The sequence below is a fragment of the Aegilops tauschii genome, chromosome 2 (assembly GCF_002575655.3).
Source record: "Aegilops tauschii subsp. strangulata cultivar AL8/78 chromosome 2, Aet v6.0, whole genome shotgun sequence".
NCBI classification, from domain to species: domain Eukaryota; kingdom Viridiplantae; phylum Streptophyta; class Magnoliopsida; order Poales; family Poaceae; genus Aegilops; species Aegilops tauschii.
The window spans coordinates 378,616,654-378,688,742 of record NC_053036.3 but is presented as its reverse complement, the minus strand read 5'-3'; positions in this window follow the sequence as shown (position 1 = coordinate 378,688,742).

Below are 72,089 nucleotides of genomic sequence, written 5' to 3'. Positions count from 1 at the left end.
GAGAATCGCAAGAGGAAGTACGGACAAGGAAAGTACAACTCGGGAATTCAGCAGAAGCCCCGCTATACCCCATACTTGGGAAATAATGGATCAGGATCCGGCAAGTATGGTGGACACACTCACCATAACCATGGAGGAAATTTTCATCATGGAGGAACTGGACATAACCATAATGGCCATAGGAATGGCAATGGGAATGGAGGACACAACAATCAGAATTGTTCCAGCCCCGCAACACCCGCAAAGAAAGATCTGAGTCATATTACCTGTTTCAAGTGCGGGAAGACCGGACACTACGCCACCGAATGTCCCAAGGCGAAGAACGGGAATGGCAATGGAAGCTCTGGAAAGAAGCCCAATCCTTTCACCAGAGGTCAGGTGAATCACGTCAATGTGGAGGAAATTGATGAGCAACTCGATGCAATTGTTGGTAAGTTTTTGATTAATGCATTTACAGCCCTTGTTCTTTTTGACACTGCTGCCTCGCATTCATTCATATCAAGGGGATTCGTGGATAAGTTTAAGTTGCCGACCGTATCCCTTAAGTCACCTATGTTAGTGAGTTCCCCAGGAGCAGAGTATATGGCTAGTCGGGGATGTTTTCAGTTGCCATTGACCATAGGGAGACACCTTTTCCCCACAGACCTCATCATCCTAGAATCACAAGGATTGGACATAATTCTAGGCATAGACTGGCTATCCAAGTATGAAGGGAATATTGATTGTGCTCGTAAGTTGATTCTTCTCAGCACCCCAGATGGAAAACGGATCAAGTATGTGTCGAGGCATAAGCCAAGGAGGACTCAGATGAATTCTCTTTTGGGAGTTGTTCAGGAGGAAGTACCAGTTGTGAAGGATTATCCCGATGTTTTCCCAGAGGAATTGCCCGGCATGCCACCGGATCGGGATATAGAGTTTTTGATCGAGTTGTCACCAGGCACCGGACCAATATCCAAGAGACCGTACCGAAGTAGATTAAGGAATTATTGGAGGAAATTAAGAAGTAGATTAAGGAATTATTGGAGAAAGGTTATATTCGACCTAGTTCATCACCTTGGGGAGCCCCAGTGCTTCTAGTTGAGAAGTAGGATGGAACCTTGAGAATGGTTGTAGACTATCGTGCGTTGAACGAGGTGACGATCAAGAACAAGTACCCTCTGCCGATGATCAATGATTTGTTTGACCAGCTACAAGGAGCAAAAAATTTCTCCAAGATCGATCTTCGCTCAGGATATCATCAGTTGAAGATCCGAGAGCAGGACATACCCAAGACAGCCTTTACCATGAGATATGGGCTTTATGAGTATACGGTCATGTCGTTTGGTTTGACTAACGCCCCTGCCTATTTCATGAGCATGATGAATAAGGTATTCATGGTGTTCTTGGATAAGTTTGTTGTGGTATCCATTGATGACATATTGATTTACTCGAAGAATGAAAAAGAACACAAGGAACATTTGCGCTTGGTTCTCGAGAAGCTCAGGGAACATCAGTTATACGCAAAGTTCAGCAAGTGTGAATTCTGGTTGAAGGAAGTCGGATTTCTCGAACATGTTATATCAGGAGAAGGAATAGCAGTAGACCCCTCAAAAGTTGAAGCCGTCACCGAATGGAAAGCACCCACCTTAGTCAGAGAGATACGCAGTTTTTTCTTGGACTCGCAGGATATTATCGGAGGTTTATTGAGAATTTCTCCAAGATTGCGAAGCCCATGACGGGGTTATTGAAGAAAGACACTAAGTTTGTTTGGACCGACGAATGTGAGGCCAGTTTTCAGGATTTGAAGAAACGTTTGGTCACAGCCCAGTGCTAATTCTCCCAAATATACGCAAGGATTTTCAGGTGTATTGCGACGCTTCACGTCAGGGACTTCGAGGCGTTCTTATGCAAGAAGGAAGAGTTGTTTCATATGCCTCACGTCAGCTTCGACCTCATGAGCGTACTTATGCCACGCATTATTTGGAGTTACCAGCCGTAGTGCACGCACTCAAGACCTGGAGACATATTTTATCAGAAATCGTTGTGATGTTTACATGGATCATAAGAGTTTGAAATACATCTTCACGCAGAAGGAGTTGAACCTTAGGCAAAGGAGATGGTTGGATCTCATAAAGGATTATGACATGAGATTGCATTATCACCCAGGAAAGGCCAATGTTGTGGCAGATGCATTGAGCCGCAAGAGCTATGTCAATACCCTCACAGCAGGAGGATTACCTCAGGAGTTATTTGATGATCTCAGAGATCTCCGATTGGAGATAGTCCCACGAGGTTTTCTTGCCACAATGGATATTCAATCCACTTTGTTGGGAAAGATCCGAGAAGCCCAGAAGTTAGACAAAGGTATTGTAGTGATAAAGGGAAGGATGAACCAAGGAAAGGCAGAAGGATTTCGTGAGGATGAACACGGAACCTTATGGTTTGAGCAGCGTATTTACGTGCCAAATGACCCAGAAATCAGGAAGTTGATTCTTCAAGAGGCTCATGATTCACCTTACTCGATCTACCCAGGCAACACCAAGATGTATTTGGACTTGAAGGAAAATTTCTGGTGGACAGGTATGAAGAAGGATATTGCCAAATGTATCGCAGTATGCGACGTATGTCAGAGAGTTAAGGCAGAGCATCAGAAACCAGCAGGATTACTTCAGCCTTTGCTGATACTAGATTGGAAGTGGGACAAGCTTGGCATGGACTTCATTACAGGATTACCCAGGACCCGATCAGGCTATGATTCTATTTGGGTAGTGGTTGATCGCTTGACCAAGGTAGCTCACTTCATCCCCGTGAAAACCACATATACAAGTGCTAAGTTGGCCAAGATATACATGACCAGGATCATATGTCTGCATGGAGTTCCGAGGACCATCGTATCATATAGAGAAACACAATTTACCTCAAAGTTTCGGCATCAGTTACACGAAACTTTGGGTACCAGGCTGGAGTTTAGTACAGCTTTTCATCCGCAGACAGATGGGCGGACGGAGAGAGTCAACCAGATTCTAGAGGACATGTTGAGAGCTTGTGCGCCTGATTATGGATCTAGTTGGGATGACAATCTACCTTACGCGGAATTCTCATATAACAACAGTTATCAAGCTAGTTTGAAGATGGCCCATTTCGAAGCTTTGTACGGAAGGAGGTGCAGGACACCATTGATGTGGGATGGAGTTGGAGACCGTAAATTATTCGGACCAGATTTAGTTAGAGATTCAGAGGAGAAAGTCAAGCTAATCCGTGACAGACTCAAGGTACCCAATCCAGGCAGAAGAGTTATGCCGATACTAAACGCAAGGAGGTAACCTATGAAGTCGGAGATAGAGCATATCTGTGTGTGTCGCCACTTCGAGGAGTTAAACAATTTGGAGTCAAAGGAAAGTTAACACCACGGTTTGTGGGGCCGTACAGAGTTTTAGAATGCATGGGTGAAGTTGCCTACAAGTTGGAATTACCCGAAGCCTTGTCAGGAGTTCATGATGTGTTTCATGTTTCCTAGTTGAAGAAGTGCCATGCAGAGATGGCCGATATTCCTTTGAGAGATACAGTGACACTGGATGCCATACATTTGGATACTGATCTGGCCTATGAGGAGAAGCCCGTCAAGATTCTCGAGACTGCAAGCAGGGTTACCCGCAGCAAGGTCATCAAGTTTTGCAAGGTTCACTGGAGTCATCATACTGAGGAAGAAGTCACCTGGGAACGAGAAGAAGATCTCCAACAGGACCATCCACACCTTTTTGCTAGCCAACCCGAATCTCGAGGGCGAGATTCATCTTAAGGGGGGTAGGTTTGTAACATCAGAATTTTCAATTTGGATGTTTATAAATAGATCATTCATATGCATCCATGATTTATGCATTCTACCCCATTTGTTTTATTTGAATTTTGATCCAAGGAACTTTGAGCAACTCAAGGACCAAAAGAGAGAGTCAGAAGTTTCCCTAAAATCATTTTTTTGAAAATTTCGAAGTTGGGAATTTAGATTAAATTTGGTTTCATCAAAATTCATTTCCATTATATCAAAAATAAAATAAAGAGAGAAGATAAAATGACTTCTTCAAAATAAGAAGGAAAATATTGGAAATTGAATTTGAAATCAAAATATATTTATTTGGATTTATTTGCAAATTTATTTGATGCACATTTTATTAGCATAGCAAAAATGTTTATTTTTATAAGTTTGCGCTTAGGCCGGACAAATGTTCACAAGGTCATATAGAAGACCATAATATTATGTGAACTTTTCTGGCATTTTTAGACTTATATTTATTTGTATTTTCGGTGCCATAGTGTTTCTATTCTGTAAAAAAAATAACCCCACTCAGCAACAGGCCATGGAAGTCCCAGCCTTCCTCACGACCCAACCTGGTCGTCTTCTTCCTTACTTCGTTCGTTCGTTCACAGAGAGCGCAAAGAGCATCTCCACCCAGCGCCCCCACCCCTCCCCCTCCTCTCCCAAGCTCCAAAACCCCTCTGAACGGAATCCCCTCGCCTCCCTCTACCCCTTCCCCTTCCTAGTGCGCCTGGGAGTTGTCCGTAGTGGCCATTACGAGGCAGAGAAACAGCCACCATTAAACACCACAATCTTCTCGAATTCTGGCCCTCCCGTGCCCTATATAAAGCACCCCCGAGAGCCCCTCTCAACCCTCGTCCGAAGACCTCTCCTTCTGGAGTTTTTCCCCCTCCCTAACCTCGTCAATTGCTCACCGGAGTTCGTGGATTCCGGCGGCTTCTCCACCGCGCCAGGAGACGAGAACGATCCCGTCGCACTGCTCCTCGGATCTGCCTCACGTTTCTCTTCACCGTCCCGCACGCACCCTTCACCGAAGCACACCGGAGCCGCCTTCTTCCTCGTCGCCGGTGACAAGTCCGGTGAGCTCCCAGCCATGAGTATCCAGCCAATCAGAGAGCGCCACTTGTCTCTGGCCGATTTTTTTCTTTTTCAGGAATTTTTTCCAAATTCAGATTCTTTACCAAATCTTCTTTCTAGTATATCTTTTAATCTATAGATCCCATTTAGTTGATTCTTTTTCGTACTAGTTCATAAAAATATCCTCTATCAAGAGAACCAAACAAAAAATATTTTTAAATTTTTTGAATTCAAACTGTTCCGAATTCAAACTTTGTTAGGCCATATCTTGAGTTTCGTAACTCGGTTTTGAGTGATTCTTTTTGCAAATCGAAGCTAGTGACGTGTACTTTCTGTTAAAACCAAAACCATTTATTTTTTCTGTAAAAATTATGTTCTGTACAGAAACTTTATTTGGTTGTTTTTGAAGTTTTCCGAAGTCTTTTATTTGTTTTCTTTTTGGATCTTTGCTTTTATGCTTATGTATGTTATTGCTTGCTTACGCTAGATCATCCGGAGTGCGAAGCTTGCTACTACGAATCTTTAGAGTTCAACGAACGTCAGCAAGGCAAGTTCACGCTTTGATCATAATTTTCAATACCCAGTTTTTACTATACCCAGTTTTCAATACCCGTGTGATTACCCTAGGTCCGCCACCCAGGCTCAAAGGGATCATAAGATATTTCATGCCTAGAAAATTCCGTGTGCAGCCACAAGCCATTATGGGCTCTGGCATAGTTGAGTAAGTTGTGTGACCTCTTTTCGTGGTAGACTAGCTGATGTAGGGGAAAGTAGGTGTACCGGTCTACCCAGGGTTTGGAGGAAATACTTTAGAAAGGCTATGTCTCGATCTTCCGATCATGGAGGTGGTCGAGTCTTGTGGGGAAAAGTGTACAAACTAATCATGATTAACCGTGTCCCCGGTTATGGATAACTTGAGTATGTAGAAGTGAATTATTGGTTGATCTCATCACTCTTTTTAATGAAATTATTGGGTTACTAATAACTTGGGAGTTTTGGGATTGAGTTGGAGGAACCTTCTCAATAATAGCATTTTAATTTAGTAGGAAATAAAAATTTATTCTTTTGTTGTAGGGAAAATTTAGCTTTATGCAGAATTAAACTTAGAGCCTCCACCAGCCAGATATGCATGTAGTGATAGATATTGTTCATTATTATTCTATGGTGTGAAATTGCCAGCATATTCCATGTGCTGACCTACACGGCTGCAACGTCTCACGTTGCAGACTTTTCCGACGAGGATTAAAGGTGTGATAGGTCGTTGTTCTGCACTCGGTTTGCCGTGGAGTTGGATGGACTCATTTACCTTCGATGCTTCCGTAGTTATTTTTATTTAGATGGCCTTTGGTCATATTATTGTAATAAATACTCTTTTGAGGACCTTGATGTAATAAAGTGTGTGATTGAACTCTGTTATAATTCCTCAAGTACTGTGTGTGTCAGCATACTGATCCGGGGATGACACTTAAGCACAGAGACTTCGATCCATTTGGGTCGGTTCACTACAACAGATTATTTTTATAATACAATGAATATATACAAGGGGATACTTATTTTTGAGAAACTTACATGAAAAATTCTACATTGTTTCCATGAGCATGAACACAAGTGTTCAAGGTTGACCCTCACTTCTCCAATGCATAACCTTCCAATCACTTCTCTTTTTGAAAAAAAATTAGGCATAAGAGGCAAGTAATTTTTTTGTATTTTCATTCTTTTAATTTTTTGTTTGTTTCACCCACAACTAAACAAAAACAAAATCTACTTAGTGAAGATAGCAAACAAGCATACACGAAAATATCAACCCCACGCTATTACTCCCCGGCAACGGCTCCAGAAAAGAGCTTGATAATCCCCAAGTGCAAGGAATCATCGTAGCAATTTCCAAAGGTGGAAATGATAAGTATGGAGTGTCGAACCCACAAGGAGCTAAAGGTAAGATCAATATTCTCTCAAGTCCTATCTGCCACCGATACGACTCTACGTACACTGAACATTTGCTTTTATCTAGAAACGAGGAATAAAACTACGTTGTGGGTATGAAGAGGATAGCTTTGCATGATATCGGAGAACTAAAATATAAAAATAGGTGTTGTTAACATAAAGTTAGAATATATTACTATATATTATAAATAGCAAGTGTGGAATAATGATGGATCGGTGTGCGAAATTACCCTAGGCAATTGTTAACAAGATCGGTAGTCGTCATTGCAATTTCATATGAGGGAGAGGCATAAGCTAACATACTTTCTCTTCTTGGATCATATGCACTTATGACTAGAACTCTAGCAAGCATCCGCAACTACTAAAGATCATTAAGGTAAAACCCAACCATAGCATTAAAGTATCAAGTCCCCTTTATACCATACGCAACAACCCCCTTATTCGGGTTTATGCTTCTGTCACTCAAGCAACCCACCATAAGTGAATCATGAACGTATTGCAAAACCCTATAGCAGGAATCCCTCGCATGTGCGCGACACGGAAGGCACCATAGGACATCACCAAAATAAAACATACTACTCAAACCAATCTAGATCATCAATCAACCCAAAGACAAAAGAAATCTATTCAAAACATCATAGGACACTACTGCAGGTTGCTGCTAACGCGACACTACGATCAGAGACCCTTTGACGAAACTGTGTGCGGTGCATTAATCGCAAACGGTGATGTAAAAAACCCGTCAAATAAGATGCAAAACGTCTGCGATGAATGATACATCGAACATGGTTCAGATTTTAGTTCCGTGTGTGATGAGGGGCGTACGGTTGATCCGTACGAACTGTTTGCGATGGGACAGAACAACAAAAACGGGCAGCCAGATCAAGGTGTGTACGATATACGGCATCCAGTTTGCTCTGATGAACCGTTTGCGATGATTGAGGTGAACACAAATGATTCGGCGTAACAAGATGTGTGTGATACCCGGCAAATAGGTCGGTAATCAGTATTGTGTGCGATCATTATAGACAGCCCATACGGTCTTTCTTTGTGAATTGTGTGCTCGCCGGGGCACACAGTTCAACAAACCAACCTGTGGGCGATAATGTAGAAGATCTCTGTCAAATACATTTTACTAACCGTCTGCGATGAGATTGACAGGATAAACAGAGATATATACAGTCTGCTTAATTTAGTCCTTCTTCTTACTGTTGTTGTTGTTGGATGGCCCCGCGACATCGTCTTGGTGAGGACGCTTCTTGCCGCTGACCGTTGGCTTTTCATCGCCGCCGCCATCGTCATCGTCGTTACTGTCGTCGTCGTCCTCCTCCTCGTTCGACCATTCCTCTTCATCGTCATCGTCGTCCTCTTCTTCGTCCTCCGACGGCTCCTCGTCCGTCTGGTTGTCGTCTGACGACTCCGGAGGCGGAGTCCCTTCCATGAACCGGATATAATCGAGGTCTGGGCTCGACGCTGGACTCATGGAAGACGAGCGGGATGATTCCGATGTTGACCTATCATCGGGCGCCAGACTATTGGCTGAACTATTGTCCTCGCTGTCGCTCGACATGGCTGCAGAGTGTGTGCCAATGTGTAGCGCCGCCTGCCGGGGACGATGAAGATGGTGGACACTTAAGTGGGGGTATGCAGAGAAGAGGAACTGCCAATTGAAGCGGGTTTTTTTGCACGGGGGGGGGGGGGGATTGAAGCGGGGGTTAACATATTATCTAACCGCCGATATAATCAACCGCAATTATTTGTACCCAGTCGCTCCAAATTCCTGGGGTTGCGCATGACTCCTATTGACTATTTGGCTGGTTTCCTTTTTCAGGACAAAAACAAGGAACGAGTTTTGGGATTATGCACCGGTACCGGTACGAATGGAGTAGGACAGTTGGTAAGCAATACATTGAGCTCTTCTTATTGATAAAGCCAGTAATAATCAAACTAGAAAGGAAAAGAAAAAAGACAAAGAAAAATACCTGCACGAATCTTCGTGTAACATCAATGGCATAGGACCTAGATGTGCATTACTTAGAGCACATCTAGATTTGCTTTAGCAATACTGTCAAAGAAAACCCCTAATCATCATTGCAAACAGCGCATAGAACATGGCTAATGCGACAACCACAACTACACATGCTAGTTCCTTCTTGTCTCTTGCTTTCATCTGTTGCCTGTGATTGATTCTTTCTTGCTTCATCGTACTGATTGTACATTCCAGATCAGCCAGTTTCTTCTTCAGCTTTACGTTATCTTCTACGAGCTTGGTGATAACACTCCGAGCCCTGCCATGCCATTCTTCATCCAGCCAGTTAACAAAGGCACAAGCCTCGTATCCCTGCCAATGTTAAATAGTATTTAGGATGAGCGGTGGCATTAACTGAAGTAACATGATGAACTTAGCACTAACCTCTAAGGGGCAACTGAGAAACCTCCTACCAATGTCGAATCCGTCAGTGCATACACATCGATCGGGAGTGTGCCCGTGCACACAACTCAGCTTTTGGTACTTCTCGGTGGCGCAAAACTCGGAGTCAAACTCGTGTTGCAGGAGTCTGGACTCATGCTCCGGATCCGGCGGCAGATCGCTTTCCTGGGGGGGAGGGGGTGTCATTCAGGACGGATTCAGCAAGGAGCTATACTTTGGACATGCTAAAAAAGATTGAGATAGATTGGAACCTGACAGGATGATTCAGATCCATAGTACACCTGCCTTCTGATGACCTTAGGCAAGTGCTCGGCGGCAACCGCCATTATGGCGGCGATACGAGCAGGAGCAGCCGCACCGAAACCATCAACACCACTCGTCCGCATTCCCCCAATGTCAGCGCCACGCGAGGGAATTTGGAGGCTATGTAGGGATTTGGGGGAAATGGGGAAACTGTGGGGATAAGCTAATAATCGGGAACTACTTATGGCACTATATGTTGTATACGGCACACTGTTTATACATGTCATTTGTGTTAGGCATTACAACGTCACACACGATTTCCGCACCAAACCGTGTGAGAAGACAACGTAGGTTAGACACGGTTGCCGTTACATAACCGTATGTGATGTACTACCCTGTCGATACAATTGAGTTAAAGTGATACCGTGTAAACAGCCGCTCTGCGGATATCCGTCCAAAAAAACAGCCGCTCTGCCTATAGAGATGGCGGCGGCGGCCTAGGCAGTGGCTACCGGAGAAGAGGTTAATCCTTAGTCGGTGGGCGGTGGCGGCGTCATAGGAGGTCAATCCTCGGTCTGCGGTGGGAGATAGGAGGAGCTCAATCATCGAGGTCGGCAGCGGCGTGATTCGAGCACATCCATTGCGGTCGATGGCGGGATAGTGGAGGTCAAACTTTAGGCGGCAGCCGCACTAAGCTTTGCTCCTCGACCCTACTGTCTTGGCGTGCCGCCGCATCGCGCTTCTCTATCTGCTAGGTGGAGGTTGCCGCGCGGCTAATTAATTAAGGTATTCTTTTCGTGAGTGGCTTAATAAAGGTATTCAATTCCTAAGGGTGGTGTTGTACTGGTAGTCTGTGTGTAAATTGACTGGCCATTAATTTTTGTCATTGCACGTCTGGATAACAACATGGAACGCCCTCAGTAATTATGAAAACAAAATCTTGTGATTTATGCACGCATCTTTGGGCAGCAGTTAATCCGTGTATTAATGTTATTATTTTGTTTTTAATTACCATTCGTGTGGTGCAGATGGAACGATCTCGATGGATGAAGAATCGGAAAACCGCAGATTTTATCAGTGGCGTGACAGAGTTCATGAATTTGGCTGAAAGTACAAAGAGGAGAATTGGTGATGCGGATTACATCCTGTGTCCATGTACTGATTGTGCCAATACAGAGTCACATGAAGTTGCAGATGTCCAGTTGCACTTAGTCCCTAGGGGATTCATTGATGGATATACACGTTGGGCTAGACACAGTGAAGAGGAGGTCATGGATGAAGATACCCAGGGCAGCGAGATGCCAAACTCTGATTAGTGTCACATGGATGTTGAATCTAACATCGAGGTAGATGCGTCAAGCTACCCATGGAACACCGGAAAGCTGAAATGCCCACTAGAAAACCAAGATGTCGACGCAGATGACGACGATCTTGATTTGCCAAATTTTGCTGTTATGATTGCAGATTTCGAGGGCCCAAAAAAGGATATGATTGAGTACAAGAATCTGCGAACCATTGATGCAGACTCCAAGAAAGAATTGTATCCAGGTTGCAAAAAGAAATATTCCAAGTTGAGTGCCACCCTGGCGCTTCTCAGATTTAAAGCAGCAAACGGTCTATCAAACAAGGGCTTCACAAAGATGTTAGGTCTTTTCCAAGAAATTCTTCCGAAAGATAATGTGCTCCCCAGAAGCACGAATGAAGCGAATAATTTTTTTCCCATTGGAACTTGAAGTACAGAAGATACACACTTGTGTGAATGATTGTATATTGTACCATGGTGAGTACAAAGATTTGTGTGCATGTCCCAGATGCAAGCATGCACGATACAAGCTCAGGAGAGCAAAGGACAAGTACAAATTGGACGACGAGATCAAGACAGGAATCCCATTCAAGGTTGTTTGGTACTTGCCTTTAATTCCAAGGTTGAGGCGTTTGTTTGCAAGCCCTAGAGAGGCAAAGAGGTTGCGGTGGCATCACGATGAGAGAATTGCAAATAAGTTTATGAGGCACCCGAAAGATGGGGCTCAGTGGGAATTAATCGACAAGAAGTTTGAAAAAATTGTCAAGGATCCTAGAAGTATAAGGCTCGGGGAGTGTACTGACGAGATGAATCCTTTTGGTGATATGAGCACCAATCACAGCACATGGCCGGTGCTTCTGTGCATATATAACCTAGCTCCTTGGTTGTGTATGAAGAAAAAAATACATTATGATGTCAATGATTATCCAAAGCCCGAAGCAACCTGGAAATGACATCGACATTTACTTTCAGCTACTGGTAGAATAACTGCTGACAGTGTGGATAGATGCTCCTACTGTAAAATGTTATGATGCTTACAGAAAGGAGATTTTTGATCTACATGCGATGGTGGTGCACACCATTCAAGATATGCTGGAATTAGGCAACACATCGGGGCAGAAAACAAAGGGAGATGTAGGGTGTGTCACATGCATGGATAGGACAGCTAGCAGAAGACTTCCCAACTCGCACAAAACCGTGTATTTGCGTCATCGTAGGTTCTACGGAAAACTCACCCATACCAAAAGATGAAAGCTGAATTTGATGGTACGGCAGAGGCAGGTGTGGGCCCAACATCCTATGAAGGGGAGGTGGTCCACAACATGGCTAAAAAGTTAATGTTGTGGTTGGCAAGAACCACCCTTTGACGGTGAAACAAACACCTAAGGGTTAAGTGTTCAAGGAGAAATCGGTGTTCTGGAAATTACCTTACTGGGAGATTCTACGTGTATGTCACTGCATCGATGTTATGCACGTAGAGAAGAACGTATGCGAAAGCATCCTTGGTACTCTGGTCAAGATTAAAGGTAAAAGAAAGGATGGTGAGGGTTGACGGCTCGATATGCTTGCTGATCAATCAAAATGCGAGAGTGAAGTAGAAGATGATGACAAATTCATCAAAGCTCGCCAGAGTTACAATTTCAGTACAAAAGAAGCAACACAGTTCTTCACCTATTTGTTGTCAGTTAAGACACCCTCTTCCTACTGCGCAAACATCAGAAGTCTCGTGGATGTGAGCTTGGGTAAAATGAAGTTGGGACACATGAAGTCACACGATTGCCACGTAATGTTGACACAAATCCTCCCGGTGGCCATCAGGAATCTGATGGACAAAGATATAAGAAACACACTCATTGACCTTTGTGATTTCTTCAACCAACTATGGCAGAAAGTTGTAGATCCTGAAGAGTTGGATCATATGCAAGATGATATTGCAATAATATCGTCCAACCTAGAGATGTTTTTCCCACCGTCATTCTTTGATGTCGTGGTCCATCTCACTGTGCACCTTGTCGACGAGATAAAGTATTGTGATCCCGTGTTTCTTTGCAACATGTATCCCTTCGAGCGGTTCATGGGAATACTGAAGCGCTTTTGTCGGAACCAAAACCATCCAGAGGCAAGCATCCTACAAGGTTATACCGCGGAGGAGGTGGTTGAGTTTTGCACCGAATACATGAAACAAAGACCTATAGGTTTGCCCCTCTCTCGCCACGAGGGAAGGTTGAAAGGTAAGCCGGTCCTTGCTGGCACACAAATGGCTGCACCCAGAGAATTGGTAGAGAAAGCCCATTTGACGATACTTCTTAACAGCCCAGTTCTCAGCGCTTATGCCGAAGAACACTTGGCGGAGATACGCCAAAGCTTCTTACCAATGGTGCCTTCATCAGCTGTGGAGATGAAGGAGCACAGTAAGAACTACGCCGAATGGCTGAAGAATCGTTTGGCACAACGATCCATCGATGACATTGCTACGTGGTTGGCACAAATGCCATCACCTACGATGTTGACGTACCAAGCATATGACATAAAATGGATACACGTTCTACACTGAGGAACATGATCAGAAGACCTCATATCAGAACAGCTATGTTCGAATAGAATGCATGAATGTAAATGAAGCTGATAAAAGGGTATACTATGGAACCATCAAAGATATTTTGGAGCTTGACTATCTGAAAGTTAAGGTGGCATTATTCAGGTGCGCATGGATCCCTCCTGGTCAGGTAAGTATTGATGAGTACAGGAAGACCTGTGTTAACAGGACAACGATGGCATATCACGCGGACCCATTCATTCTTGCCAGCGATGCTATCGAGATTTTCTTTGCGGAAGACCCCTTGCATAAGAACTGCCATGTAGTGATGCATGGGAAGAGAAGGGTACTGGGTGTCGATGATGTTGCCGATGAGGACGAGTACGATGAATTTGACGAGTTGCCAGCCAAGGGATCACACACCCGTGTAACAGAGAAGCGTAAAATCATCATAAAACACAAGTTCATTCGGGGTCAACTTAATGATCCCAGTTCCCCCATGTACATGGGAATTAAGCCGTAAGACTAGTCTTTATGCCTACCCTGCAACTTAATTCATTCAATTCATAACTGTCGCATGTACTGAATTTGTGAGTTATGCCCGGTTTTCTGTTGATGTAAGAAACGCTAATATGTTGACCTTGATATGCTGTCAGGTCACGCAATGAATATGAACTATTTTTTTTTTGTTGTTGTTGTTGTTGTTGTTATTGTTGTTATTATTATTATTATTATATCATAGAGGTAGCACACTCAATTGATCTCACTACAGTATGTGTGAACAAAAATAAGAAATCTAGTTTGCAAATAGCACACAGTTCGTTGATGAAAGCCGTGTGCCGACCAAACCCCGCCCATGATCGGAGTCGTGCTTTCTGATTGGCCAGAACCCAAACCCCACGGATTGTGCGTCTGCACCATTGTATGCTCCCAGATCGAACGGCGATCCTCCTCCCTTTCGACACCACATGCAGTTCCGGTTGTAATTTTATTTACATGCACAAAATGCACGTTAATCTCAAAAATGTCTTAAATATAGCTAACGATACCTGAAATGTGCGAGAAAATCAAACCCGTGGTATAATGGTGATTGCGTACCGTGGAAATTTTTATGAGGCCAAACGATGAAGTCACCGGCCACAGGAGTTTGAATTGACACGTCTCCTTTTGGAAACCATGATCCTTCATGTGAGATGCTCCGGTTTGGAAGGAGCGGTCATCAAAACTTGTGCCAAACTTTACCAATTTTTTTCCACGGGGTCGTGAGAGCACGCCACGAGCACACATCAATTTTGATGATGTCCGAACTCCATTTGAATTTCCTGTAATTAAAATACCAACTAGGCCTATGCCAGTGGCTGCACCTCACGGCCGAAATGTTTGAAACTTCTCCTCGCTTCTCGATCAAAGGGATGAAAACTCACAAAGCGACGCACAAATGATCTATACACCTTCTTTGCTAGGCTGATAGTAAGGGGGTATCATAGCTAGTATCATGCATGCCAACTAGGCAATTTTGATGAGTTGTCATAGAATTAAATGAAGAAAGAGAGGGTTAAGTATCATATCATGAAACCGTATCATAATAAATGCTATGCTACTATGTGTCATGCATGAGACTAGCCACAATGGGAGTAACTTCAGCAGTAAGATCGACTCCAACTCAACAAACTTGCTTATGTGGCAATAAGTTAATGAGGAGAGAGATAGTTTTAGTAACTTAGCTAGTTACTGTAACATCACATGTCCCAATGCAATATGAGTCTATAACCTAATAAATGAAGCTTTGCATGACACTACACTTATGTTACTACCCACTATGAAGGTAGTAACATAGTCTAGGGATATGTGTATGTTACTCTCTATTGTGGCTAGTTTGACAATAAATAAAGTACTACATATGATACTAGTCTATGACACTATATGCATTGGACTAGCCACAGTGGGAGTAACTTCAGCAGTAACATCGAGTCCAACTCAACAAATTTGCTTATGTGGAAATGAGTTAATGAGGAGAGAGGTAGTTTGAGTAACTTAGCTAGTTATTGTATAACACCACATGTCCCAATGGAATATGAGTCTATAACCTAATAAATGAGGCTTTGCATGTTACCATACTTATGAAAGGTAGTAACATAGTCTAGGGATATGTGTATGTTACTAGTGTATGTTACTCTCCATTGTGGCTAGTCTTAGAGCAAGTACAATAGAGTGACATAAGCAGGCTATAAGGAATAGAATAATATATGTGCTTATTAGTTGGAGGAAAGAGAAGAGGAGAGAGAAGAGAAGCGGGCTCTTGGTTAGTAGAGCCAGCTGCAACACAAGACCCAAGACACTTTGTGAGGATGTAAGGTGGGCCAACTATTGATAAACTAGTATGTATTTAAAACTTATTATTGTACATGCCGGCTAAGAGGTTGGCTGTATATGACATGGCAACTTCTTATAGCCGACCATTGGCTGTATTATTAACCATGCTCTTAGTGAGGTAGCTAGTATATCATAGACTAGCTAGTATCATACTCCCTCCTTTCCGATTTATAGGGCTCAATTCAAAAATCTCACCAACCAAGGTAGATGGTGAGTGGTGGAATACTTTTTGTAGTTTGCAAAAACACCCAATTAATGCTTTTGTTTTCCTCAAAAAATTATGTTTACCAATGTATTAATTGCAATACATGCATAAAGTACATGCATTCGTCAATTTTCTCTTAATACTTGCATGCAATGATTTAATGCACCTTGGAATCTGAACATGTGATGGGGAACAACAAAATTGAGCCTTATAAAATGGAAAAACTAAAATTTTGAGATAATTAAGCCTATAAACCAGAAAGGAGGGAGTATATATGCATGATACTAGTATATGATCGGTAATACCTCTGTAATGCGCGCATGCATAGTATCATAAGTTAGTATCTTAGGTTGCCTTATTAATTTCCATGCATGACACAAAGTAGTACAACATTTAATATCATACGGTATCATGATATGATACCACACCCTCTCTTTCCTCATTTAACTGTGTGCCACATCATCCAAAAAGTCTAGGTGGCATGCATGATACCGCTTGATACTCCCATATTACGACCAGCCTTAGGGTGGCCATAGTGGGGGTATTATAGCCTGTATCATGCACTCGGGAATAGCAAATATGATGATGCGGCAAAGAAGAAGTAACATAGGTAGATACCGTAATATATATATAATAAATGCTATACTACTTTGTGTCATGCATGGCCATAAATACGGTCATCTATGATATATACTACTCTATGATACTATATATGCACTATGAAGGTACATACGTAGTATCATGCATGCACTAGTATCATATGAATGATACTATATATAGTATAGAATACTCCCCACTATATAAGGCTGGCCATAGTGGTGGTATCATAGCCGACAATGTCATGCACTCAGAAATAGCAAGTATGCTGATGTGGCAAAGAATTAAATATATATAGAGAGGGTTAGAGTAACATATAGGTAGACAATGTATCGTGTTAAATGCGATGCTAATTTGTGTCACGAATGGCAATAAATATGATCTATGATACTATACTCTATGTATTATACTATGCGCTATAATTAATTAAAGGTAGTATCATACACTAGTATCATATACTATAGTATCATACACTAGTATCATATATATATGCATGATACTAGTATATGACACTCTCCACTATGAGTAGCCTATATATATATATATATATATATATATATATATATATATATATATATATATATAGCCTAACTAAAACACCCACATGTAGTTGTAGTAGGGTTTTTGACTTTAATTAATTATATGCACTAAAATGCAATGCAAGGTAAGTGCAAATAATGACTTAAACATAGCAGATGACCTGAAATGGGCCGGAATGGTGTAGCTAGTAACTGACGATTTGTAGTCCGAAGTGTCGCATCTCCTTTTGGAAACTATGATCCTTCTTGTGAGATGCTCCGGTATGGAAGGTGCGAGCACCAAAACTTGTGCCAAACTTTACCAAATTTTTTCCATGCGGTCGTGAGAGCACGCGATAGTGACACAATGAGTTTCGTTATTTTCCGGACTCTATATGCATTTCCGGAAATTAAAATACCAACAAGGTCTACGCCTCTGGCCGCACCCTGCGGCCGAACTATTTGAAGTTTTTTCCCGTTTCTCGCAAAATGAATGAAAACTCGCAAAGCGACACACAAATGATCTTGCTAACACGCACGTGTAGTTGCGACTATATATATATATATATATATACATACAAACGAGATCTTTTTTTTGCATATTCAAAGTTTGAGATTGCTAGCGAGGCCTGCCGCCTGGTAAAATGTACCAGAAAATCAATCCATAGGGTACAATCGCGATTTCTTACCGTGGAAAAAAATTGGAGGCGAAACGATGAACTCATGTTTTCATTCAAACAAAAATATGATGTTAGGTAATGTAAATGTTTTCAAATAGCACACGGTTCACTCACGAAAGCCGTGTGTCCACTAAATCGTGGCCGATGCCCCCCTCTGCCATGCGCCCGATCTGAGTCGTGCGTTCTGATTGGCCAGAACCAAAACCCCACGGATCGTACGTCTGCACCGTTGGATTCTCTTGATCGAACGGCGGTCCTCATCCCTTTCGACAGCACATGTAAATGTTTTCAAATAGCCCCTCCCCAAAAAAATGTTTTCAAATAGCACACGGTTCACTCACGAAAGCCGTGTGCCTACCAAATCGTGGCCGATGCCCCCCTTTGTTGTGCGCGTGATCTGAGTCGTGCTTTCTGATTGGCCAGAACCCAAACCCACGGATCGTACGTCTGCACCGTTGGATGCTCCCAGATCGAACAACAATCCTCATCCCTTTCGACAGGAAATGCAGTCCGGCTAGGAATTGATTTATATGCCAAAATGCACGGTAAATGCCAAAAAATGTCTTACATATAGCACACGAGACCTGAAATGCGCCGGCAAATCAAACCCGTGGTATAATTGTGATTGCTTTACATGGGAAAAATTTAGAGGCGAAACTATGAACTCACGTCTTCATTTCAAAATTAGTACGTCTTCATTTCAGATGAAATTATTCTATTTGTGCACACGAGCGCTTAGAGGCAACCGTTTGCATAGGCCTTTCTGCGCGCGCGGCAACCGGGGATATTTTTCACCCTTTTCACCTAGGCCGCCAACACCCCCCACCACCCGCCCGTGTTTCACTCAACTAGTCCACCCAATCTCCATCGCCAGCTCCCCCCTCCCCCAGATCCACAGCAGAACCCTCTCCGGCGCTGCCGTGCTCACTCCGGCTGTGTGCTCGCTCTTCAGCGTCAAGCCTACCTCCACTGCCCTTCCCAACACGCGGCGGCCCGTGCCTCGACGTCTTCGTTTGCTCGCCAGCCACCCTCGAGCATATCGATGTAGTAACCCTCGCCTCTCATGTGTTCCAGCCGGGTTTGCATTAAGAAGCCTGTTCGTTACTGCTCTCCATCGCGGTGAGGCATATTTCCTCACAATCCCTCTTCCAATTTCGTTCCGTATGTTCCCAAATTGGCTATAAAATAACGGATAGCATATATATGTTCATTATCTACCTTCCTTACTACATATAAGTTGTATTTGTTCCAATAAGTTACTGCCTATTTACAGATCGCGGGCGCCCGAGTCACACAAACTTAACAAATTAGCCGTACATTTTCTAAATTATTGCATGCCATGTTTAGAAAGCTTGATACCAAGTTGTTAGTTTTATGCTTATCCTCCTTTCCTGAGTCTCGCATGTGTTCTCTGTAGATGCCGAGTAGCAGCGACATCACTCATGCTTCAGGTGATGTATCTTCATCTGATTCGGGCAACCCTAGGTCTTCAGCAGATTGTGAGGGATCAAGTAATCTTGAACGGGATAGAGCTGCAGCAATTACCCGTCCGGTCAGGACACGGAGGAACGCTCCAAGGAAGCCCACACACCAGCCTAAAGGTGTATATGAAGTAATCGAGATTGATTTAAAGTCTTGGGCTCCAACTAAACTAGATAAATCACGCACGAGGTTCAGGAGTGTGTGTGGATTTGTTGGCAGGGCTAGGCTCAACATTAATCTGCCGGGGTTTCGGAAGGCTGACACAGAAACATGACGAAGGATAGTCCGGGAGATCATGGATCAGTTCAACGTTCCAGAGCAGTAGAGAATGCAGGTGGAACACGTTGCACTGAAGAAGGCTAGGGATGCTTGGAGAAACTTGAAGCACGTGTTGTACAAGAAGTACTTGAGTGAAGGCAAGGACCCAATCCCCACATACCCCCAAATTACAAAGGTAGACTGGGCATAATTCAAAAGGGTCAGGGCAACTAAAGAGTTTGCTGAGAAGAGTTTCAAGCACTCGAAACTTCAGAAGAAGAACATACACCCCCACCCTATGGGTGTGGCAGGATACTACGGCATGAAACTGATATGGGAACAGGAGGACAACGAAGCAGTAGCGGCGGGTGGAAATCCGGCCTTTAGTGAAATCAGGGGCGAACGCGCTAGAGACTACTTGCGGGCACGTGCAAAGAGGCATGATGACGAAACTTATTACTTTGAAAACTCACGTGACACCGAACTGTATTAAGTGATGTTAGAGGCTTCCAATATCCCTAGAAGGTTCTACAAGAACTCAGGGCCATGTGACATTCTGTCCGTTGCTCTGGAAAGAAAAGAGCCCCCTGGCCGTGCAAGGGGTATAGGTTTTAATGTCCCGCACAAGAGGGCTTTCACACTCAGCAAAGAAGAGAGGCTCATCATGAAAAAAGCGAGGAGTGAAATGAAGAAGAATGCATTATATGAAAGGTTGAGGAAGGAGATTTATCCGGCTGTTCGAAAGGATGTTGAGGAGTCAATGATGATGCAGAAGACTCTAACACTGACAGATATCCAACAGATGGGAGGGGAGGTGGGCACGGAGGATGCTACTTATTGCGCGACAACACCGCACAAGAGTAGCTGTGCATCAGCTCACCCTAGCGACACTGAGACTGCAGCTGCTCGTGATGATGCTATATCTGATCCATCTGGAATGAAAGACAGACTGAAGGGCGTGTTTACACATCATGAAGGTACATTAAAATGTGCAACAGCCTGGGTTTGCCCACCCTTCTTGGAAGATGGCCTCTTGTTGGACAATGTGCCATTGAAGCCGGGCTGTGTGAAGTGCTACGTGACTGAAGTAAAGCCTGGATTCAATGAATTTGCCCTGAAGATTATCCTAGGAGACTTCGATGAGCAAAGGGACTTGGGAGAAACACTGTTACATCACATCCAGTGGCCACGAAATGAAATAGAGTTCATCGTTGAGATCCCTGAAGCCCCGCCAAGAGCAACCTCTGTCGCCCCTCAACCGGTGACGCTCTCCTTGCCACAGCAGCTCTCGCGGGCTGATGCATCAACCTGTGACCAGCGAGCCGACTTTGTGGTGTACAAGCCATGTCATCCTCCGCCCCAAAGCAGCCAATGGAAAGGCCTACAACCGCTGAAGACGCACCACCGGTTCAGATGCCGGCCGCTGAAGCAGCTGGGGGAGACCCAGCTGCAGCACATGCTCAGCAGACCAACCTGGTGGAACGGACTGCTAAGCGGTCTAATGCTTCGGAACCGCCTGCTAACCAGTCTGTAGGTCCAGAACCGACTGCTCATTAGTCCTTCGGTCCACAGTCGCGTGATCAGCATACCAATGCGTCAGCACTTCTTGCTCAGCAAAGCAACGCGTTGGCACGGCCTCCTCAGCACACCGACAAGTTGGCACCACCTGCACAGAAACCCGACATAGCTTCAACGTATGGTCAGCAGTCCGATGCCTCTGCTCCTACAGCCCAGCAGTCCATCACAGCAGCACCGCCAGCTCAGTGGTCCGGCATAGATAAACCGTCTGCTAATAGCAGTCTGTTGAAGCTTCACTGTCTGCTTGGCAGTCTACCTTGTAGCCAACCAGACGTTCTGCCGAAAATGCTTCAAGTACCAAGAAGGAAGTGGCAAAAAAGGCTACACCCACGACCACGAGGAAGCGCGGCGGGAAAGTGAAGAGGAAAGAGAACGATTGCCTCTTACTTAAAGCACTCATCGCCCAGAACCAAATTAACAGTAGCTTGTTCGAATCGGGGAGTAATATTATTTCTGACGCCATGGATGATGAAGAACTACATTTGTTGCTTGCTAAAAGTAAAGCAGACGTGCTTCAAGCATGCTATTACGTCCATGGCCAGCCATTTCCTGTTGGCGAATACTTTGATGAGTGCAGCTCCAGTTTCTGCGAGTTACATGAATATTGCATGGATCTAATGTCAGCAGGTCATCATGGTTTGCTAGTCCACTACAACAGAGATCATTTCCGACACGATGCTGGTTCCATCGATGTGAGTTTCAAGGACTTACATCTCTTCTTCAACTTCAACGTGCTTGATGCCACTCTTGTTAGATGCCTGATTTTGTAAGTACTTAACAAACACTGATCAACTTCTCCATACAAGGCTGTAAATGATAAACAACTAACTGCATTTTATTCCTCTCAGGGGATTGAACGCGCAGAGAAGAAAAAGGGAGAGTGTGTATTTCATAGATCCTGAATTAACAAATGGCACAACAATACATGGTAAGGACCTACGGGACTGGGCCGTTAACACGGTCGTCCATCTCTTCGAAAACACATCCCATGCAGAATCATTTCTCTGGCCATATCATGAACGGTAAGTCAAGTAAACAACCACGCATACACTTATTGTCTTTCAGATTTCGACATAATTCGTAAGTTCATGGCTTTCTTAATATGTAGCAATCACTGGACATTGGTATTCATTGTTCCAAACAAGAACACAGTTTACTACATCGATTCTGTGAGAGAGTCAACAAACACTCAGGATCTGGCGCATCCTCAACAATTCATGGATAGGTATTGAATTCCATGATGTTGAAATTAATTTGCATTCATATCTGGTTTAATAATAGATGTTGTCAAAATTCATCATCATTTGCGGTATGCTCGCATTGTGGAAAACTAAACCAGGGAACCTGTTCAAGAGGGAACTACCTGTGCAGCACGAGATTGTTTCTCCGGTAACACACCAAAATTCGTTATTTTTGGAAAATTTATCCAATAGTCTGCAAATACCTTTCCTTACGCTAGTCAATTGTTCAAGCTTCTAAATAAACTTCTTTCTATTTTGTCCAAAGAAAAAATAATACATCTAACACAGGTTAGGTTGTTCCTAACAGGACAAATACATGACCAATTCTCTACAAAAAAATTTAGTGTCCTCAGCAAGAAGCAGGGACCAACCTTTGTGGATACTATGTTTGCAGACACATGATCTCCATCTGCAAATTTGCTGATAGTTGTGACGATCCTTGCGAATTAGTACCAGTAAGTCTATCTTAATTAACACCTTCTACTCCACTCATATAGCACATTCTGATCTTAAAAATAGTGCAGCTCATCTTAAAACCGAGGACCCCTGAACCGCTCCCGGCTGCTGAATTGCTAATGGTTTGGAGATTTATCAGCGACTTCTTCCTGGATCACTACATCAATCCCACTGGTGATAATGAAGATTTCAGCATGCCTTCTCCTGAAACATTGATTAAGAGTTAGCCGCTAAACATATACGCATGGATCCATTGTTTTCCATCTGATGAGGTCTTCGTATTTCGTACACTATGATTAATTATGTAATGCATATATGTGTGGACAAATCATTGGAATTTAGCTACCATATGTTCAATTGCAATTGTTGCGAAATATAATGAATGTTCTTCTTGTGGACACTATTTGTTCAATTGAATATTGTGGCGAATTTGCTTTTTGCGTGCCGATTCAAAATGGGATATTTTTGTTTATTTGTTCAATTGAATATTGTGGCGAATTTGCTTTTTGTGTGCCGATTCAAAATTTGATATTTTTGTTTATTTGTTCAATTGAATATTGTGCGAATTAGCTTTCTGCATGCCGATTCAAAATGGGATATTTTTGTTTTAACCTGGCAATTGCTCCGCACACGGTTCAACTAAATGAGTGTGTGCGATCCACATCGGAAAGCATACGTCAATCATAGTGGAACCGTCGGTGATACACAGCAGATCGGAAATGATTTGCAGCACTACTACATGTGCGTAGGGTCTCCGGAACCGTTTCTGATATCGTGTGATCGCACACGAGAACTCGGAGTAAACCGTGCCCAATGTAAAATACTATCCCAGTCGTAATTTTTTCAGGAAACGCGTGGGATCCCAAACGAAAAGCACACCTCACTCTTGCGGCAGCCGTCGGTGATACCCAATAAATCACAAACGGTCTGCAGCAGTTGTATGTGTGCGAAGGGGCTCCTAAACCGTTTGTGATAGAACATTATCACAGACGGTAATTGTTGGGAAACGTGTGCGATGGAGTCTTGCATGGCAGACGAGTTACGCAGAAAACTCGTGTGCGATGGGGCACAAATTGCACACAGTTCATATGTTGGCCCGTGTGCCTTACATAATGTTTCCCAAACGGTTCATTATGACAGACTGTATGGTTTCACTGCGTCATTAGAAACATTTAATCGCCGATACCACAAGTGCGAAAGAATTTAGTGTGTGCTGCATCACACAGGATTACATTTTGGAAGGCCTCTGGATCACTGCTCCGTATCCCCGACGGTTTCTGGGTCGTGTGGGAAGGACACCCTATCACCCACACTCACTTGGCAACGGTCCCAAATGTCGTCGCGGAAAGGGGTTAAAAACCGTTTGTATAGCACCGACGTGCACCAGTCGGATGGCAACACATCATGGAATCATAATATGTGGCACAAGGCACCATGTTCAAGTAGGGGATTACAGCGGGGTGCGGGAGAGTGGACCACGTAAAAGAGATGAGGAAGGTGATGAAGAGGGTGATGTTGATGAAGACAATCACCACGGCGGTGGTTCCCCCGATGGCACTCCGGCGCCACCGAGAGAAAGGGTGAGAGGTTCTCCCCCTTGTACTTCCTCCTCCATGGCCTCCCCCCTAGATGGGGAGAGGTTCTCCCTCTGGTCCTTGGCCTCCATGGCGATGATGGCCCCCTCCGAGATCCTCCTCCATGGCCTTCGGTGATGATGGCCCCCTCCGGCAGGGTGCCAGAGAGGGCCTAGATTGATTTTTCATGGCTACAGAGGCTTATGGCGGCAGAACTCCTGATCTTGGTTTATATCTGAGGTTTTTGGGATTTATAGGAGGTGTTGGCGTCGGGGACAAGTCAAGGGGGTCCACGAGGCGATGACAAGGTAGGGCGCGCGCCCTAGGGGGTGGGGGCGCCCCACCCTTGTGGTTACCCTGGGACTCCTCTCTGGTATCCTTTCACTCCAGTATTTTTTATGTTTCCAAAAATAGGAAGGGAGCTGAGAATCCCGTAGCTGATAACTTGTCTAGGTTAGAAAATATTCTTGATGACCCACTACCTATTGATGACAGCTTCCCCGATGAACAACTAGCTGGCATAAATGCTTCTCATAATACTCCTTGGTATGCAGACTATGCTAATTATATTGTTACTAAATTTTTACCACCTAGTTTTACATACCAACAAAAGAAAAAAAATTCTTCTTTGATTTAAGACATTACTTTTGGGATGACCCACATCTTTATAAAGGAGTATATGGTATTATTAGACGTTGTATACCTGAGCATGAACAGGAACAAATCCTACGGAAATGTCACTCTGAAGCCTATGGAGGACACCATGCGGGAGATAGAACTGCACACAAGGTATTACAATCTGGTTTTTATTGGCCTACTCCTTTCAAGGATGCTCGTAAGTTTGTTTTATCTTGTGATGAATGACAAAGAATTGGTAATATTGGTAGACGTCAGGAAATGCCTATAAATTATACACATATTTTGGTTGCTGTTAATTATGTTGTGTTGATCATAACACCTCCATTAAAATGCTTAAAGAAGTTCTTTTCCCGAGGTTTGCGGTCCCTAGATATCTAATGACTGATGGTGTTTCAAATTTTATTCATGGTGCCTTTCGTAAATTGCTTGATAAATATGATCTCAACCATAGAATTGCATCCCCTTATCACCCTCAATCTAGTGGTCTAGTTGAGTTGAGCAATAGAGAAATAAAGTTAATATTGCAAAAGACTGTCAACAGCTCTCGAAGGAATTTGGTCTAAGAAACTGGACGATGCAGTATGGGCTTATAGCACAGCTTGTAAAAATCCTATGGGTATGTCTCCATATAAAATGGTTTATGGAAAAGCTTGTCATTTGCCTCTTGAGTTAGAACATAAATCATATTGGGCAATTAAAGAACTCAATTATGATTTCAAACTTACCGGTGAAAAGAGGCTTTTTGATATAGCTCTTTAGATGAATGGAGAACCCAAGCCTATGAAAATGCCAAATTGTTCAAAGAAAAAGTTAAAAGATGGCATGACAAAAGAATCCAAAAGAGAGAATTCAAAGTGGGTGAGTATGTTCTATTGTACAATTCTCGTTTTAGATTTTTTGTAGGAAAACTCCTCTCCAAGTGGGAAGGACCATATATCATTGAAGAAGTTTATCCCTCTTGAGCTATTAAGATCAATAATGCCGAAGGCATTAATCCGAAGGTGGTCAATGGACAAATAATTAAGCACCATATTATAGGTACACCTATTAATGTTGAAACTGACATTATTCAAACCATAAAACCGGAGGAGTACATAAAAGAGACCTTCCAGAACACTCTAGAACCCTGAAACGGAAGAGGTACGTGATGCGGTAAGTAAACCGACTCCAAAAATTCCGTAAAAATGTTTTTTGTTAGTTTTGTAATATTAGAAAAAAAGAAACGCCCGAGAAAGGCAACCTAGGTGCCCACTAGGCACCAAGGAACACTTGCCCCTCCTGGCGCGCCCTAGTGGATAGTGGACCCTCGGGAACCTTCCCGACTCCGTTCTCCTCTCGATTACTTGTTTTGCAAGATAAAAATTCTTTATATATACTCCCAGATGTTTTGACCACCGCATCACGGAAATATCCTCTGTTCTTGTTTCGTGATTTTCTGTCAGATCTAGATCGCCATGGCTTCACCAAGCTCCTCCAAGGACAAGTTCTACGATAAGGTCATCAAACCCTACTTACCGGAGGTGATGAAGCACCCTCAAGCCATTGATATGTGTGAGGGGGTGCTCCACATCCGGGATGTTCGAGGGCCCAAGAAGATGGGAAGCGTGGAGCCAGGCTCGAGGCAGTGGAGCATGAGATCTTCAAGTGCCAAGGGATGGTGGAACATGGACTAAGTGCCAACCACTCCATGATCACGAAATTCACCTGTGACAACAGGGTGGATAGCCAGTCCATGAAGGACATCATCTTAAAGCTCAATGAACGCATTGATTACCTCTAAGGCCAAGTTTATGATCTTAAAAACCAAAATTTTGAGTACGAGGCAAGATTCAAAGGTATGAGTTTAACTGCAAGTTTCAGGACTCCAGAGACTCGTGCATCTTTTTATGATGGTGAAACTATGCCATGGAAGCCGGAGGACAAGCCCGCCACTTCATCATCACCACCATCACCGACAAGGGAAACTTGAGTATCCGGGTATGGGCACTCCCCTTGGCTTGTGCCAAGCTTGGGGGAGGTGCCCCGGTATCGTATCACTATCACTCTTATTATCTTTACCTATTTTTAGTTAGATCCTTAGTTATTTCGTGAGTTAGTCGAATAAAAGTTTAGTATAATCTATTTTCGAGTGCTAGTTTCGTGATCTATCTATCTATGTAATCGAGTGAGAGTTATATAATAAAGTTTACTTTGAGTTTTTGCTTCTTTACTTTTATGTTTCAATCAAAATAAAGAAAGTGGTGAAAAAGATCACATGCTAATCTAAGGTAATGACATTACATAATAAAGAGTGTAAGTAGTAAAATTTATTCTAAGTTGACAAACATAGCATTGGTCAATGATGCAATTCATGAAAGAAATTAATAAGGGAAGAGAAGATTCACATGCAAATACACTATCTTGGACATCTTTTTTGATTTTGAGCCCCCATTAAGTATTGTATGCCAAATTGTTGACGTTAGACAAGGAAGACAATGTAATGATTTATGTTTGTGCATATTCACATAGAAGTTATATTTTCATAGATCCTCCAACATGAGATGCTTGCCCAATATCTTTGCTAGGCAAAAATCCGCACCAAGTAGAGATACTACTTGTGCATCCAAAAACGTTAAACCCAATTTCAAGTTATGAGGGTCCACTATACCTACCTATGGATTGAATAAGATCCTTCAAGTAAGTTGTCATCGGTGGATAAGGCAATAAAAATTGCTTCTAAATATGTATGATATTTTCATGTAAGGGAAAATAAGCATTGTATGAACTTGTGATGGCAAAGTAATAAAAGCGACGAACTGCATAATAAAGGTTGCTATCACAAGGGGCAATATAGCGTGACGTACTTTTGCACTAAAATCTTGTGCATCCAAAAATAAAAGGCGCAAGACAACCTCTACTTCCCTCTGCGAAGGGCCTATCCTTTACTTTTATGTATTTACTTTTTATGCAAGAGTCAATAGTGTTCTCCTCTATTCCTTTTTATTTTGTCTTTTGCAAGCATCATGTGGTGGGGAAAGATTTAGGCACATGTATCTAGTTGGATATGAGCGATCATGAGTTATTATTGTTGACATCACCCTTGAGGTGAATAAGTTGGGAGGCGAAATTATAAGCCCCTATCTTTATATGTGTCTGGCTGAAACCTTTTGCTCCATATATATGGTGTGAGTGTTAGCAATTATAGAAGACTAAATGATGGTTGAGTATGTGGACTTGCCAAAAAGGCTCCGACATGAGACCCTTCCTGAAAATATGATGAATTGCAATTGCATTGTTGACTGGGAACATAGTTTGTTAGTTTTCAAGAAAGTTTATTCCTTATACTTTCTTGTTGTGATGAATTGTAACTTGCTCATGAGAAGTTTTATGATAAAGTTTATTGTTGTTATAATAGTGATCATGATGCTACTATGTCCGCATTTTGTTTTTATCGACCTCTCTCTCTCTCTCTCTCTCTCCATGTGGACATGATTATAGATATCGGCTTTCGCTTGGGGACAAGCGAGGTCTAAGCTTGGGGGAGTTGATCCGTCCATTCTGCATCATGTTTTCCTACTGTTATTTATAGTGTTTTCATTCAATATAACACTTTGTGGAGTAATTCTAATGCCTTTTCTCTCCTAACATGCAAGGTTTATACAAACAGGGGGACTACCGGCAGCTGGAATTCTGGACCTGAAAAATCTATATCAGAGATACCTATCTGCATATCTCGAAATGAGCTGAAATTTTACGTAGATTTATTTTGGAATATATAAAAATTATCGGAGAAAGGAAATACCAGGGCCACCAGGTACCTACTAGGCACTAGGGCGCGCCTACCCCCTGGCGCACCCTGGTGGGTAGTGGGGCCCTTTGTCAGCCCCCGCTGACCATCTTCTGGTATATAAGCCCATTTGCCCTAGAAAAAATTAAAAGAATTTCGGGACGGAGCGCCGTCTCTCGAAGTGGAACCTGGGCATGAGCACTTTTGCTCACCGACGGAGTGATTCCGCCAGGGGTACTTGGGAGGACCAATCTTCATCAACATCTTCACCAGCACCATCTCATCTCAAAACCCTAGTTCATCTCTTGTGTTCAATCTTTGTATCAAAACCTCTTATTAGTACCTGTGGGTGACTAGTAGTGTTGATTACATCTTTTAGTTGATGCTAGTTGGTTTATTTGGTGGAAGATTCAATGTTCAAATCCATTATGTTTATTATCCCCCTGATCTTGAGCATGAATATTATTTGTGAGTAGTTGCTTTTGTTCTTGAGGACATGGAGAAGTCTTGTCATAAGTAATCATGTGAATTTTGTATTCCTTCGATATTTTGATGATGTGTATGTTGTGATTGCCTTAGTGGTGTTATGTGAATGTCGACTACATGACACTTCACCATCTTTGGGCCTAAGGGAATTCATTGTGGAGTAGTTATTAGATGATGGGTTGCTAGAGTGACAGAATCTTAAGCCCTAGTTTATGCACTATTTTGTAAGGGTCTGATTTGGATCCATATGTTTAATGTTATGGTTATGATTTATCTTAATTCTTCTTTTGTAGTTGCGGATGCTTGCGAGAGGGGTTAATCATAAGTGGGAGGCTTTCTCAAGTCAGAACAGCACCCAAGCACTGGTCCACCCACATATCAAATTATCAAAGTAGCAAACGCGAATCAAACAAACATGATGAAAGTGACTAGATGAAATTCCCGTGTGTCCTCAAGAATGTTTTACTTATTATCAGAGACCGTTCCGGCCTGTCCTTGGCTACAAAAAGGATTGGGCTACCTTGCTGCACTTTTGTTACCATTATTATTACTTGCTCGTTACAAATTATCTTGCTATCAAACTATCTGTTACCGTCAATTTCAGTGCCTGAAGAAAATACCTTGCTGAAAACCGCTTGTCATTTCCTTTTGCTCGTTGGGTTCGACACTCTTACTTATCGAAGGACTACGATTGATCCCCTATACTTGTGGGCCATCAGCCACCTATGATTTATCTAGCATGGAAGATATTGGGAATTCTCGGTCGTTTTCGTTGACAGGAAAAGCGTGCCTCTCAAAACAAATTTATCTCTCAATTTAAGCTATGAGCTCTGGTACCTCTACAAATCTCTGCTTCCCTCTGCAAAGGGCCTTTCTATTTATTTTTATGCAATTTTTTTGAGTCTCCATCTTCTCTTATAAAACACCAACTAGGGAATATTATTGTCGTACTTGTGCATTGGATGTAGCTAATATTTGAGTGTGTTTCCTGAATGGATCAATGATTGAGCATAATGGGCTAGGGATAACTTTCTTTAGTGTTGATATTTTGGAAGACATGGTTGCTTGTTGATATGCTTGAGTATTGAGGTCTTCATGTCAAATTATAGACTATTACTTTGAATCATTCAAAGTCCAAATATCTATCTACAAAAGAGAAGAATATGTGATGAACATGTTAGGTAACATTCCACATCAAAAATTCTGTTTTTATCATTTACCTATTCGCGGACGAGCAGGAATTAAGCTTGGGGATGCTTGATACGTCTCCAACGTATCTATAATTTTTGATTGTTCCATGCTATTATATTATCAATCTTGGATGTTATATATATATTTACAAGCAACTTTATATCATTTTTTCAGACTAACCTATTAACTTATAGTGCCCAATGCCAGTTGCCGTTTTTTCCTTGTTTTTGGTTTCGTAGAATATCAGTACCAAATGAAGTCCAAATGCCATGAAACTTTTTGGAGATTTTTTTTGGACATAAGGGACACTAGAAGCTTCAGGACAAGACCGGACATAGGAGCATGGGGCCACCATCCACCAGGGAGCGCCCTGATGGGTGGTGGAGCCCACGTGGCTCCGTTTGACCTAACTCCATGTAACACCCCGCATGTAACTTTCCATATTTGTAACTCCAACTCTTGCCATTTTCGGCTATGTGCTATGGTATTCCCTCCGTGGTCGGGTTTTGTCTTTCGTTTTGCATTTTGTTCTTGTCATGCATTTCATATCATGTCATCATGTGCATTGCATTTGCATACGTGTTTGTCTCATGCATCCGAGCATTTTCCCCTTTGTCCGTTTTGCAATCCGGCGCTCCTATCTCCTCCGGCGCACCCCTCTTGTTTTCTTTCGTGAGCGGGTGTCAAACATTCTCGGAATGGACCGAGGCTTGTCAAGTGGCCTTAGTATACCACCGGTAGGCCACCGGTCAAGTTTCGTTCCATTTGGAGGTCGTTTGGTACTCCAACGGTTAACCGGGTAACCGCAGATGCCTTCTGTGTGTTGCAGCAAAACCCCCTCTCTAAACAGCCCAAAACCCACCAAACTCTCTTCCATGCTATAGGTCGTTCGATCACGACCGTGTGGGCGAAAACCGCACCTCATTTGGACTCTCCTAGCTCCCTCTACCTATATATTAGTGTCTCTCCCAAAATTTCTTGCAGACGAAACCCTAGCAACTTCCCTCCGTGCCGCCGGACGCGTCCGCTGCCGGCCGGACGTTTCGCGCCGCCGCCCCGGACCAGTGGCGCACTGCCACGTGGCCATCTCCACCGCGCCCGCCGCAGCCCGGGCTGGGCCCCCCGGCCCGCATCACCGCCCGAGCGCCCGGCGCCCTCCTCCTCCTTGCCGCGGCTCCCCGCCGGTCGGCGCCGCCCTGCCGCGGCCGCCCGCCGCCTTGCCTTCGCCGCCGCCGCCGCCGGCCATCGCCGTCGCCGGCCCCGAGGCCCCGCCGCCTCCTCCCTCCACCGGAGCCCGCGTCGCCTCCTCTCCCTCCGGTCGCCGCCCGCCTCCTCTTCCTCCACTCCGACGGCCGGCCCGAGCAACCTCCGGCCAGATCCGATCCAATCCTCGTGAGGTTAACTTTTCTCTACCCCCCCCCCCCCGAAATCTCAGTCCTATAATTTTGACAGCAAGTACCCATGTTCTTCATTGCATAACTCTCTGTACATAGCTCTGTTTGGCGCGTGTAATATATCGAAATGTTCGTCTCGTGATGCTCTTCATTTTGTTCAATTGCACCATATTCATTAGAGGCCATCTTGATGCCCAAATCTCTGGTTCAAGAGTGCCACTTGCTGTTATCTGCTGGTTCTTAGCAGAACTTGGAGATTTGTTATTTTTGTATCATTTAATCTGTGCATCTTATGGTCATGAGCTCTACATGAGTTTTGTTGTATGCCATGCTATCTTTCTAGTGGTGTATGCCTTGTATTTTTGTGATCTCTGTGGTGACTAGCACAATCATGCAAACTAGGCCCCGTAATGTTTTTGATTTCAGGGACTTAGTAAATTCTCTGTCTTTGTCTGCTGTTATTTTGTTGTCATGTAAACTTGATGCTACAGAGAGATCCATGCATATTTTGGAGATGTTCAGTAAGGATGTTTTGTACATATTGTTATAATTGATCCATTCCTGTCCTTGTTGGCAATTATGGAGTGCCATAGCATGACTCAATCTTGCTCTACTTTTGCTATAAAATATTTCTGGAAGATTCTTAACGTGATATGCAATTTTGCCAAGCTTGTTGTAGTTGATCCATATATGCTATGTACTTGTTCTTACCATGGATAGCTTCATAAAATTGCCATATTACTGTAGGTATGTTTGTTTTGTCATGAATTGCCTTGTGGTGAGTGCATCAAGCTCACCAAGATGCCTTCATATTATTGTTTCTGCCATGCTCTATTTTCTGCTAAGTCTGTAACCTGTTAACGAAACTTGCTATGTTTACATGCTTGCCATCATATCTTATGGTCCTTTTTGGCTTATGGTCATTAAGGTACTTTTGTCATATGCATTTAGTAGAATACTTCCATGCCTTGTTTTTCCATGTTAACTTACTGTAGCATGTTGATTTCATGCTCTGAACATTGCTACCTGATGCTGTTTTCTGCCGTGTCCAGTAATTTCACCAAGTCTGTGAACCTGTTATCTTTTGTACTTTTGTCATGCTTGTTTGAGCTTGATATGTTGTGATCTAGCCATAGCTCAGTGTTCATCTTTTTTCAAGCATCTCCTGTAGATTACTGCCATATGCTTCGTTTCTATGTTGGAGTGCTGTAGCATTGCTACTTGTTGCATTTTAAGTGCTATCGTGCTGTTAATCACAGATTCGTGTCATTCTTGTTTTGCTTGCCATTTGCAAACCGTGCATCCGTTTCCGGTGATCTTTATATCGATTTCGACCGAAATCATCTCATCTTTCCAGTGGCATGCTTGGTTTGCCAAGTTACTGCCTTTTTCATCATTTTCCTCTGGAGCACGCATATGCATCGCATATCATATCTCGCATATCATACATGTTTTGCATCATGTTGCTTGTGCTTTCTCGTGATTGATTGTGGTTCCGTTGCTTGTGTTCTTGTCTTGGGTAGAGCCGGGAGACGAGTTCGTGAATGAGTAACCTGTTGAGTACGCTTACGAGGATCAAGCTTTCGACAACTCTGAGAACCTTGTAGGCAAGATGACCACCCCTCGAAATCACTTCTATCTTTGCTTTGCTAGTTGTTCGCTCTATTGCCATGCCGCGCTACCTATCCCTTACTATATCATTCCTCCCATATTGCCATGACATCCTCTAACCACCCTTTCCTAGCAAACCATTATTTGGCTAAGTTACCGCTTTTGCTCAGCCCTTCTTATAGCGTTGCTAGTTGCAGGTGAAGTTGAAGTTTGTTCCATGTCGGAACATGGATATGTTGGGATATCACAATATCTCTTATTATATTAATGCATCTATATATTTTGGTAAAGGGTGGAAGGCTCGGCCTTATGCCTGGTGTTTTGTTCCACTCTTGCCGCCCTAGTTTCTGTCATACCGGTATTATGTTCCTTGAGTTTGCGTTCCTTACGCGGTCGGGTGATTTATGGGACCCCCTTGACAGTTTGCCTTGAATAAAACTCCTCCAGCAAGGCCCAACCTTGGTTTTACCATTTGTCACCTAAGCCTTTTTCCCCCGGGTTTTCTAGAGCCCGAGGGTCATCTTTATTTTAAACCCCCGGGCCAGTGTTCCTCTGACTGCTGGTCCAAACTAGAGCCCTTTGCAGCGCCACCTTGGGGAAACTCGAGGATTGGTTTTAGTTGTACGGACTGCTCATCCGGTGTGCCCTGAGAACGAGATATGTGCAGCTCCTATCGGGATTTGTCGGCACATTCGGGCGGCTTTGCTGGTCTTGTTTTACCATTGTCGAAATGTCTTGTAAACCGGGATTCCGAGACTGATCGGGTCTTTCCGGGAGAAGGTTTATCCTTCGTTGACCATGAGAGCTTATAATGGGCTAAGTTGGGAACCCCTGCAGGGTATTATCTTTCGAAAGCCGTGCCCGCAGTTATGAGGCGGATGGGAATTTGTTAATGTCCGGTTGTAGAGAACTTGTCACTTGGCCCAGTTAAAATACATCAACTGTGTGTGTAGCCGTGATGGTCTCTTCTCGGCGGAGCCCGGGAAGTGAACACGGTTTGATTTATGAATGACGTAAGTAGGAGTTCAGGATCACTTCTTGGTCATTGCTAGATGACGACCGTTCCGTTGCTTCTCTTCTCGCTCTCTTTTGCGTATGTTAGCCACCACATATGCTTATCGCCTGCTGCAGCTCCACCTCATTACACCATCCTTTCCTATAAGATTAAATAGTCTTGATCTCGCGGGTGTGAGATTGCTGAGTCCTCGTGACTCACAGATTCTACCAAAACAGTTGCAGGTGCCGACGATGCCAGTGCAGATGATGGGATCGATCTCAAGTGGGAGTTCAATGAGGAACGTGGTCATTACTATGTGTCTTCTCCTGATGATCAGTAGTGGAGCCCAGTTGGGACGATCGGGGATCTAGCATTTGGGGTTGTCTTATTTTCACTCGGATCTTGACCGTAGTCGGTCTATGTGTGTATTTTGGATGATGTATGGATTATATTTATGTATTGTGTGAAGTGGCGATTGTAAGCCAACTCTTTATCCCATTCTTGTTCATTACATGGGATTGTGTGAAGATGACCCTTCTTGCGACAAAACCACTATGCGGTTATGCCTCTAAGTCATGCCTCGACACGTGGGAGATATAGCCGCATCGTGGGCGTTACACTCCAGCTCTATAAATACCCTAAAATCAGAAAACCCTCGGGGGAGTCCATGAAATACTTTTTCCACCAGCGCAAGCCTTTGTTCTCGAGAGATCCCATCTGGAGGCCTTCTCTGATACTCCGTCGGAGGGGGAATCGATCACGGAGGGGTTCTTCATCGGCCTTGTTGCCCCTCTGATGATGCGTGAGTAGTTTACCACAGACCTACGGGTCCATAGTTAGTAGCTAGATGGATTCTTCTCTCTCGATGTTTCTCAATACAATGTTCTCCATGTTGTTCTTGGAGATCTATTTGATGTAATGACTTTTTGCGGTGTGTTTGTTGAGATCCGATGAATTGCGAGTTTATGATCATATCTATCCATGAATATTATTTGAGTTTTCTCTAAACTCTTTTATGCATGATTAAGGTAGCTTCGTATTTCTTCTCCGATTGATTGGTTTGGTTTGGCCAACTAGATTGATTTATCTTGCCATGGGAAGAGGTGCTTTGTGATGGGTTCGATCTTGCGGTGCTCAATCCCAGTGACAGAAAGGGACATGACACGTATGTATCATTGTTATTAAGGGTAAAAAGATGGGGTTTATTCATGCGTGAGTTTATCTTGTCTACATCATGTCATCTTGCTTAATGCATTACTCTGTTTTACCATGAACTTAATACCCTAGATGCATGTTGGATAGCGGTCGATGTGTGGAGTAATAGTAGTAGATGCAGAATCGTTTTGGTCTACTAATCTTGGACATGATGCCTATATGTTTGATCATTGCCTTGGATATCGTCATAATTATTTGCTTTTCTATCAATTGCTCAACAGTAATTTGTCTACCCATCGTATGCTATTTTCTCGAGAGAAGCGTCTAGTGAAAACTATGGCCCCGGGTCTATCTTTTATCATATAAAAATCCTAAAAATACCTTGCTGCAAGTTTATTCTATTAATTTTATTTTGTATTTTTTAGATCTATCTATCAAAACCTATAAAATTTAATCTTGCTCATAACCGTTGAGGGATTGACAACCCCTTTACGCGTTGGTTGCAAGTATTTGTTGTTTGTGTGCAGGTGTTTGATAACCCACAAGTATAGGGGATCAATTGTAGACTCTTTCGATAAGTAAGAGTGTCGAACCCAATGAGGAGCTAAAGGTAGACCACCGATACAACTCTACGCACGCTTGACGTTCGCTTTACCTAGAATAAGTATGAAACTAGAAGTACTTTGTAGGTGTGATAGGATAAGTTTGCAAGATAATAAAGAGCATGTAAATAAAATCTAGGGGCTGTTTAGATAAAGACACAACTAAGTTAGTCTTAGTAGAGAGCTTTTGTCAACAAGAAAGTTATTTGTCCCTAGGCAATCGATAACAAGTACCGATAATCATTCTAGTAATTTTATATGAGGGAGAGGCATGATCTAACATACTTTCTCTACTTGGATCATATGCACTTATGATTGGAACTCTAGCAAGCATCCGCAACTACTAAAGATCATTAAGGTCGTGAAACCCAACCATAGCATTAAGTATCAAGTCCTATTTACTCCCATACGCCATGACCCACTTATCCGCATTTGGGCTGTTGTCATCCCCCGCAACACTAACAGTAAGTAAACCATGAACATATTGCAACACCCTACAGTGGAGTCCCCTCACGTTTGCGCGAGACGGAGGGCACCGTAGGACAACACCATAAATAAAATAAACAATCATACCAACCAAGATCACGATTAACCCACAGGACAAAACGGATCAACTCAAACATCATAGGATAACCATAGATCATTGGGAAATAATATATGGAGTTGAGAACCATGTTTAAGTAGAGATTACAGCGGGGAGAAGGGGTGTTACACCGCTGCATAGAGGGGGAGAAAGTTGGTGTTGACGGTAGCAAGATTGTTGATGTAGATCGCCGTCCCGATCATTGCCGAGGCGGCACTCCGGCGCCACCGGAAGCGAGGGGGAGAGGGCCCCCTCCTTCTTCCTCTTCCTTGGCCTCCCCCCTATATGGGAGGAGGTTTCCCCCTCTGGTCCATGGCCTCCATGGCACCGGAGGGCTGGAGCCCCTCCAAGATTGGATTTCCCACTCTGTTCTCTTCTGTTTCGCATTCCCAGATCTGGCCGAAAACCGTTTCTTATATTCCCGGAGATATCTAACTCCGATTGTGCTGAGATTTTAACACGATTTTTTTCCGGATATAAGCTTCGTTGTGCCCAAGTATAGCTCCAATCGACATACGAGGTGGGCACAACCCACCACGGCACGCCTGGCTCCTCTGGCGCGCCCTGGTGGGTTGTGCCCACCACGGGCCGCCATTTGCGGTGATTCCAACTCGCAAAAGTCACATATATTCCAAAATAATTCTTCGTGAAATTTTATTGCATTTGGACTTCATTTGATATGGATACTCTGTGAGACAAAAAACATGGAGAAAACAGGAACTGGCACTTGGCACTAGATCAATAGGTTAGTCCAATAAATCATATAAAAAGTTGCCAGAAGTATGTAAAACTTGTATAATATTGGCATGAAACAATCAAAAATTATAGATACGACGGAGACGTATCAGCATCCCCAAGCTTAATTCATGCTCGCCCTCGAGCAACTAAATGATAAAAAAGATAATTTTTGATGTGGAATGCTAACTAGCATAAACTTGATCATATATCTAATCATGGCATGAATATTAAGACATATATGATTCAAAGCAATAGTCTATAATTTGACATAAAGACATCAATACTCATGCATCCCAACAAACAATCATATCTTTCAAAATATTAACGCTAAAGAAAGTTATCCCTGCAAAATCATATAGTCTTGTCATGCTCTGTCTTCTTAACACAAAATATTTATCATGCACAACCCCGATGACAAGCCGAGCAATTGGTTCATACTTTTTAACGTGCTTCAGCTCTTTCAACGCTCACGCAATACATGAGCGCAAGCCATGGATATAGCACTACGGGTGGAATAGAATATAATGATAGGGGTAAATATATAGAAGTCAAAAAAGTAAGAAAATCTCTCACCGACGAGGCTAACCAACAGGCTATGGAGATGCCCATCAATTGATATCAACGTGAGGAGTAGGGATTGCCATGCAACGAAAGCACTAAGAGCTATAAGTGTATGAAAGCTCAATATGAAACTCAGTGGGTGTGCATCTAATCCTATAATGAAAAATTCCCACTAGTATATGAAAGTGACAACATAGGAGACTCTCCATATGAAAAACATGGTGCTACTCTGAAGCACAAGTGTGGTAAAGGATACTAACAATGCCCCTTCTCTCTTTGTTTATTTATTTATTTGTTTATTATTTCTTTCTTTTCTTTTTTTCTTCTTTTTTTCCTCTCATTGTCCGGAGTCTCATCCCGACTTGTGGGGGAATCATAGTCTCCATCATCCTTTCCTCACTAGGGCACTGCTCTAAAAATGAATAATGATGATCATCACATTTCTATTTACTTATAACTCACAAGAAATAAAAATTACAACTCGATACCTATGACAAAGTATGACTCTATATGAATGCCTCTGGCAATGTACCAGGATGCGCAATGATCTAGCGTAACATGTATGAAAAATGATGAACGGTGGCTGGGCCACAACTACTATGTCAGCTATATGATCATGCAAAGCAATATGACAATGAATGCTCAAGTCATCAAACGGAAGCGGTGGAAGTTGCATGACAATATATCTCGGAATGGCCATGGAAAAGCCATAATAGGTAGGTATGGTGACTGTTTTGAGGAAGATATAATAAGGCTTATGTGTGATAGAGCGTATCATATCACGGGGTTTCGATGCACATGCGAAGCTTGCACCACGTCTCGATGTGAGAAAGGGCAATGCACGGTACCGTAGAGGCTAGCAATTTGCGAAAAGGTAAGAGTGCGTATAATCCATGGACTCACATTAGTCATAAAGACCTCATATACTTATTGCAAATGTTTATTAGCCCTCGAAGCAAAGTACTACTACGCATACCCCTAGGGGGATAGATTGGTAGGAAAAGACCATCGCTCGTCCCTGACCGCCACTCATAAGGAAGACAATCAATAATAGATCATGCTCCAACATCATAGCATAACGAGAGACTATACTGCATGCTTCGGGAATCACAAACCTTAACACCAATATTCTTACTAACAACAACCGTTTACTAGTACTCCCACATATTACCATCTCTGTATCGCAAAACTATTGCAAGGAATCAAACATATCATATTCACTGATCCATAGGTTTTATGTAGGATTTTATGACTAACCATGCAATTGACCAATTCCTTTTGACTCTCAAAATAGATCTAAGTGAAGCATGAGAGTTTAATTCTTTATACAAAAGACCATGCTCTAATAAATATAAGTGAAGCAAAAGAGCATTCTTCAAACAACGGTTTTCTATGTGAAGAGAAACAGGCAATCCAAACTTCAAATGATATAAGTGAAGCACATGAAGCATTATATAAAGCCATACTCAAAAGATATAAGTGAAGTGCAATGAGCATTCTATAAATCAACCATGGACTATCTCATACCAGCATGGTGCATAAAATAAAAAATGAAAAATAAACACAAAAGACGCTCCAAGATTTGCACATATCACGTGAACGAAACGAAACCGAAAACATACCGATACTTGTTGAAGAAAGATGGGATGCCTTCCGGGGCATCCCCAAGCTTAGACGCTTGAGTCTCCTTTAATATTTACTTGGGGTGCCTTGGGCATCCCCAATCTTGAGCTCTTGCCTCTCCTTCTCCTCATATCGAAACCTCCTTGATCTTTGATCACTTCATCCACACAAAACTCAACAGAAAGTTCGGTAAGATCCGTTAGTATAATAAAGCAAATCACTACTCTAAGTACTGTTGCAAACCAATTGATATTTTGTTTTTGCATTGCAGCTACTGTAATATAACTTTTTCAGGGCTTAATCCACTAATAGAATCAATAGTTTCATCAAACAAGCAAAACAATGCATCAAAAACAGAATCTGTCTTAAACAGGACAGTCTGTAGTAATCTAAACATTCACCATACCTAAGGTACTCCAAAAATTATGAAAAAATCAGGAAAAATAAAAAATTTGTTTAGAAAGACAGTGCAAAACGTTTCAGAACCTTTTGACGTTCTAGTAAAAAAATGTAAAATCGCGCACTACAGCCTAAGTTTCTGTTTTGCACCGCACAAACCAACAAGCAATGTAAACATCCTAAAGGCAAATATTGTCACATTATTTTTATAATACAATGGAATTGTAGAAGGGGATAATTATTTTTTTGAGAATATTCATGAAAAATTCTACATTGTTTCCATGAGCATGAACACAAGTGTTCAAGGTCGACCCTGACTTCTCTAATACATAACTTCCAACCGCTTCTCTTTTGTGAAAAGTTTTAAGTTCCCCTCTATATTTTTTTGTTTTTAAACTTTATAAAATCACTCAACAGAAATAAATGACTCTCTAAAACTTCCAGGTTGTCTCCCTGGCAGCGCTTTCTTTAAAGCCATTAAGCTAGGCATAAAGTGCTCAAGTGAATCCACCCGGATCCCAAGGTATATCAAAGCCAATTTGAATCAACAATGATTTAGCATTTAGTAGTGAGCACAAAGCAACATATATCAAGCAATGATGAAGTCTAACTCTCTTCCTATGCATCGGCATGTCATACAAGAACAATTCATGCACATCAAGTAAAGGCCAATGCATAGCGTAAGCAGTTTCTTGCAATTTGTTCATGTTGGAAACATAGAGAGGTGGAGATGTAGTTCCTCTCTCATAATAATTGCAAGTAGGAGCAGCAAGCACATGCATATTATATTCATCAAAATCATCATATGCAACGGTAAAAGGCAACCCATAAATATAATCCTTAACAAGAGCAAACTTCTCTGATATAGTGTAGTTTGGAGAATTCAAAAAGATAATAGGACTATCATGTGTGGGCGCAATAGCAACAATTTCATTCTTAACATAAGGAACTATAGCAAGTTCATCTCCATAAGCATCATTCATATTGGCATCAAGGCCACAAGCATAGCAAGCATCATCAAAAAGGGATATTTCAAACGAATTAATGGGATCATAGCAATTATCATGGCATTCATCCTTCGGTAAGCACGAAGGGAAATTAAATAATGTATTAGTTTAATAGTTACTCTCATTAGAAGGTGGGCATGGGTAGCTAATTGGTTCTTCCTCCTTTTTTTCTTCGCTCTCCTCATCATCTTTTTCATCCAATGAGCTCACAGTTTCATCAATTCCTTCTTCCATAGCCTCCTGCAAAATATTAGTCTCTTCATGGACAACGGAGACTTTCTCAATGAATTCATCAATATCGGAATTGTATTTATAATTATCATAGAAATATTTAAGGATGGCAAAATTTTCAGGTCTATAAACATCATCATCAAAAGCTTCATATTTTTCAAACAAAGATTCAATTTCATAAGCACCCTTAAAAGCAACAAATTCTACTATTCGTTCCACATCATAATAATCATATATACCATTAGCATAAGAAGCCAAGGTTTCATTATCATTAAATTCACATGAAAAGGGAAGATGCGGAGCATTCATCCTAGAGCAACAAGTAAAATCATATCTCTGACATAAATTCCAAGCATACCAATGCAACATATGAATTTGATCCCATAAAAGTTTTCCCTTTTGAGTCAAGCGATAATCCCTAAAGTATTCGCATTGACCCAACGTTACTCCCATTATCAAGTTGAATGGGGTTTTCTCAGGATTATGAAAGTAGTGCATGATATCTTTTCATAACAAGCATCGAGGGTTTTAGGAGGTTCCCCATCTCCATGAGTAGCAAGTACCACTAATTTTTTTGGTGTTTCGTGTTCCATATCCATAACTAAAGATAGAGAACAACTTAGAACAGGAAATAAAAACTACTTAGTGATAAAGCAAGCAAGCACACACACGAATATTCACCCCACGCTATTGCTCCCCGGCAACGGCGCCAGAAAAATGTCTTGATAACCCACAAGTATAGGTGATCAATTGTAGCCTCTTTCGATAAGTAAGAGTGTCGAACCCAACGAGGACCTAAAGTTAGAACAAATATTCCCTCAAGTTCTATCGACCACTGATACAACTCTACGCACGCTTGACGTTCGCTTTACCTAGAACAAGTATGAAACTAGAAGTACTTTGTATGTGTGATAGGATAAGTTTGGAAGATAATAAAGAGCACGTAAATAAAATCTAAGGGCTGTTTAGACAAAGACACAACTAAGTTATTTGTCCCTAGGCAATCAATAACAAGTACCGGTAATCATTCTTGTAATTTTATATGAGGTAGAGGCATGAGCTAACATACTTTCTCTACTTGGATCGTATGCACTTATGATTGGAACTCTAGCAAGCATCTGCAACTACTAAAGATCATTAAGGTCGTGAAACCCAACCATAGCATTAAGTATCAAGTCCTCTTTACTCCCAACGCCATGACCCACTTATCCGCGTTTGGGCTGCTGTCATCCCCCGCAACACTGAAAATAAGTAAACCATGAACATATTGCAACACCCTACAGCGGGGTCCCCTCATGTTTGCGCGATACGGAGGGCACCGTAGGACAGCACCATAGATAAAATAAACAATCATACCAACCAAGATCATGATTAACCCACAGGACAAAACGAATTAACTCAAACATCATAGGATAACCATAGATCATTGGGAAATAATATATGGAGTTGAGCACCATGTTTAAGTAGAGATTACAGCGGGGAGAAGGGGTGTTACACCGCTGCATAGAGGGGGAGAAAGTTGGTGTTGACGGTAGCAAGATTGTTGATGTAGATCGTCGTCCTGATCGTTGCCCCGGCGGCACTCCGGCGCCACCGGAAGCGAGGGGAGAGAGCTCCCTCCTTCTTCTTCTTCCTTGGCCTCCCCCCTAGATGGGAGGAGGTTTACCCCTCTGGTCCATGGCCTCCATGGCGCCGGAGGGGCGGGAGCCCCTCCGAGATTGGATCTCCCTCTCTGTTCTCTTCTGTTTTGCGTTCCCAGATCTGGCCGAAAACCGTTTCTTATATTCCCAGAGATCCGTAACTCTTATTGCGCTGAGATATTAACACGATTTTTTCCGGATATAAGCTTCCTTGCACCCGTAGTACAGCTCCAACCGACGTACGAGGTGGGCACAACCCACCACGGCACGCCTGGCTCCTCTGGCGCGCCCTGGTGAGTTGTGCCCACCACGAGCCGCCGTTTGCGGTGATTCCAACTCCCAAAATCACATATATTCCAAAATAATTCTGCGTGAAATTTTATTGCATTTGGACTTCGTTTGATATGGATACCCTGTGATACAAAAAACGGGAACTGGCACTTGGCACTGGATCAATAGGTTAGTCCAATAAATCATATAAAAAGTTACCAAAAGTATGTAAAACTTGTATAATATTGGCATGAAACAATCAAAAATTATAGATACGACGGAGACGTATCAGTGTTGTTTACATAATGTTGCTTGGTTCTCCTATTGGATTGATAACCTTGGTTTCATAACCGAGGGAAATACTTATCTCTACTGTACTGCATCATCCTCTCCTCTTCAAGGAAATCCCAATATAGCTCACAAGTAGCAGGCAGTATCGTTGGACACGAGTGGTAGTACCGCTACAAGCGGTAGTACCGCCCGCGTCCCAGCGGTAGTACCACCCACTGATGGGACTACATCCGCGGCTTGGATCCGGCAGTATCGGTGACAGAAGTGCAAAATCTTGGCAAAGACCACTATACTCTTATCTAGCAGTCATCCCGCATCCTACTCATGCCTAGATTTAGCCAAAAATCTATGAATACCACATGCATTGCCCTAGAACCAAGATTCAAGAAATAGAACCGTAGGAGAGAAAAATGAGGGAAATACCATTATCCATGGTAAGAGGAGAAGGTGGGGATCGAAGCCACCGGTCGGAAACAGAGAAGACGACACAGATTCGGAGAGTCAGAGCTGGCCTCCGGAGCAGTTCTTGGCCGCCTGAGAGAGAGAACACGGGAGGAGAAGAAGTGAATGGGTATGTGGGAGTTAGAACTCCCCGTGCCCACCACTTAACCCCCTCGCAGGTCCCCGAAGTGGTAGTACCATTGGATCCAGGAGTAGTACCGGTCACTGCTAGCAGTAGTACCGCCAAAGTGCACCGACAGGAGGCCAGTACACTGCACTCAGCGATAGTACCGTAGAAAGGTGTGGTAGTACCGCCAGAGCGGTAGTATCGTGCCGACCCGCGGTAGTACCGCTTGCTGTCAAAGAAACTGCTAAGATCAAATTTTGAGAGAAGGGGCTTATGCAAATATATGATAGGTTTGAGATAGGGAAGGCTTGGGGCAAGAAAACACCACAAATGGAAAGGAATACTCCAAGGTCAAAGAGCAACTAAATCAAGAGCACACGAGTAAACCAACACCCAAAAAGCCTAAGACAAGAAATCACAACTCAAACCAAACGGAGCCAAGCCTCTCAACGAGAGGGCGGTGACCGAAGTCACCTATGTTTGAGTCAATTGGTATGTCACCGCGAAGATTTTAACCTTGGGCCAATGACCAAAACTCATTCAAAGGACCATTATGAAATGCACTCTTCACATCCATTTGTTGCAATTTAGAATCATGACGAGATGCATATGCAAGCAACATACGAATAAATTCAAGACGAGCAACGAGGGCAAAGGTTTCACCGTAGTTGATACCCTCGACTAGGGAGTAGCCTTGTGCCACCAATCTTGCCTTATTTCGAACAACCACACCATTCACATCTTGCTTGTTCTTGAAGATCCATTCGGTTCTAATAACGTTGTGGTCCTCCGTTGGCCTTGGCACTAATTCCCAAACTTTGTTGCGCTCAAAGTTGTTGAGTTCATCATGGATGGCTTTAAGCCAATCCGCGTCATCAAGTGCCTCATGTACCTTTTGGGGTTCAGCACGCGAAACAAACGCGTGATGCTCACAAAATTTTGATAATTGTTTACGAGTGGTCACCCCTTTCCTCAAGCTTCCAAACACATTTTCCATCACATGTTGTTGACACTCGAGCTTGGAAGCCGCCTTGGCGGCACGACGCTCCAAAAGTTCCTCAATAGGCATTTGAGAGGATTCATCTTGATCATCTTGAGCATCGTCATGAGCTTGCTCGGAGTCATGAACTTGGTCTTGAGCATCATTTGGTGCACCACCATCGTCAGGTTGGTCTTGCCCTTGATCTTGTTCATTGGATCAACGGCCTTCACTTTGTTCTATGGAAGTGTGTGGGTCTAGAGTTGGTGATGGCTCCACTTGAGCGTTGGTGATGGCTCCACTTGAGTAGAGCATTGTCCTTCTGCTTCATACACAAGGGGTTCCTCAATGGGGATTATCTGACCAATCCCCATTCTTCTTATGGCTTGAGGAGGAATTTCATTACCTACATCACAAAGACCACTTTGCTCCACTTGGGAGCCATTATTTTCATCAAACTCCATGTTACACGTATCCTCAATGAGTCCATTGGACTTGTTGAGGACACTGTAAGCATGAGAGTTTGTAGCATAACCAACAAATATGCGCTCGTGAGCTCTAGGTTCAAATTTAGACAAGATAACACCTTTCTTGAGAATGAAACACTTACAACCGTACACCCGGAAGTACTTGAGGTTGGGCTTGTTACCGGTAAGTATCTCATATGGAGTCTTGTTCAAGCCTTTGCGGATGTAGAGCCCATTGGATGCATGACATGCGGTGTTGATGGCTTCGACCCAAAAGTTGTACGGGGATTTGAATTCCTCCATCATGGTCCTTGCCGCATCCATCAACGTTCGGTTCTTCCTCTCCGCAATACCATTTTGTTGAGGGGTATATGGTGTGGAATATTTATGCTTGATCTCTCATCACTAAGAAACTCATCCAAGGTGTAGTTCTTGAACTCGGTGCTGTCGTCGCTTCGGATCATCAAAATCTTTGCTTCATGTTGACATTGAGCTTCATTTGCGAATTCGATGACGGTTTGTTGAGTCTCACTCTTCCTCTTGAAAAATTATACCCATGTGTATCTTGAGTAATCATCTACAATCACCAAGCAATACTTTCTTCCCCCAATACTACTGAAGGATGGAGGACCAAAGAGGTCCATGTGAAGGAGATCCAAGGGCCTCTTCGAGTAGATGATAGTTGTGGGTCGGTGAGCCGTCTCATGAAGCTTTCCTTCGACACAAGCACTTCAAGCACGGTCTTTGGCAAAACTCACATTTTTTAATCCATGAATGTGATCCCCTTTGAGGAGACTTCGCAAAGATCTCATATTGACATGGGCTAGTTGGCGATGCCAAAGCCATCCCACATCAACTTTAGTATTAGGCACGTTGATATGTCTCCAAATTATCTATAATTTATGAAGTATTCATGCCATGTTTACAACAATTTTATATGGTTTGGATACAATTTTATATGATTTAAATGGAACTAACCTGGACTAGTGCTCTTTTCAATAGAACTACCGTGGTGTTATTTTTTGTGTAGAAATCAATGTTCTCCAAATATAGCGAAATTTTTTGGCGAGTTTTTTTGGAAGAAAAGAGACACTAGAAGCTTCGTGGGAAGGCCAAAAGAGCCACGAGGTGGCCACCGCCCACCAGGGCGCGTCTGGGGGGGGGTATAATGGTGCACTGGTGGGTGGTGGTCACCCTGTGGCCCATCTTAGCGTGAGACCGACGACAAAAAAGCCTATAAATATAGAAACAACCAGAAATAACCCTAGAACATCGACTCTACGACCGCACGCCTATGTACCTTTGAAATACCATCTGAGCCATGTTCCGGCACTGTACTGGACGGGGAAATCATCACCGGAGGCAATCTTCATCATCCCGGTGGACACCATGATGATGAGGGAGTAGTTCACCCTCGAGGCTATGGGTATGTACAAGTAGCTATATGTTTGTGTCGTGGTGGAGCACGATCACCTATGGGTCCAAGAGGCCCCTTTGTGGTTCGGCGGGGGAACAATCACATTGCACAAAGAGCAGAGGCAGTGCTACTTCTTGAGCTTGCGTTGGTTTTTCCCTTGAAGAGGAAAGGGTGATGCAGCAAAGTAGAGATAAGTATTTCCCTCAATTTGAGAACCAAGGTACCAATCCAGTAGGAGAAGAACGCACAAATCACCAATACATGCACAAGCAATCAAACACTTGCACCCAACACGATAAAGGGGTTGTCAATCCCTTCACGGTCACTTGCAAAGGTGAGATCTGATAGAGAAAAATAAACAAAAGATAAAATATTTTTGGGTTTCTGGTCTATAGATCTGAAAGTAAAGATTCCAAAATAGTATATCAAAAACTAATATGATGAAAAATAGTAGATCGGAAACTAAAATGATGGAAAATAGACCCGGGGGCCATAGGTTTCACTAGAGGCTTCTCTCATGAAGGCAAATAATACGGTGGGTGAACAAATTACTATCAAGCAATTGATATAAAAGCGCAAAGTTATGACGATATCCCAGGCAATGATTATGCAATATAGGCATCACGTCCGTATCAAGTAGACCGACTCCTGTCTGCATCTACTACTATTACTCCACACATCGACCGACTCCTGCCTACATCTAGAGTATTAAGTTTATAAAGAACAGACTGACGCATTAGGTAAGATGACATGATGTAGAGGAATTGACTCAAGCAATAGATGAAAACCCCATCTTTTTATCCTTGATGGCAACAATGCAATACGTGTCTCGCTACCCCTACTTTGTCACTGGGTGAAATCACCGCAAGATTGAACCCAAAGCTAAGCACTTCTCCCATTGCAAGAAAAACCAATCTAGTTTGCCAAACCAAACCGATAATTCGAAGAGAAATACAAAGATACCAAATCATGCATATAAGAATTCAGAGGAGATTCAAATAATATTCATAGATAGCTGATCATAAATCCACAATTAATCGGATCTCGACAAACACACCGCAAAAGAGTATTACATTGGATAGATCTCCAAGAACATCAAGGAGAACATGGTATTGAGAATCAAAGAGAGAGAGAGAAGAAGCCATCTAGCTACTAGCAATGGACCCGTAGGTCCGTGGTGGACTACTCACGCTTCATCAGAATGGCAATGGAGTTGATGTAGATGCCCTCCGTGATTGAATCCCCCTCCGACAGGATGCCGAAAAAGGCCCCAAGATGGGATCTCACGGGAACAGAAGGTTGCGGCGGTGGAAAAGTGTTTTTGTGGATGCTTCTGGTGGTTTGGGAATATATGTGAATATATAGGAGGAAGATCTAGGTTAGGGGGTCACCGAGAGGCCCACAAGGTATGAGGCGCGCCCTCCACCCTTGTCGCCGCCTCGTGGCTCTTCTGACTTGCACTCGAAGTCTCCTGGGTGTCTCCTGGTCCAAGAATAATCATCGTGAAGTTTTATTCCGTTTGGACTCTGCTTAGTATCCCTTTTCCGCGAAGCTCAAAAACAAGGAAAAACATAAACTGGCACTGGGCTCTAGGTTAATAGGTTAGTCCCGAAAATATATAAATAGCATATTAATGCATATAAAAATCCAAAACAGATAATATAATAGCATGGAACAATAAAAAATTATAGATACGTTGGAGACATATCAAGCATCCCCAAGCTTAATTCATGCTCGTCCTCGAGTAGGTAAATGATAAAAACAGAATTTTTGATGTGGAATGCTACCTAACATATTTATCCATGTAATTTTCTTTATTGTGGCATAAATGCTCAGATCCATAAGATTCAAAACAAAAGTTTAATATTGACATAAAAACCATAATACTTCAAGCATACTAATAAAGCAATTATGTCTTCTCAAAATAACATGGCCAAAGAAAGCTATCCCTACAAAATCATATAGTCTGGCTATGCTCCATCTTCATCACACAAAATATTCAAATCATGCACAACCCCGATGACAAGCCAAGAAATTGTTTCATACTTTTGATGTTCTCAAACCTTTTCAACTTTCACGCAATACATGAGCGTGAGCCATGGACATAGCACTATAGGTGGAATAGAATATGGTGGTTGTGGAGAAGACAAAAAGAAGGAGATAGTCTCACATCAATTAGGCGTATCAACGGGCTAGGGAGATGCCCATCAATAGATATCAATGTGAGTGAGTAGGGATTGCCATGCAATGGATGCACTAGAGCTATAAGTTTATGAAAGCTCAAAAAGAAATTAAGTGGGTGTGGATCCAACTCGCTTGCTCACGAAGACCTAGGGCAATTGAGGAAGCCCATCATTGGAATATACAAGCCAAGTTCTATAATGAAAAATTCCCACTAGTATATGAAAGTGACAAAATAGGAGACTCCCTATCATGAAGATCATGGTGCTACTTTGAAGCACAAGTGTGGAAAAAGGATAGTAACATTGCCCCTTCTCTCTTTTCTCTCATTTTTGTGTGGGCTTCTTTGGCCTCTTTTTTTCTTTTTTTTTCTTTTTCGTTCGGAGTCTCATCCCGACTTGTGGGGGAATCACAGTCTCCATCATCCTTTCCTCACATGGGACAATGCTCTAATAATAAAGATCATCACACTTTTATTTACTTACAACTCAAGAATTACAACTCGATACGTAGAACAAAATATGACTCTATATGAATGCCTCCGGCGGTATACCAAGATGTGCAATGACTCAAGAGTGACATGTATGAAAAAATTATGAACAGTGGCTTTGCCACAAATACAATGTCAACTACATGATCATGCAAAGCAATATGACAATGATGAAGCGTGTCATAATAAACGGAACGGTGGAAAGTTGCATGGCAATATATCTCGGAATGGCTATGGAAATGCCATAATAGGTAGGTATGGTGGCTGTTTTGAGGAAGGTATATGGTGGTTGTATGGTACCGGCGGAAGTTGCACGGTACTAGAGAGGCTAGCAATGGTGGAAGGGTGAGAGTGCGTATAATCCATGGACTCAACATTAGCCATAAAGAACTCACATACTTATTGCAAAAATCTATTAGCCATCGAAACAAAGTACTACGCGCATGCTCCTAGGGGTATAGATTGGTAGGAAAAGGCCATCGCTCGTCCCCGACCGCCACTTATAAGGAAGACAATCAATAAATAAATCATGCTCCGACTTCATCACATAACGGTTCACCATACGTGCATGCTACGGGAATCACAAACTTAAACACAAGTTTTTCTACAATCCACAATTACTCACTAGCATGACTCTAATATTACCATCCTCATATCTCAAAACAATCATAAGGAATCAAACTTCACATAGTATTCAATGCACTTCATATGAAAGTTTTTATTATATCCCTCTCGGATGCCCATCATATTAGGACTAAATTCATAACCTAAGCAAATTACCATGCTGTTTAGAGACTCTCAAAATAATATAAGTGAAGCATGAGAGTTAAAAAAATTCTATAAAATAAAACCACCACCGTGCTCTAAAAAGATATAAGTGAAGCACTAGAGCAAAATTGCCTAGCTCAAAAGATATAAGCGAAGCACATAGAGTATTCTAATAAATCACGATTCATGCGTGTCCCTCTCAGGTGTGTACATCAAGGATGATTGTGGCAAACTAAAAAGCAAAGACTCAAATCATACAAGACGCTCCAAGCAAAACACATATCATGTGGTGAATAAAAATATGGGATTTTTATTTCTGTGCCCCTGGTTCGTTAGTTGTACTCATTCATCCCCACTATGTTAACTTTTGCTCACTTTTCCCCACTCCCTTGCCCGAAACCCTCAGAACAGGTTACAACAGACGTTGTCATCGGGTCAATGCCTTTGACCGTTAACTCTGACGAGTGGGGCCACATAGGGCTGAGTACACCTTTGACCGTTACCCGTATAGTTGTTTCGTATGCTGACCGTACAATGGATTTGTATACGTGGGCGCATGCAACTGACAGCGGTCGTGGGGTAGACCGTGTCCATGGGACATGCCCGAAACGTCCCTTCGTATAAATGAGGGGGAACCACCTTGCGGCGCATCGCCCCTACCATTTTCCCCAGGGTTTTCCCCCGAATCCACTCCCTGCCGCATGATGTCTACTAGGCAACTTTATTCTTGTAGACACGTGTTGGGCCTCCAAGCGCAGAGTTTTGTAGGACAGTAGCAATTTTCCCTCAAGTGGATGACCTAAGGTTTATCAATCCGTGAGAGGTGTAGGATGAAGATGGTCTCTCTCAAACAACCCTGCAACCAAATACAAGAACTCTCTTGTGTCCCCAACACACCAATACAATGGCAAATTGTATAGGTGCACTAGTTCGGCGAAGATATGGTGATAAAAGTGTAATATGGATGGTAGAAATATATTTTTATAATCTGAATAAATAAAAACAGCAAGGTAGCAATTAGTAAACGGGCACAAAAACGGTATTGCAATGCTTGAAAACAAGGCCTAGGGTCCGTACTTTTGCTAGTGCAATCTCTCAACAATGCTAACAAAGTTGGATCATAGGATTATCCCTCAAAGTGCAGCAAAGAATCACTCCCAAGTTCCTATTAGCGGAGAACAAAAGATAGAAATTGTTTGTAGGGTAAGAGACCACCTCAAAGCTATTCTTTCCAATCAATCTATCCTAGAGTTCGTACCAGAATAACACAAGCTATTCTTCCCGATTGGTCTAATCAAGAATTCGTACTAGATAACACCAAAGCAAATTCATATTCATAATACTCAGTCCACACAAAGAACTACAAGGAGACCCCAAAGTTTCTATCGGAAAAGACAATAAGAACGTGCATCAACTCCTATGCATAGATTACCCCAATATCACCGCGGGAATCCGTGAGTTGAATGCCAAGACACATATCAAGTGAATCAATATGATACCCCATTTGTCACCTCAAGTATTCATATTGCAAGACAGACATCATGTGTTCTTATCTCTAAATATTCAATCCGACAATACAAAACTTCAAAGGGTAAAGACTCAATTCATCATAACAAGAGTATAACAGGGAGAAACATCATATGATCTGACTATATTAACAAAGCCCATGATATAGATCACGAGAGAGAGATTAAACACATAGCTACTGGTACAAACCCTCAGCCCGAGGGTGGACTACCCCCTCCTCATCGTGGTGGCCGCCGAGATGATGAAGATGGCCACCAGAGACGATCCCCCCCTCCGACAGGGCGCCGGAACGGAGTCTAGATTGGTTTTCATGGATACAGAGACCCTGCGGCGGCGGAACTTCTCGTCTAGGGTTATTTCCAATGGTTTCTCTATTTATAGGATTTTTGGGCGCCGGTTTCACGGTAAGATGGGCCTCGAGGTGAGCACAACCCAACGGTGCTCGGACGGCCCACCAGGAGTGCCCTAGTGGGTTGTGCCCTCCTCGTGGCTCTTCTGACCTTCCCACAAAGCTTATGTGGTCTCTTTTGTTCCAAAAAAATGTCGAAAAGTTTCGTCCAATTCCGAGAACTTTTATTTCTGCACAAAACACAACACCACGGTAGTTCTGCTGAAAACAGCGTCAGTCCGGGTTAGTTCTGTGCAAATCATACCAAAACCATATAAAATTATTGTAAACATGGCATGAATACTTCATAAATTATAGATATGTTGGAGACGTATGAGCATCCCCAAGCTTAATTCCTACTCGTCCTCGAGTAGGTAAATGATAAAAGAAATAATTTATGAAGTGTGAATGCTAGCAAAGTGCATAAGTTTGATAAATGATAATTTCAATCACTTTTCCTAGCATCATAACAGCAATTCTTTCTCATAAAACTCATCATGACATAGTAGCAAGCAATTCACATGTTAAGGTTCAAACAATGAATTCTCTTGAAACTCAACAACCAATGTTCTTAGTCACCAAGCAATTGCAGTTCAACTTATTCAACAGAGTTTAAGTAAGAGCTCCACATACTCAACCATCATATAGTCTTTTATGATTGCTAACATTCACCGCATACCAATGAGCAAAACGTTTCAACTAGACACATAGAAAGATAGGGGCTTATTGTTTTGCCTCCCAACGTATTCACCACAAGGGTGAATTCAACGATAATAACTCATGCTACCCATATTCAATTGGACATATGTGCCTAGATCTTTCCTCACCACATGATGCTTGCCAAAGGATAAAAATAAAAAGGAATAGAGAGAAAAACTTTGACTCTTGCATGAAAGTAAATACATAAAAGCAAAAGATAGGCCCTTCGCAGAGGGAAGTAGGGACTTGTAGAGGTGCCAGAGCTCAAAGCGAAAATTGAGAGATAAAAATATTTTGAGAGGCATACTTTTCCCACCAACGAAAACGATAGAGATCCCAACACTTTCCATGCTAGATATATCATAGGCGGTTCCCAAACAAAAAATAAAGTTTATTCCTTTTTCCACCATACTTTCACTTTCCATGGCTAGCCGTATCCCCGGGTGCCCTCCATACCAACACTTTCCAAGGAATTTATTATTCGACAACATAAAGTAAATTCATTTTTCATTTCGGGACTGGGCATCCCTAATACCTTTGCCTTAATCTCGTGCAATGACAAGTGAATAAACACTCATCATGAGAATAACACATCTAGCATAGAAAATATTGGCCACTCCTCACCGCCTCGCGAGCGGTACGAGCACACAAAAGAGAAATTTATTTTTGAAAACTAGAGATGGCACATACAAATTTGCTTAGAACGGCATGGAAATACCGCATATAGGTAGGTATGGTGGACTCTTGAAAATAAGATTTGGGTTTAAAGGTTTTTGGATGCACAAGTAGTATCTCTACTTGGTGCGAAACTTTTGGCTAGCAAAGATGGGGGACAAGCACCACATGTTAAAGGATCTATGACAATATGACTTCTATGTGAATATGAGCAAACATAACTCATTACGTTGTCTTCCTTGTCCAACGTCAACAATTTTGGAATATAATATTTTTATGGGGGCTCACAATCACAAGAGATTTCCAAGATAGTGTATTTGCATGTGAAAGTTCTCTTCCTTATACTAATTATTCGTGAATTGCTTGTATGACCAATATTGTGATCGTCAAGCCTCAAAATATTTCACTTTCTAAACCCAAATGTGAAGCTACCACTAGGGATGATATGATTTCAACTTTATGACATTCAATTTATTCAACAATTTACTCATAGAATACAAGTGAAGCACAAAGTAAATGACAAACTACTCCAAAAAGATATAAGTGAAGATCATGCGAGTAGTTAGGTAAATAGGTAGCTAATTGAGGGCTCTCTCTTATTAAAAACTTTCAGATCTAAGTAATTTATGAAAACAGAAATCAAAACAAAACAAAATGACATTTCAAGGATAGCACACATCATGTGAAGAAGCAAAAACTTAGGCTCAACCGATACTAACCGATAATTGTTGAAGAAGAAAGGTGGGATGCCTACCGGGGCATCCCCGAGCTTAGATGCTTGAGACTTATTGGAATATTAACTTGGGATGCCTTGGGAATCCCCAAGCTTGAGCTTTTGTGTCTCCTTAATTCCTCGCATATCATGATTTTCCTAAATCTCAAAAGCTTCATCCACACAAAACTCAACAAGAACTCATGAGATAAATTAGTATAAACCAATGCAAAAACCTTATCATTCTCTACTGTAGCAAATCACTAAAATTATTATTCAACATTCCATAATAAATGCCTCTGCATATTTAATACTCCCATCCTCAAATGAAATCATTAAATAAGTAAACATATGCAAACATAACAGCAATCTGCCAAAGCAGTACAGTCTGTAAAGAATGCAAGATTCATCATACTTCCCTAACTCCAAAAATTATGAAAATCTACCAAACTGTAGACAATTTATCAGAGCTTAATTTTCAAAAAGTTTCAACATTTTATCACATTCTTACTTTTCTAGGGAATTTTTGCAACAGCGGTAAACTTTCTGTTTTCAAACAGCAACATGAAGACCTGTAAAACAAGCATGGTAAAGGCTATCCTTGACATTTTTATTGAAATAAAAGATGAAAAACATTATTCTAAATAACAGCAAGAAAATCCTAACAAAATAAATTGACGCTCCAAGCAAAACACATATCATGTGACGAACGAAAACATAGCTCGAAATGAGGTTACCGATAATGTTGAAGACGAAAGAGGGGATGCCTTCCGGGGCATCCCCAAGCTTAGTTGCTTAGATCTTCCTTGAATATTACCTTGGGGTGCCTCGGGCATTCGCAATCTTAGGGTCTTGTCACTCCTTATTCTCCTCATATCAATATCTCACCCAAAACGTGAAAACTTCAATCACACAAAACTTAACGGAACTTTGTGAGATAGGTTAGTATGATAAAGAGCAAACCATTTCACTTTTGGTACTGTCAAAGACAAGATTCATAACTGTTTACACACAATTCCTACTGTACCATATCATTTCCACAAGTTATATTGAGCAATATAAGCCATAGAAACTAGGAAACAAGCAAACTATGCTTTGAAGATAGAATCTGTCAAAAACAGAACAGTCTGTAGTAATCTGTACTCAAACCATACTTATTCTACTCCAAAAATTCTGAAATAATTAGAACACGTGAGAAATTTTTATATTAAACTTCTGCAAAAAGAATCAATGCAAAATCGCTCTTACGTTAAAAACTAGAATTGTTTTCGTGAGCGCAAAGGTTTCTGTTTTTCAGCAAGATCAAAACAACTATCACCCAACATGATCCTAAAGGCTTTACTTGGCACTTTATTAAAAGAAAAGCAATAAAACATGATCAATACAGTAGCATAATCATGTGAACACACAAAAACAGTAGGTAAAAGTGTTGGGTTTTCTCCCAACAAGCGCTTTTCTTTAAAGCCTTTTAAGCTAGGCATGATGATTTCAATGATGCTCGCATAAAGGATAAGAATTGAAACATGATAAGAGCATCATGAAGCATATGAATAGAACATTTAGGTCTAACCCACTTCCTATGCATAGGGATTTTGTGAGCAAACAACTTATGGGAACAAGAATCAACTAGCATAGGAAGGCAAAACAAGTGCAACTTCAAAACAATCAAAACATAGAGAAGAAACTTGATACTATTGAGATATGTAAGAGCATAAGTTCCTTCCTCATAATAATTTTCAGAGACATCATGAATGGATTCAACAATATAAATATCATATACAGCACTCTTTTCATGATGCACAAGCATAGAATATTTATCACTCTTTATGGCATACATGTCATCATAATAGTCATCATAGATAGCAACTTCATTGTCATAATCAATTGAAACCTCTTCCAAAACAATGCATCTATCACTAAATAAAGTCATGACCTCTCCAAATCCACTTTCATCAATATTGTAATAATATTCAACACCCTCCAAAATAGTGGGATCACTACTACCTAGAGTTGACACTCTTCCAAACCCATTTTTATCAATGTAATCATCATAAATAGTAGGCATGCTATCATCATAATTAATTTTCTTATCAAAAGTAGAAGGAATCAAAGGATCATAATCATTAAGCAAAGCATTCCCAAGCTTAGGACAATCATTATTTCCAGCAAATAAATCTTCAGACATGTCATACTCATCAAACATAGCATCCCCAAGCTTGCGGTTTTGCATATCATAAGCATAATCACTCTCATTATTAATAGTATGAATGGCACCAATAGTATAGCAAACATTATAATCATATTCTTCCAAGCAAGTGCTAAAAAGATTTCCAAGATTATAAGAAGTATCATTATCTTCCCAATCATAATCACCACAACAAGCAATAGGCATAACAAAATCATCATCAATAGTGCTCTCCGACATTGTGCCATAAGATATAGAAGCAATATCATCATCAAGTTCATCATCTTCTACAATAATTTTTGATTCATTTTCATGGGGCACAACAATAATAGGAGCAAGATTATTTGGGAGAGATACCTTTTTACCTCTCTTATTTCTTCTTTTCTTCTTCTTTTTCACCACATCATGTGTGGGTTTAATTAATTTTTTCAAGCTTCTTATTGATGAGATTGGTTGGATAGGAAGCTCCTCCTCGTTATCTGATTCATCATAATAAACACTAGGAGGCATTGGGAAATATTATCCCTTTCATTAGTGCTTTATTCATATTCTATTTGTTTTCTTGTCCTTAGATAGTTGGCAATATAAGGATTCTCAATGCAATTTACCGCACAAAACATATAAATTTCCTCTAGATCAAAATCAAGAAATTTCTTGAGATTAAATTTTGGAATATCCTTAGTTATACGTTTCATTTCTTCATACCCCAAAACAAGACTAAGCTCTTTATGATGCTCAAGGGTAATCAAGTTATCACAATTTTTGGACACTATTTGATCATCTGCATTGAAGATTTAAATGACCATGTTCATTGCAAAGTTCACAAGGATGGCGAAAAAAATTAAATCTTTTAGCACAATCATCTAGCCTCTCTTGCAACCTTTTTTGTTTCTAAATATTTATGCTTCTTATAAAATCTATCTTCCCTTTTTGATGTGCAATTGCATTCCCAATTCACTCCACAAAAAGTGACATGCTTATAAGAAACATTTTTGTCATGACTTGTGCAATCATCATTAGCATTTTGGATATTCAAAGAATTCATACTAACAACATTGCAATCATGCTCATCATTCAAATATTTTGTGCCAAGCATTTTATTGACTTCTTCTTCTAACAATTGAGCACAATTTTTCGATGCATCATTTTCAAGAAAGATATTATAAAGATGATCAATAATATGATGCAACCTAAATTCCATTTTTTTGTAGTTTTCTTTTATAAAACCAAACTAGTGATTAAACAAGAAACTAAAAGATTCAATTGCAAGATCTAAAGATATACCTTCAAGCACTCACCTCCCCGTCAACGGCGCCAGAAAAGAGCTTGATGTCTACTACGCAACTTTATTCTTGTAGACACGTGTTGGGCCTCCAAGCGCACAGTTTTGTAGGACAGTAGCAATTTTCCCTCAAGTGGACGATGTCGGTGTTCTGGGAACGGGGGTCCCTAGACTTGCCTGCCTGCGGCCCACGTCGTGGCTCTACGAGCGGGCCCGTACGGCCCATCTTCACCAACAAGCTTTCAAGACCCTCGCGAGGGGCCAAGCCTCGCGAGGCGGACGACACAAGTCCTCCTCGGGGGCGGCCTCACTAGGCTGGCTCGCGAGGGGCGGAGAGATCAAGGCAAGGCAAACCTCGCGAGGTTCTCATGACGTGAGCAATGACGAACGAGACCAGGCGGGCGCCAGGCGGGCGCCAACGCGCACAGTGTCCTTGTTTCCCCTTTGGTGCCAGGGGGGCAAGCGCAGGCGAGGAGTACCGAGGCATCAAGCAAAGGTTTCCCTATCGGTGCAACGAGACCAAGACCAATAGGATGGCAAGATGGAGGTCACCGTGGAGCCCAAGACGGCGTCACCACCGGAGCCTTTGGCAGGCGAAGACTACTTTTGTCAGGATAAGCTGTACTAGCTGTCCCCTTTAAAATTGGCTATTGTGGGGTCCTTCCCGCTCGATATTTGGGAAGAGGACTAGGGCCTCTATAAATAGGACTAGCCACCACAGTAGGGAGGGGGGATCCCATCGAGAGCAATCCTCACACACCCTCAAGTTCACCAAGCACAAGAACACCTCTCCTGAGGAGGCTGTTCTTCCCCTTGTACTGTTCATCCTCAGCCCAAGAGGCAATCCACCACCACACACTGGAGTAGGGTATTACACCACAACGGTGGCCCGAACCAGTATAAATCTTGTGTCCCTTGTGTTGCGAGTTCGTGGAGCTAGCCTAGAGATCGCGAAGCCCGTGAGGGCGTGATCAGTGAGGGAGAGATCTTTGCGCGCACCCCAGAGTTCGAACCTAAGGGGTTTTGCCGGAACCCGAAATCCGACATTTGGCCCCCCCAGGTAGGGGTGCGCCGGAGTTTTCCTTCCGTTGATCCGCGTCCCATCGCTTCGTCGCATCGATGGCGGACGCCCGCCGAGCCTGCGCTGAGCGCAGGGCTGCCCTCGCCACCCGCGTCGCCCAGACGGCTCCCGTCGGCGGGCCACCTCGTCCTTCCCCATCGCCTGCCGTCAACGCCGCCACGGGCCCGGTTGGGAACGAGCAGCAAGCCTCCTCGCTGCACCCCTCGGTGCGGCGGCATGGCCGCACCGCCACTCCATCGCTGACCCTTGCTGGTTCGTCATCTCACGCTCGTCGTGCTCCCACGAACGGGCGGGCCGCGCTCCTCATGGCGCACGAGCTCCTACGCCACCACCCCATCGATGACCTATACGAGGACTGGCTGGACCGCATCACCGAGCTTGTCAGCGCCGCAGGGGGCTCTCCCGCCCCGTCGCTCTCGCTACCTCGTCCACCGCCAGCTACGGGCAACGTAGCTCACGGAGCACCTCCGCCACCTCTGCACCAAGACGGCGCCCTGGCGCCAAGGCGCGCGGCTCCGCGGCGTGACCCACCGCGTCCGGCGCCCGTGCGCGAAGAAGGAAGCTGCCAAGAAGTCCCTCGCCCACAAGAGAACGCTCCACCGCTCCCCGTACCGCCGCGTCAGGATCGTTTGCTGCGGTAGGGCCCCGTGCCGCTTGCGGTGGCGGCGCGCGGGCGCCAAGACCAAGCTCCACCTCCAAGACGGGCCCCGGTGACCACGGCCGGTTGCCGCGCCTTCACCCCCGAGCTGCGTAGCGTTGCCTAGCCGGGCAAGTTCAAGCCAAACCTGCCTCCGCGCTATGATGGCACCCCCGACACCGCGGAGTTCCTGCAGCTCTATGAGCTGAGCATCGAGGCGGCCAACGGCGACGAGAAACTCATGGCGAACTGGTTCCCCATGGCGCTCAAAGACAGCGCTCGTTTGTGGCTCCTGAACCTGCCTCCAGGCTCGATCTCCTCCTGGGACGAGATGCGCGACCGCTTCATCGCCAACTTCCAGGGCACTCGCGACCGCCCCCCGGCCGCGGGTGATCTGCGTCGCGTCAAGCAACAACCAGGAGAGACCCTCCAGAAGTACATCCAGCGCTTCAACAACGTTCGCCCCAAGATCCCCATGGTGACGGACGAGGCCATCATCTCGGCGTTCTCCGATGGCGTCCGCGACGTCAAGATGAAGGAGGACCTCGCCATCTATGAGGAGCTATGCACATCCCTGGAGCTGTTCAACCTGGCGACCAAGTGCGCAAGGGCCGAGGAAGGGCGCCTTTCGCTTGTCGAGCTCCCAGCTGCCGACCTGGAGGAGAAGAAAGCCAAGGCCAAGGACGTGAAGCGCAAGGGAGCAGCCATGCTCGCGGCAGAGCCGGACTCGAAGCGCGGCAAGGATCAGCCCGAGGCATCCAAGAGCAGCCGACCGTTCTGCGCCTTCCATAACATGCACAGCCACAACACCAACGATTGTCAGGAGCTCAGGGCCATTCGCGATGGACGCTTCGGTCGATGCCTCGAGCGCAATGACCCGGGCTACGACCGAGGAGGAGGGTGTGGCGGAGGACGCTAGGACGACTGTGGCCCACGCCAGGAGTGGCGCGACCGGCCTCGTGAGGACCGCTGGCAGGATCAGCCTCGCAAGGGCCCCTGGAGGGATCAGCCTCGTGAGGACCATCCTCAGGGCAATGTTGGACTTCCACTGCCGCCACCACCAAGAAGGAACGACGACCTCTTCCAGGAGCCGCGTGCTATCGCTTGCATCTTGGGTGGAGCTCAAGCCCAGCCTCACATCGAATCTTCAAGCAGTTTGCCCGCGAGGTGAACGCGGTCCTCCCCAAGCTTGAGGCCACACGCCCGCTCAGGTGGTCCAAGTGCGCCATCACTTTCAGTTCGGCGGATCAGCTCAAGTGCGCGGCTACCGCTGGCGTTCTCCCGATGCTTTGTTCGCCCGTCATCAGCAACGTACAAGTCACCAAGACCCTCATCGACTGCGGCGCAGGACTCAACGTCTTGTCCGTCGACACGTTTGACAACCTTCAAGTGCCCGACGACCAGCTTCAGCCTACCAAGCCTTTCTTAGGAGTGACCGACGGTTCCACCACACCGATAGGGCAGGTCCGCCTCCCTGTCACCTTTGGAGAACGCAACAACTACCGCACCGAGCTCATCGACTTCGACGTCGCGCACATTTGTCTGCCATACAATGCCATCCTCAGGTATCCAGCCCTGGCCAAGTTCATGGCGGTGACGCACCACGGCTACAACGTCCTCCAGATGCCAGCGAGCGGCGGGATCATCCCAGTCCCCTGCGAACAAAGAGATGCGGTGTGCTCCCTCGAGCGCGCCTTCCAAGCAGTGTCAATCAAAGACCCCGACAACAGCGCAGCTCTATACCCTCCTGAGGTTGTCCCCAAGAAGAAGAAGCAGCTACTCCGTGCAGGACCTCAGGAGGGTGGCGTCGCGAAAGGTACCTCGTCAGGATCAGCGCCCACACCTGGGCCGCCTCCCTCCCTCGCATAGGAAGGCGCGCCCGGCGCCCTCCTTGGGCAGGGCTCGGGGGTTCTCTTCTGGAGGGCCTCAGACCTTGCCAACGTCACAAGGGAGGCGCTCGGGCACCGCTTGGAGGCGTGCTTCGCGGCACGTCTCCCTCAGGAGGACACCAGGCGAGAAGCGCCCACCACTCAGGAGTTCATTACCAAGACCACTCAGGAACTACAGGACGCGAGAGCCATGCGTGGCAACCGCCACTCACCGGGCGCAGCTCCCCATCCAGGCGAGGATGCCGGGCTGCGCGTCTGCGTCGACGTCCCAGGGCTCAACCGGGCCGCGTCTCAGGGGCTCTTCTGGCCTTCGCGCGTGGGATGCTGCGAGGGCCAACCGCACAGCTACATTCGCATGCCTTTTGGCCTGCCGAGCGTGGCATCCACCTATCAGCGCAACCTGCGGCGTGTCCTGGCGTCTCAGGAGGCCAGGCACCACGCTGTCCTGACGGAGATGGAGACGGTCCTCAAGGAACCGCCTGGACCCCCAGAGCCTCCTAAGGCTCGGGGCCCCGGTGGCTCATGAGGAGCAACCCCTTCGCCGCGTACCTTCAGCTGCCCCAACATCCCTTCATCAACAGAACCAGGTGACATCTTCCAAGTTTATTTAGCTGGGAGCGCCTTCAAGGCTGCATCATTCCCAGGCCACGTGGGTCCGTCCCTGTGGCATGTATCCCTTTTTATGTCTTTAGCCTACCTTGTTGGGGGCGCCCCTTGGGCTGCATCATCCCCAAGCCGCTCGTGCCTGACCCAGTGGCATGTATCTTCCCTGCATTTACTTGAGCCAGTTTGCTTTCCATGCTTAAATCTATCTATGACTATCACCTGCTCGATTGTCACCCATCCACGGGAGCTGCTCACGCTGGCACGTCGCTTGTGCTCGGGTCCGTCCCTGCAACGTCGACAAACCTAAGCGGTCGAGCTCTGGCTAGCGGCATGCCCCGCGCACGTCACCTCACCAGGCCCTCAGTGCCTTCATCTCCTTGCGGAGCAACCGGTGGCAAACCAGCAACCATAATGGCAAGCTGTGTTTCTCCTTGTGCTGGCTTGCAGGAGTCCCCTGAGGATGACGGCAGGCGGCACCACGAGCTCCCTCTTCTTCCATGCAATCCGCTTGCGCGTTATAAGGGGGGCTCCTAAGCATCGCGACTCAGGAGCTCTTATTGGCTCTCCAGCCCTCACCCCTGGCCTTGACCACGGCATCGCGACCTGGCATACCAGCGGCGGCTGAGCTCACTCGAGGGCCGGGACCTGAGGACATAGAGCACCAAGGAGAACGTGAAGAAGAGGGGGAGGCTCGTATGGGCCTAGGCTAGCCATGCTACGCACACCTACGCATGAATCTGGCGCATCGCGAGGAATCGACCACTACAAGAAATATGTCAACTAGTGACCTTATGTCAGTGACCCTGGAAGAATTGGTCATAGATCTATGACCATTTCAGACCAATTGGTCAAAAGCTGTTCGGGGGGGTCCAAACCCTCAACTATAACGACCATTTTGGTCAGAAAGGTCATAATTTCCTTACACGAAATGGTCATAAAGCAGATAGCACAGGTCCGCTGCCTTATTTCTAGCTGATCATGATCAATATAGATGGTCATAACCTTGTAAATTGTGGTGGGTTGCTATGACTAGGCGCCACCTCATCAATTTTGCCTATGTGTCATATCCATGTGGCAGTTTTTGCCCTAGGTTGTGAAGCAACCTATATTTCTGTCATTCCCAAAATTCCCAAAAAAATCTCATAAATTCTTTGGGTCATATCTTCGTCAAATATGTAAAAAAACCTTCCTTGCCTAGTTCAAAAATAATTCAAAAACATTCATTTTCCTATTCTGTTCAAAAAACACTTTGTGAAGGAAGTACCACTTTGGCATGTCCAAATGGTATCCATTTTCTACAGTGCTTTCCTATGCCCAAATAACCATCCTCCACCAAATGCCAGCTCAATCCATTCATTATTTTGAGCCCAGCTTCAACATTTGTATTTATGTCCAGTGTGGTACTTTGCAAAGCAAGTACCACCTAGGCTCCTCCTTTTGAGCTGAAAATTTGTGAAGACGGTCTTCTTAGTAACTGATCATCCTCAGCCAAAACTCACTCCCATTAGCCATGTGCATTTCCCGTACCGCTAATCAAACACTTGGCTGCTTATTCATGTTTGAGCATCGATCGGTCTCCTTGTGAGAATATTATGTTGTGATTTTCTTCCTAGCACCTACCTGGGGAGTGCCCAACCCACTAGACATGCCAAGGCCACCCAGAACACGAGGCAACGCCACGGTCACGCGGTGACCACGCGGCGGGCATGCGAGTTTACACGCTCTAGAGTTGGGGCCCTCAGCCACCGTCCAAACCTCGACATATCGCAACCAAACCATGTATTTATGATTAAATAGGTACTTATGTAACTAGAAATGATTTTTGGAAAAAATAAATAGCAAACTATGAGGCAGCTGCAGTTCAAATTTGACCCGCTTCCTACTGAATCGGCGGTAATTTGTCTTTTTCACCAGAGGTGGATCAAAACTTTTTACACCCAACCATTTTGTCAATTGTGCATTAAATATGCCCTAGTATTTTAGAAAATTGATTTGGTCCAATTTTGCAACAATTATTTGGGAGGTCCTTCACAAAAAAACCTCCTTTTGGGCACTCGAAAAATGGAAAATGGTTTTTTCGTCCAAAGAAAATGAAAACTTCCTTAGGAAACATTGTTTGCCATTCCAATATGCACCCTTGTGCACAATATGAGATCATTTGAACAAACTATGCCATGAATGTGGCCAGAAGATTGATCATTTGGCTTGAAAGCCATTGATCTCCACACGTGATAGCTCATTTCTGAGAACACTTTTTTAAAATACTTGCCGTATTACAAGTTTGTTATTTTTTCTGGGAACTTGGCCACATATAATGACACAATGCGAAGGTTTCCCAATTTTTTGATTTTTTTGAATTTTTTATGCCCGTTTCAAAATGCGGTCAAAACGGCGGGAATGACCGTTCCTAGCTAGTGGTTGAATCTTGGAATTTTTTTGCTGTTTCTCTCATTAAATAGATACTTATGTACCTAGAAATGATTTTTGGAAAAAATAAAGAGCAAACTACAAGGCAGCCGCAGTTCAAATTGGACCCGCTTCCAGCTGAATCGGCGGAAATTTGTCTTTTTCACCAGAGGTGGATCAGAACTTTTTACACCCAACCATTTGGTCAATTGTGCATTAAATATGGCCTAGTATTTTAGAAAAATGATTTGGTCCAATTTTGCAACAATTATTTGGGAGGTCCTTTACAAAAAAACTCATTTGTGGCACTCAAAAAATGGAAAATGTTTTTTTCATCCAATGAAAATAAAAACTTCCTTAGGAAACATTGTTTGCCATTCCAATATGCACCCTTGTGCACAATATGAGATCATTTGAACAAACTATGCCATGAATGTGGCCAGAAGATTGATCATTTGGCTTGAAAGCCATTGATCTCCACACGTGATAGCTCGTTTCTGAGAACACTTTTTTTAAATAATTGCCGTATTACAAGTTTGTTATTTTTTTTGGGAACTTGGCCACATATAATGACACAATGCAAAGGTTTCCCATTTTTTGATTTTTTTGATTTTTTATGCCCATGTCAATATGCGGTCAAAACAGCGGGAATGACCGTTCCTAGCTAGTGGTCGAATCTTGGAATTTTTTTGGTGTTTCTCTGATTAAAATAGATACTTATGTACCTAGAAATGATTTTTGGAAAAAATAAAGAGCAAACTACAAGGCAGCCGCAGTTCAAATTTGACCCGCTTCCAACTGAATCGGCGAAAATTTGTCTTTTTCACCAGAGGTGGATCAAAACTTTTTACACCCAACCATTTGGTTAATTGTGCATTAAATATGGCCTAGTATTTTAGAAAAATGATTTGGTCCAATTTTACAACAATTATTTGGGAGGTCCTACACAAAAAAACCTCATTTGGGGTACTCGAAAAATGGAAAATGGTTTTTTCGTCCAAAGAAAATGAAAACTTCCTTAGGAAACATTGTTTGCCATTCCAATATTCACCATTGTGCACAATATGAGATCATTTGAACAAACTATGCCATGAATGTGGCCAGAAGATTGATCATTTGGCTTGAAAGCCATTGATCTCCACACGTGATAGCTCGTTTCGGAGAACACTTTTTAAAAAAAATTGACATATTACAAGTTTGTTATTTTTTCTGGGAACTTGGCCACATATAATGACACAATGCGAAGGTTTCCCAATTTTTTGATTTTTTTTTGAATTTTTTATGCCCGTTTCAAAATGCGGTCAAAACGGCAGGAATGACCGTTCCTAGCTAGTGGTTGAATCTTGGAAATTTTTTTGGTGTTTCTCTGATTAAATAGATACTTATGTACCTAGAAATGATTTTTGGAAAAAATAAAGAGCAAACTACAAGGTAGCCGCAGTTCAAATTTGACCCGCTTCCAACTGAACCGGCGGAAATTTGTCTTTTTCACCAGAGGTGGATCAAAACTTTTTACACCCAACCATTTGGTCAATTGTGCATTACATATTGCCTAGTATTTTAGAAAAATGATTTGGTCCAATTTTACAACAATTATTTGGGAGGTCCTTCACAAAAAAACCTCATTTGGGGCACTCGAAAAATGGAAAATGGTTTTTTCGTCCAAAGAAAATGAAAACTTCCTTAGGAAACATTGTTTGCCATTCCAATATTCACCCTTGTGCACAATATGAGATCATTTGAACAAACTATGCCATGAATGTGGCCAGAAGATTGATCATTTGGCTTGAAAGCCATTGATCTCCACATGTGATAGCTCGTTTCTGAGAACACTTTTTTTAAATAATTGACGTATTACAAGTTTGTTATTTTTTCTGGGAACTTGGCCACATATAATGACACAATGCGAAGGTTTACCAAATTTTTGATTTTTTTTGAATTTTTTATGCCCGTTTCAAAATGCGGTCAAAACGGCGGGAATGACCGTTCCTAGCTAGTGGTTGAATCTTGGAATTTTTTTTGGTGTTTCTCTGATTAAATAGATACTTATGTACCTAGAAATGATTTTTGGAAAAAATAAAGAGCAAACTACAAGGTAGCCGCAGTTCAAATTTGACCCGCTTCCAACTGAATCGGCGGAAATTTGTCTTTTTCACCAGAGGTGGATCAAAACTTTTTACACCCAACCATTTGGTCAATTGTGCATTAAATAGTGCCTAGTATTTTAGAAAAATGATTTGGTCCAATTTTACAACAATTATTTGGTAGGTTCTTCACAAAAAAACCTCATTTTGGGCACTCGAAAAATGGAAAATGGTTTTTTCGTCCAAAGAAAATGAAAACTTCCTTAGGAAACATTCTTTGCCATTCCAATATGCACCCTTGTGCATAATATGATATCATTTGAACAAACTATGCCATGAATCTGGCCAGAAGATTGATCATTTGGCTTGAAAGCCATTGATCTCCACACGTTAGCTCGTTCCTTACAACACTTTTTTAAAATAATTGCCGTATTACAAGTTTGTTATTTTTCCTGGGAACTTGGCCACATATAATGACACAATGCGAAGGTTTTCCAATTTTTTGATTTTTTTTGAATTTTTTATGCCCGTTTCAAAATGCGGTCAAAACAGCGGGCTTGACCGTTCCTAGCCAGTGGTTGAATCTTGGAAAATCTTTGATGTTTCTCTGATTAAATAGATACTTATGTACCTAGAAATGATTTTTGGAAAAAATGAGAGCAAACTATGAGGCAGCCGCAGTTCAAATTTGACCCGCTTCCAGCTGAATCAGCGGAAATTTGTCTTTTTCACCAGAGGTGGATCAAAACTTTTTACACCCAACCATTTGGTCAATTGTGCATTAAATATGGCCTAGTATTTTAGAAAAATGATTTGGTCCAATTTTGCAACAATTATTTGGTAGGTTCTTCACAAAAAACATTGTCATAAAAAGAGAAGGAAACTTACCATTAGGCGTCGTGGTGCTGCGTTGGAGCTCACGCTACAATGGAGTTTCGCTGGGCGCCGTGGTGCTGCGTTGGTAGCGTCTATTGTTAATCAATTACGACTATTTTAGATGGTCATAAGCCTGCACTTTGTTCTGATTGGTCTATGGGCATGTCACGCGGATCAAGCATTAGAGACCGTCGGATACTACCAGATCCAACGGCCCACACCCCTCACCCTCACCCCCACCCACACCCACCCGGAAGCTGCTCCCCTCACGTACACCACATGCCGTTGAGGGCACTGACATGTGGGCCTAATTCCTCGCGGGCCCACCTGTCAGTGGCCGAATACCACCCTCTCCCCCGCACACCACTCACCCACCGCACACCACTCCTCCCCCTCTCCCCGTCTCCCCAGCACACCACTCCTCCCCCACGACCCGCACCCAAACCCTAACCCCTCCCGTCGGACCCCTCTCCCCCGATTGGACCGCCGCCGCCGCCGCCGCCACCTACGGCGGCCGATCCCGCCGCGACCTCCCCTCCCACCTCAAGCCGCTCCTCCCGCCTTCGTCGACGACCACCTGCTCCCGCAGCTCGCGCCCGCACGCCACCTCCCCTCCTCATCACCTCGGTCCTCGCCTTCCCCGCCGACCACCCTCTCCATGACCACCTCGTCGCCACCGCTGCCTCCGCCCTCGCCTCCGCGTTCTCCGTGCCGCTCTCCAGCCGTACCTCTCCCTCTCTCCCATGGCGCCAGATTGAGCCGACGGGGTCAGTCCGCGGCCAAATCCGTCACGGCCACAGCGGGCCTTCTGGATTCGCGCCGTCGTCGAGCTGGATGCGCGCCTCGTCACGCGGCCTCGTCTGCCTCCGCAGCTCACCCTCGCGTCTCCTCCATGGTGTCGGCTTCCAGATCCGCCCATGGGTTGGACATGGTGCTCCATCTCCATGGCAAGTTGGCTGCATCCCCACGTCTGCTTCCGCTCGGCCGATGATGCCATCCGCGCGTGCTTCTGCTGCTCATATAGGTGATGTGTCTTCTATCGATTTGCTCTTCTCCCCTCTACCTTACGTGATGTGTCTTCTCTCCTCACGCAGGTGCACACACCACGGGCGCCCCGAATCGAGCAGGTGACGCGGCGGCCCTCCCAGATCCACGATGACCGCATCTGGCTCGTCCTCGCGGCTGTCGGCCACGTCCTCGACACGATTCCAGGTACTGACATTCCCCCCTCCCCGCACACATCCTCCACCTGCTCTTGCTTACTCTGATCCTCCCATTCCGCTTTTGGTTGGGGCGTTCCTGTATTGATCCATATGCATGCATTAATTTGTAGTTGTGCATGCGACGTGGAGCCTCATCTTCGAGCTGCTTGACCTCAAGGGCGAGGTGGACGACGATGCTCTGGTTCTTGTGTGATGTTGCCAACAGCAAGATGCAGCAAATAACTTGGTAATCATTACTCCAGTAGTGAATAGTCGATTAGTCGAGTGTCTGCTAATCATCTGCTGGCCTTTGACTTGTGATTGTGGTGTTGGGCTCTAACCAGTGGCATGGCTTACAAGCTATGGTAATTTTAGGTTTAGGGAAATATGTACTGTTGCTCCTGATCTAACCAATTGGCCACTATCCAGTTACCCTGGTATGTGTTTGGAAGTGTTTATGTGGATTTGGTCTAATCTCTCTCCTCCTGTTGATCTACTGGTCCATGCTCTAGTTCTAATTCATGCCTATGAACTGGTTACTGTGGATTTGGTGCTGCTCTAGCTTCTTTGTGCATATACATGTGCACTCAGTAACTAGTGCAGTCCAAGCCTTCTAAAATGATTGCCTTTACTGTCCATGTCTATTAGTTCCATGATCAAATCTATTCTGTTCTGTTCATGTCTGTTAGTTCCATGATCAACTTGTATATGCAGTCCAAGCCTTCTAAAATGATTGCCTTTACTGTCCATGTCTTGATGTGATTTGTTCTTAAAATGGGTTGCTAGATAGATCCAAATTGTGGTTTTGTGTACAATAGTTTTGCATTGTATGGGCTAAATTCTGTTGTCCATCAACATGTTTGACTTGTCATTTATGTGGAAGTTTGATGGTGACATTATAAGTTGTGTATGCAATGATACCTGGAAGGCTGCACTGCTTAACCAGCTTGCTGTTAGAATTGTTTCAGTCATTAATTTTTCCTTAACTCAACTCATTTAAGATTTGTGCTAGTATGTGACCTGCCTATAGATATGAGTTACATCCCAGCCATTTTAACTATGATTGGTAGTATTACTTCAGATTTGACGGTGACAGTGCATTTGTTAACTATATTCTAATGCTCTCATATGTAAGAAATGCAGGGGTTAACTCATCCTTATTGATCAATCCTCTCTTTTAATTAATAATGTATGCATGCCTTGTATGTTCTGTGTTCTTTACTATACTGTTTTGGCCTCAGGAAATTAAATATTGTATCTATTTTTATTGTGATATGCAACTCTTCAAAAAAAAGAAACTGTATTATGGAATTACTCATCTGCATGAAATTTCTATGTATTCTAGTAGTTTATTTTTGATCCTTTATTGATGTATTATGGAACTTGACCCTAACTTACTGTACATCGTAAGCTTAGGCTGTTCAGGTGTGCACATGGTTGAGAATCCATTGATTCACTCAGCACGATCACTCTCAGCCACAAGTATCAATCACTCTTCTGATTAGTATTTCAGTCACGGTGGTGTACCTACACAGCTTTGCTGATTGATAGCCCTGTTGTACCTACACAAGCTAGCAGCGGACTAACAATTTGTACTGAATTAATTGATGTACCTAGAGGAAATAAATAGTAAACTAGAGACCCAGATCATTGTTGGGAATGATGGTGATTGTCGCTGTGTGAGTACAGTTTCTTATTGCCTTGTGTCAATGAACCCACTGATCTGAAGTCAGTCCTTAATGTGTGGATGGTTGTGTTCTTTTGCAGGTTGTTGGCACCAAGGTACTGCTACTACTATAGTGTTGCTGCTGTTGTTCCTTTCAGGTACTGCTACTGCTGTTGTTTCTTTCAGTATGGTTGCTGCTGTTGCTTCTCAGTATGGCTGCTGTTGTTGCTTCTCAATAATGTTGCTGCTGTTGCTTCTCCGTTCAAGTCAAAACTGGTGTTGTTGTTGCTTCTTAGTACTGCTGTTGTTTCCCTCCTGCTGTTTCAAATTGTTGTTACTGTTGTTTCCTTCCTACTATTGTTCCAGTCAACTGCTGCTTCCCTCCTGCTGTTTCAAATTGCTGCTACTGCTGTTTAAGTCAAAACTTAGAGCCCCTGTAGCTTTTCTCAACCCCTAAATTGCTGCTGCTGTTTCAAATTGCTCAATTATTTGAATTGTTGTTGCTGCTGTCTCATTTTAACTAGCTGGAGGACAAAAAGCATGGTACTAGCTGAACTTGTGTCTTCATTCTAATCTAAATAACTGTCATTTTTTTATGGTCTCTTCTTGGTATATTGGTTCCAGTTTTACTAATTCTTCTCTGATGATTTTTTAATGCTAATTCTTCTATGTTGATACATGTAACAGGGCAACCGTGGAAGGCATATCACCGTTCTGACAGGAGCAAGTGCCGTTTACGATCTCTATCGAAAGAGCTCGATGCTGAAGAACATAGCTCGTAACCGTACACATGTGGAGCTTGTAACCGTGATTGCCATACTTTTAGAGCTTGTACCTAGTTATTACACTTGTAGAGCTTCTTGTAGAGCTTGTATATGTTGGAGCTTGGTTACGGTGCGTAAATCTTGGTTACGTGTAGAGCTTGTAGATCTTGTAAAGTACTTTATATGTTAGAGCTTATTACCTGTTATTTGTACAGCAAGAGCCCTGTACTGAATCCGAAGTTTACATGTGTTTTTTGTTTGTGCCAATTTAAATACTGGTTATTTATTTACTGTTAAATTGAAATATGAAGAATATGACCTTGCTAGCTGGGACCCACTTACCAGAACCTGACAACTGGGACCCATATGACTATTGGACCCTTCTTTTGGGAAAAAAAGAAAACTAAATTCGTTTAGACAAAAAGGCCACAACCCAACAATAAAAAAGGTTGCAATGTTGGGCTTGGCCCATGAAGCCGATCAAAAATTGATAGAAAAATTATATAAAAAGGCCGAATTGTTGGGCTAGGCCCATGTAGAAAATCGAATTGGACCGGGCTGATTCTTGTGCCACATCAGATTGCCACGTCGGATGCCTACGTGGCCCGGGGAGGCTGCTAGTGACCAAAAAAACAGTAGGCATATTTTGGTCGTAAACGTGTACGACCTTCTCACAGAGAAGGTCGTTAATTTCAGTTTACGACTGCCAGCTTTTGACCTTCTGTTTTTGGTCAAAAAAAGGTCGCAAATGAAAAACAATGACCTTTCAGTGACCAATAGTCAAGGTCACAAGTTGACATATTTCTTGTAGTGGATTCCAGACCGTCAAGATAAGTCTCGCGCCCGGGTTGGCTAAAACTGCTAAGGCCTAGGAACCACACTAGCCGCAGCCCTGCCGCGGCAATGTCACCCCCCTTTCTTACCTCCCAACGGCTGCTTGAACGCTAAAGGGGACCTCCTGAGCATCGCGCCTCAGGAACTCTTACTGGACCTCGGGCCGCTCACCTCCTCGACTTGACCACAGCACGCGACCTGACATACCAGCGACGGCTGCAGCCTGCCTGGGG